General features: G+C 45.0%; 6 protein-coding genes across 10 annotated transcripts; 2 read left to right on the top strand and 4 right to left on the bottom strand.

Moving 5' to 3' along the window:
- The first annotated feature begins 10,935 nt into the window (after positions 1–10,935).
- Positions 10,936–13,802, top strand: LOC127296698 (uncharacterized). The gene is made up of 3 exons (XM_051326893.1): positions 10,936–11,146; positions 12,000–12,650; positions 12,749–13,802. Exons 2-3 carry the CDS (start codon positions 12,081–12,083, stop codon positions 13,631–13,633), a joined length of 1,455 nt encoding a protein of 484 aa, XP_051182853.1. The 5' UTR covers positions 10,936–11,146; positions 12,000–12,080; the 3' UTR covers positions 13,634–13,802.
- Positions 13,803–14,686: 884 nt separating this feature from the next.
- On the bottom strand, positions 14,687–26,049 carry LOC127296697 (silicon efflux transporter LSI2). Of its 4 annotated transcripts, none has more exons than XM_051326891.2 (4): positions 25,779–26,049; positions 15,750–17,180; positions 15,463–15,652; positions 14,687–15,357 (listed from the first exon to the last, which is right to left on the bottom strand). In XM_051326891.2, the coding sequence occupies exons 2-4, from the start codon at positions 16,980–16,982 to the stop codon at positions 15,089–15,091; spliced, it is 1,692 nt and encodes a 563-aa protein (XP_051182851.1). In that variant the 5' UTR covers positions 16,983–17,180; positions 25,779–26,049; the 3' UTR covers positions 14,687–15,088. The 4 variants fall into 4 exon arrangements, with proteins under 4 accessions (XP_051182851.1, XP_051182849.1, XP_051182850.1 ...); XM_051326889.2 differs by lacking the exon at positions 25,779–26,049 and adding an exon at positions 17,728–17,878 and having other exon boundaries at positions 15,750–17,461; XM_051326890.2 differs by lacking the exon at positions 25,779–26,049 and adding an exon at positions 17,707–17,838 and having other exon boundaries at positions 15,750–17,461.
- A 7,301-nt stretch (positions 26,050–33,350) lies between these two features.
- Positions 33,351–38,887, bottom strand: LOC127296699 (uncharacterized). Its single transcript, XM_051326894.2, has 7 exons — positions 38,747–38,887; positions 36,096–37,929; positions 35,916–35,999; positions 35,486–35,590; positions 35,266–35,374; positions 33,870–34,021; positions 33,351–33,789 (listed from the first exon to the last, which is right to left on the bottom strand). The coding sequence occupies exons 2-7, from the start codon at positions 37,845–37,847 to the stop codon at positions 33,643–33,645; spliced, it is 2,349 nt and encodes a 782-aa protein (XP_051182854.1). The 5' UTR covers positions 37,848–37,929; positions 38,747–38,887; the 3' UTR covers positions 33,351–33,642.
- LOC127296700 (uncharacterized) lies at positions 38,855–42,282 on the top strand. Of its 2 annotated transcripts, none has more exons than XM_051326896.1 (5): positions 38,855–39,110; positions 39,279–39,446; positions 39,569–39,641; positions 39,745–39,910; positions 41,946–42,282. In XM_051326896.1, exons 1-5 carry the CDS (start codon positions 38,855–38,857, stop codon positions 42,051–42,053), a joined length of 771 nt encoding a protein of 256 aa, XP_051182856.1. In that variant the 3' UTR covers positions 42,054–42,282. The 2 variants fall into 2 exon arrangements, with proteins under 2 accessions (XP_051182856.1, XP_071675558.1); XM_071819457.1 differs by having other exon boundaries at positions 38,985–39,110; positions 39,265–39,446.
- A 353-nt stretch (positions 42,283–42,635) lies between these two features.
- LOC127347935 (UPF0496 protein 3-like) lies at positions 42,636–45,131 on the bottom strand. Its single transcript, XM_071818313.1, has 3 exons — positions 45,059–45,131; positions 43,963–44,097; positions 42,636–43,836 (listed from the first exon to the last, which is right to left on the bottom strand). The coding sequence occupies exons 1-3, from the start codon at positions 45,129–45,131 to the stop codon at positions 42,749–42,751; spliced, it is 1,296 nt and encodes a 431-aa protein (XP_071674414.1). The 3' UTR covers positions 42,636–42,748.
- Positions 45,132–64,161: 19,030 nt separating this feature from the next.
- Positions 64,162–67,634, bottom strand: LOC139830303 (uncharacterized). The gene is made up of 3 exons (XM_071818312.1): positions 66,477–67,634; positions 64,446–64,736; positions 64,162–64,311 (listed from the first exon to the last, which is right to left on the bottom strand). Exons 1-3 carry the CDS (start codon positions 67,632–67,634, stop codon positions 64,162–64,164), a joined length of 1,599 nt encoding a protein of 532 aa, XP_071674413.1.
- Positions 67,635–70,037: the final 2,403 nt, after the last annotated feature.

Below are 70,037 nucleotides of genomic sequence, written 5' to 3'. Positions count from 1 at the left end.
ATGTATATCTCATGGATATTGTCAACATAGAGTAATATAATAAGTGCAATAAGCAAGTATGTAGGAATCAATGCACAGTTCACACAAGTGTTGGCTTCTTGAGGTGGAGAGAAATAGGTGAACTGACTCAACATTGAAAGTAAAAGAATGGTCCTCCATAGAGGAAAAGCATCGATTGCTATATTTGTGCTAGAGCTTTGATTTTGAAAACATGAAACAATTTTGTCAACGGTAGTAATAAAGCATATGTATCATGTAAATTATATCTTATAAGTTGCAAGCCTCATGCATAGTGTACTAATAGTGCCCGCACCTTGTCCTAATTATCTTGGACTACCGGATCATCACAATGCACTGTTTTAACCAAGTGTCACAAAGGGGTACCTCTATGCCGCCTGTACAAAGGTCTAAGGAGAAAGCTCGCATTGGATTTCTCGCTATTGATTATTCTTCAACTTAGACATCCATACCGGGACAACATAGACAACAGATAATGGACTCCTCTTTTATGCATAAGCATGTAACAACAATTAATAATTTTCTCATTTGAGATTTGAGGATATATGTCCAAAACTGAAACTTCCACCATGGATCATGGCTTTAGTTAGCGGCCCAATGTTCTTCTCTAACAATATGCATGCTTAACCATAAGGTGGTAGATCTCTCTTACTTCAGACAAGACGGACATGCATAGCAACTCACATGAAATTCAACAATGAATAGTTGATGGCGTCCCCAGTGATCATGGTTATCGCACAACAAGCAACTTAATAAGAGATAAAGTGCATAATTACATATTCAATACCACAATAGTTTTTAAGCTATTTGTCCCATGAGCTATATATTGCAAAGGTGAATGATGGAATTTTAAAGGTAGCACTCAAGCAATTTACTTTGGAATGGCGGAAAATACCATGTAGTAGGTAGGTATGGTGGACACAAATGGCATAGTGGTTGGCTCAAGTATTTTGGATGCATGAGAAGTATTCCCTCTCGATACAAGGTTTAGGCTAGCAAGGCTTATTTGAAACAAACACAAGGATGAACCGGTGCAGCAAAACTCACATAAAAGACATATTGAAAACATTATAAGACTCTACACCGTCTTCCTTGTTGTTCAAACTCAATACTAGAAATTATCTAGACCTTAGAGAAACCAAATATGCAAACCAAATTTTAGCATGCTCTATGTATTTCTTCATTAATGGGTGCAAAGCATATGATGCAAGAGCTTAATCATGAGCACAACAATTGCCAAGTATCACATTACCCAAGACATTAATAGCAATTACTACATGTATCATTTTCCAATTCCAACCATATAACAATTTAACGAAGGAGAAACTTCGCCATGAATACTATGAGTAGAAACCAAGGACATACTTGTCCATATGCTACAGCGGAGCGTGTCTCTCTCCCATAAAGTGAATGCTAGGATCCATTTTATTCAAACAAAACAAAAAACAAAAACAAACCGACGCTCCAAGCAAAGCACATAAGATGTGATGGAATAAAAATATAGTTTCAGGGGAGGAACCTGATAATGTTGTCGATGAAGAAGGGGATGCCTTGGGCATCCCCAAGCTTAGACGCTTGAGTCTTCTTAATATATGCAGGGGTGAACCACCGGGGCATCCCCAAGCTTAGAGCTTTCACTCTCCTTGATCATGTTGCATCATACTCCTCTCTTGATCCTTGAAAACTTCCTCCACACCAAACTCGAAACAACTCATTAGAGGGTTAGTGCACAATATAAATTGACATATTCAGAGGTGACACAATCATTCTTAACACTTCTGGACATTGCATAATGCTACTGGACATTAGTGGATCAAAGAAATTCATCCAACATAGCAAAAGAGGCAATGCGAAATAAAAGGCAGAATCTGTCAAAACAGAACAGTTCGTATTGATGAATTTTAAAATGGCACCATACTTGCTCACATGAAAATGCTCAAATTTAATGAAAGTTGCGTACATATCTGAGGATCATGCACGTAAATTGGCTTAATTTTCTGAGCTACCTACAGGGAGGTAGACCCAGATTCGTGACAGCAAAGAAATCTGGAACTGCGCAGTAATCCAAATCTAGTACTTACTTTTCTATCAACGGCTTAACTTGGCACAACAAAACACAAAACTAAGATAAGGAGAGGTTGCTACAGTAGTAAACAACTTCCAAGACACAAAATAAAAACAAAGTACTGTAGGTAAAAAACATGGGTTGTCTCCCATAAGCGTTTTTCTTTAACGCCTTTCAGCTAGGCGCAGAAAGTGTGCATCAAGTATTATCGAAGGGTGGTGCATTCTCAGCGGGGTGCGGAGTTTTCTCAATCAGGCATAGTATATTAGATACATAAGTTTTAGCATCTCCCTTTTCATTAGTCTTAGGTGTGCTACTCTCATCAAACAAATTTTCAGGAACAAGCCAAGCATAGTTATTTTCTAGTGCATCATTCATAGCTAAGAGTTTACATGGTATTGGTGCTTTGATCTCCCCACCATCATCAATATTATTAGTGTATCTTATTCTATCCATGTCCATCTTTTCAAGGAGGCTAACAAAATTAGTATGAGAACCAAGCATATTAAATTTAGCAAAGACCTTTCTAGCTTCTCTTGCCAAACCACCAAATTCTCTAAGAAGGGTTTCTAAAACAAAATCTTTCTTTTCCCCTTCTTCCATATCACCAAGTGTGAGAAACATGTGTTGGATTATAGGATTAAGATTAACAAATTTAGTCTCCAACAGGCGAACTAAATGCGCAGCAGCAATTTCATAAGTAGGCGCAAGGTCTACCAAGTGTCTATCTTCAAAACTTTCAATGGTACTAACATGATTGAAAAATTCTTCTATATTATTTCTCCCAACTATAGACCCACGTCCTACCGGTATGTCTTTTGTGGTAAAATTAAAAGGAAACATGATGAGTAAAGTAAATGAAAGTAACTAATTTTTTTGTGTTTTTGATATAGCAAACAAGATAGCAAGTAAAGTAAAACTAGCAACTAATTTTTTTGTATTTTGATTTAGTGCAGCAAATAAAGTAGTAAATAAAACTAAGCAAGACAAAAACAAAGTACAGAGATTGAGAAGTGGAGACTCCCCTTGCAGCGTGTCTTGATCTCCCCGGCAACGGCGCCAGAAAATATGCTTGATGGCGTGTACTCACACGTTCGTTGGGAACCCCAAGAGGAAGGTATGATGCGCACAGCAGCAAGTTTTCCCTCAGAAAGAAACCAAGGTTTATCGAACCAGGAGGAGCCAAGAAGCACGTTGAAGGTTGATGGCGGCGGGATGTAGTGCGGCGCAACACCAGGGATTCCGGCGCCAACGTGGAACCTGCACAACACAACCAAAGTACTTTGCCCCAACGAAACAGTGAGGTTGTCAATCTCACCGGCTTGCTGTAACAAAGGATTAACCGTATTGTGTGGAAGATGATTGTTTGCAGAAAACAGTAAAACAGTATTGCAGTAGATTGTATTTCAGTAAAGAGAATTGGACCGGGGTCCACAGTTCACTAGAGGTGTCTCTCCCACAAGACAAACAGCATGTTGGGTGAACAAATTACAGTTGGGCAATTGACAAATAAAGAGAGCATGACCATGCACATACATATCATGATGAGTATAGTGAGATTTAATTGGGCATTACGACAAAGTACATAGACCGCCATCCAACTGCATCTATGCCTAAAAAGTCCACCTTCAGGTTATCATCCGAACCCCCTCCAGTATTAAGTTGCAAAGCAACAGACAATTGCATTAAGTATGGTGCGTAATGTAATCAACAACTACATCCTTAGACATAGCATCAATGTTTTATCCCTAGTGGCAACAGCACAACACAACCTTAGAACTTTCTGTCACTATCCCAGGTGTCAATGCAGGCATGAACCCACTATCGAGCATAAGTACTCCCTCTTGGAGTTACAAGCATCTACTTGGCCAGAGCATCTACTAGTAACGGAAAGCATGCAAGATCATAAACAACACGTAGATATAACTTTGATAATCAACATAACAAGTATTCTCTATTCATCGGATCCCAACAAACGCAACATATAGAATTACAGATAGATGATCTTGATCATGTTAGGCAGCTCACAAGATCCGACAATGATAGCACAATGGGGAGAAGACAACCATCTAGCTACTGCTATGGACCCATAGTCCAGGGGTAGACTACTCACACATCACACCGGAGGCGACCATGGCGGCGTAGAGTCCTCCGGGAGATGAATCCCCTCTCCGGCAGGGTGCCGGAGGCGATCTCCTGGATCCCCCGAGATGGGATCGGCGGCGGCGGCGTCTCTGGAAGGTTTTCCGTATCGTGGCTCTCGGTACTGGGGGTTTCGTCACGGAGGCTTTAAGTAGGCGGAAGGGCAAGTCAAGAGGCGGCACGGGGGGCCCAAACTATAGGCCGGCGCGGCCAGGGGTGGGGCCGCGCCGCCCTAGGGTTTGGCCACCCCGTGGCCCCTCTTCGTTTCGTCTTCGGACTTCTGGAAGCTTCGTGGAAAAATAGGCCCCTGGGCTTTGATTTCGTCCAATTCCGAGAATATTTCCTTACTAGGATTTCTGAAACCAAAAACAGCAGAAACAAGAATCGGCACTTCGGCATCTTGTTAATAGGTTAGTTCCAGAAAATGCACGAATATGACATAAAGTGTGCATAAAACATGTAGATAACATCAATAATGTGTCATGGAACATAAGAAATTATCGATACGTCGAAGACGTATCAAGCAGCCGCCATCGAAGCCCCGACCCGAGCCCGCCGGCCCGGCCTCCTCTCACCCGACCGGCGTCGCCCCCACGAGCCGGCCCTCCACCGCGCGCACACGAACTCCCCGGCTACCTTTGGCAGCGGAGGTGCCGCCACCACCATGGGGGAGGCCGCCGGCATCAGCGGCAGGGAGGGGCCAGACGGGTAGGACCTTCGGCGGCGCTCGGATGTGCCCCTGGCGTCGCTGGGGGAGCGACGCGAGGGGAGCTATCTCTAGAATCCTGATCCTGGTCAACTGTTTTGGCCTGGGTCTGATGCCATCCTTCGCTAGTTTGGCCGAAAGCGTATGCATGCCAGATGTTCATCAGGATGACATTGGAGGAGTGGTTGGGATCATTAAACATAAAGTAATATGTAATGGTGCCTTGCTCTAGTAGAGCTTTCCATTTGGGTGACTTGCAAGATTATAGCTTGCCTTGGTTGGTGTAGTGATCAAAGTTCTCTTCTTCTTCTTCAAAGTAGACTTCCTCCTCCTGGTAGTCCTCGGTACTAGCGTCTATAAACGGATACGAGGTATACAATCACCAAGCAAATCTTAAGGGCTAGACTAAACACACAAATGGTTCACACAAGCTATTCTAGCATCACAACATTATTCACATGTTGGTTGACTTTGTTTTCTTTTTAAGAGAAATAATTTCCTCTCATTGAAAGTATTTATTAGGGTTTCCATTTGGTTCTTTGGAGAAATAATTTCCTCTCATTGAATCTTGTTAAGATTTAATCTCCTCAAAAAATAAGGTATGAACACATGTTGATCAAGGTCAACACTTCATATTTATCATTTGGGAAAATGATTTAAATGAGATACTACCTCTCATACTATTTAGATACTACTTTGATTTAATATCCTCAAGTAAGCAATGATGAGACCCTGCAACTAAGGTCATCACCTTACTTCACATTACTTGGGAAGATGATTTAAATGAGATGCTACATCTCATAGATTTGAAATTCAAAAATTGAAATGATTTAAATGAGCTAGAAATGACTACATAGCCATTATTTGAATCTAGCTCATGATCATATGAAGCAACCATGTTATATTTTTACATAATCAATTAGAAAATATGAAATGTGATTCATGAGAGTTCAAATCAACTCAAAATCATTTATGGTTGAATTTTAATAATTGTTTGAATTTGAAAAAGGCTCTGCCTTGTTATTTTTTCTACTTTAATTCTACAACAAATCTAAGGTTGGAACCAGTGTAGTTGTTTAGAGAATTTCCTAAGCTTTCCAAAGATGTAAAGTTAACCAAAATTGGCTGGGTATATTTTGTTTTATTCAATTTTGAAATGGGCACCAGTATTGGAATTTGACTGAAATGAAATAATTCAAATTCAAACACTTGGGCTTAGGCGGGAAACAAAATTGGGCCAGGGAGAGGTTAAACGGGCCAGCCCAGCTGCGTGTCTCACACGCGCCGGCCGACTGACAACGTGGTCCACCTGTCAGCGACGTGTAAACCCCGAATCGGTACGCAGAGATGAGAGCCGTTGGATTAAAAGGAGGATCGATGACGCTGGGTCGTCCCCTTCCTCGACAGGGCTCGCCGGAGACCTAACCCTACCGACGTCCAGGGGGTCGCGATAGGAGGATCACCGACGTCCAGCGAGGTCGGCGAGGCGGGCAATCGACGTTGTCGACGACGGCGAGTCGAAGGAGGGTCAAGGCGGCTCCAGGGGTGCTCGGGATCATCGGCGTCTGATACGTCTCCAACATATCTATAATTTCTTATGTTCCATGCTACTTTTATGATGATACTCACATATTTTATACACACTTTACATCATTTATACGCATTTTCTGGAACTAAACCTATTAACAAGATGCCACAGTGTCAGTTCCTGTTTTCTGCTATTTTTGGTTTCAGAAATCCTACAAAGGAAATATTCTCGGAATCGGACGAAATCAACGCCCAATATCTTATTTTTCCCGGAAGCTTCCAGAGCACCGAAGAGGGGCCAGAGGGGAGCCAGGGGGCCCCACCCCACATGGCGGCGCGGCCAAGGGGGGCGCCCCCTACTGTGTGGGCCCCCCCAGGACCCTTCCGACTCCGCCTCTTCGCCTATTTAAGCCCTGGTGACCTAAAACCTCGACACAGATAAGCCACGATACGAGAAAAGTTCCAGAGCCGCCGCCATCGCGAAGCCAAGATTCGGGGGACAGAAGTCTCTATTCCGGCACGCCGCCGGGACGAGGAATTGCCCCCGGAAGGCATCTCCATCGACACCACCGCCATCTTCATCGCCGCTGCTGTCTCCCATGATGAGGAGGGAGTAGTTCTCCCTCGAGGCTAAGGGCTGTACCGGTAGCTATGTGGTTAATCTCTCTCCCATGTACTTCAATACAATGATCTCATGAGCTGCCTTACATGATTGAGATTCATATGATGAGCTTTGTATCACTATTAATCTATGTGCTACTCTATTGATGTTATTAAAGTACTATATTCCTCCTCCATGATGTAATTTTGACAGTGTGTGCATCATGTAGTACTTGGCATAGGTTATGATTGTAATCTCTTGTAGATTATGGAGTTAACTATTACTATGATAGTATTGATGCGATCTATTCCCCCTTTCATAGCTGATGGTGACAGTGTGCATGCTATGTTAGTACTCGGTCTAAATTGCAATGGTCTATTATGCACTCTAGAGGTTACTTAAATATGAACACCGGATGTTGTGGAGCTTGTTAACTCCGGCTTGAAGGAGCTCTTGTAGCCCTACACAATGAATGGTGTTTGTCATCCAACAAGAGAGTGTAGAGAAAGTAGCATTTATATATTCAGTTATGTGATCAATGTTGAGAGTGTCCACTAGTGAAAGTATGATCCCTAGGCCTTGTTTCTAAGCATTGAAACACCGTTTCCAACAAGTTCTGTTACATGTTTGCTTGCTGCCATCTTTATTTCAGATTGCAATTACTACTTACAATCATTCATATTACTTGTATTTCACTATCTCTTCGCCGAACTAGTGCACCTATACATCTGACAAGTGTATTAGGTGTGTTGGGAACACAAGAGACTTCTTGTATCGTAATTGCAGGGTTGCTTGAGAGGGATATCTTTGACCTCTACCTCCCTGAGTTCGATAAACCTTGGGCGATTCACTTAAGGGAAACTTGCTGCTGTTCTACAAACCTCTGCTCTTGGAGGCCCAACACTGTCTACAGGAATAGAAGCGTGCGTAGACATCAAGCTATTTTCTGGCGCCGTTGCCGGGGAATGAAGAAAAGTTACACCACAGAGATTTCTACCTCCTACGTCAACTGCGCGCCAGCAGTAGACAGCAGCGTCGTCGAGCTACTGCAGCGGCGGACTCCGGCTAAATTCTGGTGAGCTGGTGTGTAATCGGAGAGGGGAAGTGGTCGAGGAGTTTCAGAAGGGAGAGGGGAGCAAGATGGTGTGAAGAAATCATCCCGGGGCGGCGAGGGGCGCAGAGCAGGTGAGTGGTGATGACGGTGAGGGAGGTCACACGGGGCCAGGAGAGTGGGCGCATCGTGTTGGCGACGTCGAGGCGGTCACGACGCGCGCTAGGGCGCTGAAAACGAAGCACGGGAGCGTCGTCGTCGTCATCGTGTACCTGGGTACTGTGGCGGACGGTCGCCAACAATGGCGTCGTCTACAGGGCGCGGGCGAGCCAGTGAGGATGTCTACGGGGTTGATGGGGTCGTGGTGATGGCGTAGGAGAGAGGAGAGGTCGAGGCGAGCGCGGAGTCAACGGGACGAGGCGGCGTACTATCGTGCCCATGGCATCGCCGTGCGCGCTCTGGCGCGTTCTGGCTTCACGGGGCGCGTCGTGTTCTGGGCGTCGTCGTTCTCTCCTTGGCCAGGGCTTGCGCCAGCAGGTGCAGGGTGATGAGGTGAGCTCGTTTGGCAAAGTCAGAGAGAGAGGGGAAGAGAGGGGGCAGGTGTGGCATGGTGGTGATCAAGTGGCCGGCATGGTGATGGCATTGGATCTGGTGTGCATTGTTCTTGGTCTCTGAGGGCATGGCAAGGTTGAGTGATGTGAGGCCAGGCTATTTGACATGGTGGGCAAGGTTGGAGAGAGCTAGGGCATGCACAATTGATCAATGCCAACATGTGTGTGACATATGCAATGACATTGAGTGTCCTTGTGCTAGGGTGAGCATGGCTAGGCTAAGTGATGTCAATGGGAGTTGTTAGGGGTACAAGGCACTATAGATGAGCATAAGAGAGAGGAGGGTGAGGTGGTACATAGTGGGTGGAATAGTGGTTGTACCCTAATTTATTCTATGTGCTCAACATATATGCAAGCAAAGGTCTCACTTGTTTTTTTTGAATTTGGCCAAATTTCTTCATAGGAGTGATCTAAATAATGTTTGGCATCTATTGGTGGCATTGGTTTGAAAATTGGAGTTGGTTTGTGAAAAATCTAAAAGTTGGGGGTAATCTAGAATCTAATTCAACATTGCCACTTTGCATCCTTATAATAAGCAATAGAAAAGGAACTAGTCAAAGTGGTCAATATCAAAAGTGTTCACCTTGATGAGGTCTTGGATGAGGTGCAAAGAGTTGGGGGGGGGGGGGGGGGTTGGTTTAAAAGTTTCTTAATACAGGGGCTCAAAGTGGGTAAGATGTTAAAATTGTCACATGTGACCATTATCACATGTCACTTGATTTTGATTTTTCTTTTGATTTGATTTTGGTTTCTTTGATGCAAAAGGGATTCTTTTGATTTTATATGAGTTTCCAAACCACTGGAACAAATTAATATGGCCTAGGTTGAAGATATTCAAAAATGACCATATGCCCATATGTAGTGTTATTTTATTTTTCTTTTATTTTTCTTTATTTCTCTTGATCCAAAAGATCATTGTTTTGGGTTCCTTTGATGTTGGTTGGGTTGATGGAGGGTTTCACCATTTGGGTAAAGTAAATAGGGCATAGGCCATTATTGGAGAAATGGCCATAAGCCCACATATGCCTCACCCTTTTATTTCATTTTTTATTGGTTCCTCTTTGGTTTTGAGAAATGGAGGGTTTAGGGTTTAGAACATTTCAAAATACTTCACACAAGCATCATGGCAAAACTCACCACAATTGGACATGAGCACTATGCACATTAAAGAACTTAAATAAAGTTTTTGTTGGCTCCATTTTTTGGAAAAGGGAAAATTCATTTTCTTCTTTGTTTGAAAATTTGGGATGTTACATTGATCATGTTGTTTCCCACCCCGAGAGCGTCACGGGCGTGGTGCACGGGTAAGAAACGGGCATCATCATTCCATCTATGTATTTAGCATTAACATTCCATAAACCTAAATTTTAGCAATTTTAGGTACCTAGGGCCTTGGAAAGGTTCGAGGCAACACATAAGAAGGGCTTCTATATGGTTCATTGCTGGGAAAAGCTGAAGGATGCGTCGAAGTGGTAGGATTGGCTATGCGGCCTACAATGAAGCTTTCAAGAATGGGACAACCATGTTGGTCGTCAACGGCGAAGACGAAGATCCTGGGCAGAAATCCCTTCCACTTCGTCCCCATGGCCATAAGTCTAGCAAGTCTGATCTTGCCCGAGAGGCATCAACCTTTGCGTTGAGCCAGACCTTGGAGAAGATACGTGGCTGACTCTCAAGCTGCCCTGGCCAAAAGGGACAAGAAGAGGCGCCTCGAAAAGGAGGCCTCTACTGCCATCTACCTCAACCTCACCAAAGAGGCAATTGAGATCTAAAAGATGGACGTCGAGGCCAAAAAGGCAGACGCCGAGACCAAAAGGATGGACGCCGAGGCTAAGATCTAGGCAGAGAACACAAGAATCATGCTAGCCGACTTGAGCAACATGGATGACGACACCAGGATCTGATTTCTGAAGAAGCACGCCGCCTGATCTGCACGCCGCCTGATCTGCGGCGGCATTGTCAACCACCATAGCCTCTTTTTAGACTATATTTGCTATTCTAGCCATATTATGCCTCTTTTGGACTATATTTTGTGTCGTATCATGTGCACAATGTGATAGAATTATTTGAGATCTCAATTTAAACCAATATGGTGGCAATATGCTCGTGCAATTTACTTATTTATGCTATTTCCGAATATTTTTTTAAAATGATCCACAATAATAAAATGCGTCGGGCCGCTGGGAACACCCTCCACGCAAATAGACATATCACCATTTTCCTGTGCGCGGCCGACCCAAACGGAAGCATCGGCCCGCCCAACCCCGACACGCACCCAAACCCTCGCTGCCTCTCCCACCGTCGGCGGCGGCAACCGACCACCCCACCGTGCCGCCGTGATCGAGCCGCCACGCCGCTGGGATTGAGCCGCCGCGCCGCGTTCGAAGGCTCGCTGTCCGCAGCCGAACCGTCCCATTTCGGTCCGGTAACCCTCGCTCTCTCTTCCTCCCGGTCCCTGACTCCTTCCTCTGCCAAAGATGCTCGCATGCTCTGTCGCCTACCGAAGCTCTAAGCTCCAACCCAACCCAATGCGGCTGTGAAATCTTCCCTGTGCTGCGCGACCGCCGTGCCCTAGCGTAGTGGCACTGCCTACGTCCCTGCTGTCTCCGTTCAGAATCTTGGACATTGATTTTTTGAGGTGCGAGCTTCAGTCAGGAGCGATTAGTTACTCTACGAATTTGTGGAGGCACACCCGGCAGGCACATCAATTTGATCAGTCCCTGTATCTGTATGCTCCCCGTTCTGCGTTTTTGTTCCCGGAAATTTGTCGCGTTCAGTCATTGGAGAACTGTAACCTATTGGACAACTTGTGCATAACTAACACTGTTAATAAGTTAACACGATGTGGGGGTAAAGAAATATAAGCCCTTTCCTCCGTTGATTCATTTCCTAGGATTTAACTTTTCTATTTGGTGGTATGTCATGCAGTTGCTGGTTGCTAGTTTAGGTGCTACTCAATTGTTACTATACTATATAAGGGTGCTGGTTTTTTAGAATTTCAGTTTAGATTTTGCTCCAGTGCTACACTTCTAATTCATCTATTCCATGCTCTATCTTGCTAAAATTGTCAGCATGATTTAAGGATCACTCCTTTGTTATTGGAGTTTCAAAGTACCTTTTCAATGCTTTATTCGCTGAAAGCCTGACAAAAAATATATTTATTTGCTATGCCTTCTAATTTTTTAGTTGATTATATGTTCTCTTATCTGATATCATGTATGTTCCATAGTGCTATCATGTAAATTAAATATGATATGCTTGGCCATTTCTATATGCAGTGGAATCTGAAGTTCCCAGCCAAAGTTTCTCAACTCAGTTGTATTACTAGGAAGAGAGGTAACAACGGTTCCAGTTGGCTGATGGATGGGTCTAAGGATAATGCCAAAGAAGACGTCTATCATGTTATAGGGGACTTACGATCGCCAAAAATACCAAGGAGAAGTCCTGATGGTTCCAAGGATAGGGAATTTGATAGGACGGGGAGAGAGGATGAGAATGATTGTGACTCTTCAAGAAGTGAAACTTCTGCAGATAGGGCCGATACAAGGGGCAGGAGGTTCAGTAGCACAGAGAATATCAATGAGAGGAGAGGATCTGTGGTGGCACAGAACATTGGTGAAGATAGCAGATTATTGCATCTAACAAATGGGAGATCAAAGAGGACCGTCAATTACACGAAAGTTGAGGACATTGCGTTGGTCAAGGCATGGGAGGCTGTGACAATCAATGCGGTGACTGGCAATGATCAAACTGGAAAAGGATATTGGCAACGTATTTTGGACAAGTTTCATCAGTTAATGCCGGAACCATCGCCACGCTCATTGAGATCTCTCCAAGGACGATATGATACCATAAAACAATCTTGTAGCCGGTGGAGTACTTGTTTGGAGGAAGTGAAAAATGCTCCTCCAAGTGGTTGCACTGACTATGTGAGTTAATTCTCTATGTCATTTGGTCTTAATTTTGTGAAATTGTTCACTATGAATGTGCTCATCCCACTATTCTTCTTGCAATTTTGTGAATGTAGGATCGCATTGCACAAGAAAGATACAAGCAAATAGCCGCGTCCAAAGGCAAAACATTTGTGCTCCAACATTGTTGGAAATTGCTTGAACATAGTGAGAAGTGGAATTTGAGGGATAAAGAAGCTCCTCCAACGGAGAAAGGGATATCAAATAGCCTCTCCATCGACTTGAAAGACAATGACAATGAGCATGACAATGACCATGACCATGACCATGACCATGACCATGACCATGACCATGACAACGACAACGACAATGACAATGACAATGACAATGACAATGCCAATGCCAATGCCAATGACAATGACAATGACAATGACCATGACCATGACGATGGCGATGCTGCTGATGATGATGACGATGGTGGTGGTGATGATGATGATGATGATGATGATGATGATGACGACGACGATGATGATGAACCGATGCCGGCAAGAAACAAAGGGAGACCAGATGGAATGCGGAAGGGGAAGGACAATTTGAAGAAGGCCGAGGCCAAAAGCATGAGAGAGATCAATGAGTTGATGAAATCAAGGCAAGCAATGGTGGCTGAAGCTTTGCAAGCAAAAGTTGAGTTGGCCGAGAAGAAGCAACAAGATAAGATGACGATTTGGCAACAAATTAGAGCTGAGGAGAAGCGCAAGATGGACTTTGAGGAGCGTAGACTCCTTCTCAAGGAGAACAAGATGAGGCTAGAGATCATTGCCGAGGAGAGCCGGCTCATGATGATGGATCCAAGTGGAATGGACGACAAGGCGAGGGAATATTGGGAGACTAGAAGGGGGGAGATCTTGCGATCAAGAATATCTTGGCCCGGGGTGATGGGAGGTGGAGCTTTGGCTAGTGGTGGTAGCGATGGTGGTGATGGAAGCGGTGGTGTTGCTTGATTATCCTGGGGCATTTGATTCATACTTTTGGTGATGTTGGATTGAAGGCTATTGTCAAGTTTGAAAATTGAATGTTCAGAATTTAATAACTATTGTCTAATGTTGAGTATTGAAAACCATTGTGAATGTTGAATAATGAAATCCCAGTAAAAATGTTATTTATCTGCAATCCCTTGTATCGTCTATTCTCTTGATCATATGTTAGCTTTTCTGCAATAAGAAAAGACACAACTCCTGTATAGCAGTACAGTAAGGTTTCTTGTGTTTTTTTTTCTAGGGCATAACATCTGATATTCAGAGCTACAGCCACTGTACATCGTACTATTCATGTTGTCCTAACTTTGTATGATGCTCTTTCCTCTGTGTTTTATAGTTTTGAAGGAGTGGCAGCCAGAGGCATACTAGTTCAAGATTGGGGACCAAGTCATCTGGTGACCTGGAGACCCATCCCTAGAACTGGTTATCGAGATGCTATGGAAGGAGAAGATGAATAAGTCAAGCGAACTCCAGGTTCAGGTATTTTTACCTTGCGAGCACAGTTCTTTTTTTAGGGCCACAAGTTCCTTTGCTGCGGTTTCGTAGGTTATATTAGATCCTATGCTCTTTTACAGTTTTTCGCGAGTAGCAGCTACTGGCGATCAGTAAGTGCAAGATGCGGCTATTTTCTTTCAGAACTCACACGATCAGAACTCTTAAGTGGCCCTCTTTGCTGCAGAGATGTATAGATCAACAAGTGCAGGATAAGTTGGTTCTAATTTTTTTCTTCAGAGATCTACACGATCTTCAGAAGTAGGCATTTGTGCCGCAGAGATGTAAAGATCAAACTCGCTATACGATTCCAAGCGTCCAGGTTCTCATTTCATCTAGTTATATACTTATATGCTATTTGGTCTTATAATATACTGAAGTGGTTAGGGTTTTCACCGTAATTTGTGCCAGCTCCCGCATCGTGTTGGGTATGCTGGTCTTGTTGAAGAAGGCTATAAATATTTTCGAGGTCAAACAATGTAAAATTTGACGAAGTTTGTAGAAAAACGATTGTAACATCCACACTTCCAAATCAGTATCATTAGATACAACATGAAATGTACTTCATACGATATCTACATGGTATTTTCACTAAAATATTCAGAAAAAGCTATACAAGTACTGAACGACGCAGGACCACGTTGATTCTGGAACGCCAAAAAGGAAACAAAGGTACAATAGCATTTTTAATTCAACAAAACCTATCTCTGGAAAATGCAGGTTACTTAGGCTGCAATCTATATCCTGATCACATATCGTCTGCTTAGCGACAACAGGTGAGCAAGAGCAGAGCACACAGGCTGATACACGCAAGTGTTAACACGAGACCCCGGAGAACCCTACTGATTTTACATGTAGCACTCTCTTATTGCATGGATTTAGTTCTGCTTCTTGCACAGTTGGCGGTACCATCTCTGATTTCTTGGTTTAGTAGCTGCTGACAATGAGCAGGCCGATAGCGGTGACCACGATGGTGGAGGGCACCCCGAACTTGAGGTGGCTCCAGAAGGAGAGGTTGTAGCCGAAGAACTGTGCGCGCCTCGCCTGCTCGCACACAATCAGGTTCGCAGCTGACCCCAGCAGTGTCAGGTTCCCGGCCACGGTGCTCACGTACGCCAGTATCAGCCACGCCTTCCTCTCTGACGCCGGCGAGATCGCCGCGGCCGAGGCAGCCACCCTTGTTCCCAGCAGCAGAACTGAAAACCATAGTTTAGAAGCATTGTTCTTCAGAGTTCAGACTCTGCAATTTGCAATTACCAAGAGTGTGAAAAGAAGATTGACTTGGGTGACGGGTATGTTACCTGTCGGAACATTGGACGCCACGTTCGAGAGGATGAGGATCACAACTCCGAGAAGTGCGACGCCTTTCGCGCTGTCGATCCGTGAGTAGGGTTCTACCAGCTCCCACATCGTGTTGGGTATGCCGGTCTTGTTGAAACCGTCCACCGTGATGAACATCCCGCAGAAGAAGATCAGCAACGAGTAGGATACCTGAAAGTGATGCAAATGTTATTGGTCTTTATTCATTGAGTCCAATTAAGATGACTGATTAGTCAAGTGATTGGAAATACTCGATCTTACTAATTACCTTCTCGAGGCAGGCCTGGGCATCCGTGAAGTCGAGCGCCAGGAGAACCAGAGCGGCTGTGATGGCGGTCCAGGACATGTTGAGTCCCATGAGCAGGGCGATGAGCATGCCGAGCGTGATGAGGTAGACGGCCGTCTTCCACACCAGCACTCTCCACCTCTTCTCCACGACTTCAGGCAGCTCCTTGTCCTTCTCGCCGTCGGCAGCAACCGAGTCTGGCGGCGATGGCGGCGCGTCCTCGATGATGACGCTCCTCTGCTGGCTGGCCGTCCTGGTGAACTTCCTGGACGACGCGCCGTCGAGGGTGGCGGCGGGGACGGTGGAGACCTCGACCATCTCGTGCGACATGCTGGAGGACCGGAGGGACTTGATGGAGAACTGCATGTCGGCCTCAGAGTTGATGCTCCGGCTCCTCAGGTCGCCGTTAACGCTGGCGTTGACGCTGGCGCTCCGGATGATGGGCTCGCTGACGCAGTCGAAGTCGTCCGGGTTGAGGGAGGACACGTGCGACATCCTGGCAGGCGTGAACCGGTGCGAGGTGACCTCGTCGTCAGCGACAACCTCGGGCCCATTGGCCGCGCCGCGCTCCTGCTGGTCCGTCGGCTCCACGGACAGGTACCTCCAGAAGTAGCAGAGGAGAATGGCCGCGTTGGTGAGCACCCCCACGATCATGGCCGGGAAGACGCCCAGCAGGAACTGGCCGAAGGAGATGCCGCTCTCGACGGCGATGACGAGGTTCTGCGGGTTGCCGATGGGCGTGGCGGCGGAGCCGATGTTGGAGCTGGTGGCGAGCGCCAGGAGGAAGGGCTGCGGTGGCAGGTTGTTCTGGCGCGCGACCTTGAGGATGAACTCGGTGAGGACGACGCAGCAGGTGTCGTTGGTGAAGAGCGCCGAGGCGATGGCGGAGACGATGCAGACGCGGAAGAGCAGGTCCTTGCTTCCCCGGCTCTTCCACTGGAGCAGGTTGCCGAGGTACTTGAACATGTCGGCGCGCTCCAGGAAGATGGACACCACCATGGTGCCGAAGAGGAGGCCGATGATGGGGAGGTCGATGGCCGCGTACGCGTCCTCGGGCGTGATCACGCGGAAGAGCACCATGAGCATGGCGCCCAGGAGAGAGCCAGCGGTCCGTCCCACCGGCATGAACGGCACGCTGGGGAACACGGCCAGCACCCAGAAGATGCCGAACGCCACGCATCCCAGCACCACCTTGGACGTGCTTGCAAGCACCATCTTCTCTCCTCTTAAAAGAGCCGAATCTCTTGCTCTTGCCGAGCTTAGAAGCTAGTGCCAATGTCGCGCTCCGAATCAAGAACCAAGGCCGATTGATCGATCGATCGGTCAGACAGGCTAAAGCTTTATATCAAGAGGGGCACGAACCGATCGACGGCAATCTCTCCATGGCCAGCTCGAGCTCGGGACCAATCAACCCTGCACAAATTGAGCAAAATAGAAACAGAGGTTAATCCGAGAGCTAAAAAAGGCAGGATTTTCTTTTCAGAGAAGGAAGAATAAGGTATGGATTCAGCGGAAAGGAAAGCAAAGCAAAATATCCTCTTATGGATAAACTTCAATCTGATGACAAAAACAGATTAGCAAGAGGAAACGGCCACGGATATGGGAGGGGAGGACACAGCAGAGCGCATATGGGTATGAATCAATCAAGCAAGCAGAGCAGAGCAGAGCACCACCGCGCCTACTCACGTTGTGTCCTGCAAACAATCCAAGCGAAACCCTCGTCAATACGGACTCCTCCAAACACGCCGATAAACCCTACATAGACACTATTCGAAACTAGATCTCAAGCTCTGTTCTACGGTGGCAAGATCGAACGGAAGGTTCTTGGAATTAATCGATTATTACAGGGCCAGGATTAACGCGGCTGGGAAAGATCCGCTCTCACGAATTCATGCGCTAACTAGGAGTAGATTGGTTCTGTGACGAAAAGAAGTGAAACCTGGGCTGGGGAATCGCTGACCTCGGAGTAGGGGCGCGGATCCTGGATGGGTAGTCCACAGTGAGTGTTGTGGCGGGCGAGAGCGAGGAGAGGCGGAGGGTGGAGGCCGAGATGGAGTGGAGTTGAGAATAAAGCGAAGGAAGGAGTGGGGGCAGCTATAAATAAAGGGCCCGCGGCCACCATGAGCGCGGTGCCCAGCTTTCATGGGTGAAGATGACTTGACTACTGGGTCCCGCTGCTCATGACGATAAGGGTCCGAGGATACCAGTTTTTACTAGGTACACACCGGTCTAGCTACCATGTTTTAGTCACCAACATAGAGATTTTAGTGACTTATTATTTTGGATGAAAAGCAGTATTCCCTCCTTTCCAAATTAATTGTCGCAGTTTTTTTCTTCAAAAATGAGCGAAACTACAAGCCAAAATGTATTAAAATTTAGCCTATCTCTTGAACAAATATCCCTTTTGTTATTAAAATTTACTCATCCTTTTGAATTGTTGTGAAAGGTACACAAGATGCTATAAAACAAAGAAACACAATACTAGAAAGTCCGATACTCCGATATCCTCATACTCTAAATTAAATGATGGAAAGGGTGGGCCTGGTGGACCGTAGCCCACCCAAAATTTGAGAAATTTTATCTACCCTTAATTTGAGAAATATTGGCTACATATATTAATTAACTGCCAAATTTTTATCATAACTGGGGCGGGGGGGGGGGGGGGGGGGAGTATTTTATTTTAGGTGTGCCCACCCTCTATTTGTTTCCTGTGTCCGCCGCTGGTTGGGACATCCACCATTACCTTAACGTCGAGTACTCTGGTCCCTCCTTTCCATGAAACACGACGCGAGGCGGTGCTTCCATGGCCAATAGATCGAGCATCCAACAATTATAGGGGAAGTGTTAAATGTAGATGGGCTGCAGCCCAGTAAGGCAACCCATGTAGTCTACAATTTCTGAAATCTCAAGGCCCATCACATTGGCAGCTTGGGACAGCCTTGGAGGACAAAGTTTAGTCCCACATTGCTAGTTAGGAGAGAGTTGGAGTGGTATATAAGGGCTGCTGTTCTACTCCTTCCAAGTGAGTGAGAATAGAAGGAGCCCTCGTGCACTCCTCCTCCTCCTCCGCCCGCCTCGCCTCGTCACGCACGCACGTCGCGTTTCGTGACTCGAGTTCGAGACACACTCAAGGAAGCCTAAATTTTTGCTTGGTGCACCAACTGAGTTGGGTACGTGTCGACCTGCATGTGCATGCTCGCCGCGTGTCCCAGGCTATACAAGGAGACCGATCAGATCTGGAGAACAGTGTTCTTAGATCTCTCTCGTGAAGTTCCTTTTGCTGCGCTACTCTCTAGTCTTCCCCATCCCGGCGATTGCGTGCACAGCCTTTCGGGAGAGCAGGCCTCCTAAACCCCGTCCGTTGAGATCCTGCACCGGGAGACGGGCGATAAGGTTTTTGGGGAGCGTCTCGGCGCGACTGCTCGCTGCTGTTCGTGGTCTTCATCGATGGTTCGGCTGCTTCATCGACAGATCCGACTACACCATGGGCGACATCAACAACTCCCATGGTGGTGGTGGTGCTGCTGCTGGTGCGACCTTCCCGGTCGCGATGTACGTGATTTTCCTCTCCTACCTTGCACTGCTACTTGTTCCATGTTCAGATCTGATGCATGTGCTTAGTCTGATGTGTGTGGTTAAGTATGCTTGTGCATTTGTAATCTTGCTTTCGGTAATTAAACTCACATGAAAATTGCCTAATAATCCAACAGGAAGAACAATAATATCTATGTTAGGCTTTTGTTAAGCAGTAAGTGGTATTTTAACCTTCCAAGGGACTCCACTCAAAGATAAACAAAAATGGCATACCATGTGGCTCGGCCACCTTCGAGAAGGTCTACGATGTTAGGAAGTTCCAACGAGGCTGCCAGCCTTCATCACAAGGATGAGATGTTTTTTTATGTTCTACTCTAATCCCCATCATGCTTGTATGCATATTGTAGTAGTCAAAGTCCTTTTAATGCCGGGCATCTTTAGACCGTAAGAACTTCGCTACAAGAGCAAGTCATGCAATTTTGAAAACAAAATCAATGTAAAACAATGGAATGCAAAACACAAGACAGGACAGTACATCTTTCCAAAACAAAACAAGGCATGCATGACACAGAAACCACAAATGGTGCCCGGGTTACATGTAGCCTGATATATTACAAAAATCAGAAACAACAATTTAAAGTTTCAAAAAAATCTGGAGAAAAATTCTTGATATAGTCAATGGTATATTCTACAAATCTGAAAAATCTCAAAGCAAAATACTTAGTATTTTAGGCTACACGAAAATAACAAAATCTGAGAATCTTGGAACATTTGAAAAGTTGCACTATTCAATATTTCAGATCTACAATTTTGTTTATTTTGCACAGCCCGGAATACAGAGATTATCTCACACTGGTTTTTGGCACAATGATAGAATGAATCATTGCCTACAACTAGAATTTTTGTTCGTCTTTTTGAAGTTTAAATTTTTTGATTTCGAATTTTCAAAAAATCAGACTACATGTAGCCCGTCCTACATTTTGCCACTCTCTCGCATGGCAGCCAACTTTCCAACCAGGCTAGATACTCTTACAGTCTTACTATACACGGGCTGGTGTCCCAAAGGGTGGTTGTAGCAGTTATTCCCCTAGCTTGACAATCCGGTGGTGCATGTGATTTGCCAAGTAGCCACGGACGAAACCGTGACCCCGATGGTGGATGCTGTCGATCGATCTGAATTGCGCGTGAGACGTGTGTGGCGGCCAACTGATGGAGAGTGATTCTGTGACTGTGCCGTTTCTTCGTATCCAAGAAACTTTTACGAGCTTGGAGAGCAGGAGCACAAAACGCGTATGCATGATGTTTCAGCAACAAAAAAGATGCAAAAACGCGTGGGATGATATCATGCATGCATATTGTCGACTGATTTTGCTGTGTTTCTGGGAAATAGCCGTTAAACATGGTGCTTTTTTTTTTGAACAAGGGAAGGGCCTGGAAGGCTCTGGAGATTGCATTACGTCACACGTGGCGGGTACAGATTTACAAGGAGATCCTCTGGCATCTTTTGCACAGATAAACCCGAATTTGAAGAAAGGCCCTCCGAATTTGCATACAACACCCTGAGATAAAAACCTAAAAAGCAATCAGGTCCTTGGGCGCATCCACCACCAGTCGCCGGCAACCTCGAGACGTTGCCGTCGAGATGCGATGCGAAGATGCTCGATAGCATGCTTCCGGCGATGTTGCTGATTTGTCGGTCGCTTCTCCTTCTCCGGGGACGAACCACTTGGCGGTGGAGAGACGACGAGCTCCGACGAACCGAGCACTGAGCCTCCGTCTTGGAGGTTGAAGTTGGGCCGCTCGTGCGGCCAAAGATCGTAGCGCCGCTGGAAGACACCACGTGATTAGCTCGAGGGAGATCTTGCACAGAGTCTCCCTAGCACCCTTCAGGCATCAGTCGATGAAGACGGCCAGGGAGTGCCTCACCACCGCCCTTCTTCTTGGCACCATGGCAAGGAAGAAGAAGCCGCAGCCTAGCCACCACCAGCCAATGGCCGCATCGACAGAGATGACAGGGTCCTCTCTCTCGATCCAACATCAGCGCGCCATGCTCCAGCTCCTCCTCGCCACCACGGCCGGCCAGGAGCAAAACAAAGGCGTACCTTACAGCTCCGCCAAGATACCCCACCTCGCCTCCACGGCCGGCTAGGGGAACTTCAGCATCGCTGTCGAGGAAGAGGGAAGAACCTGCCGCCGTAGCTTTATTGAAGAAGGCGGCGCCGCTCCTTGCCACCTCTCCCTCTGACCACCGGAGTAGAGAGAGAGAGAGCTTGCAGCAACCCTAACCTGGTCGAGATCCGGCGGCTCGGATCTAGACCGCCACCTCCACTACTGGGCACACAAACCTTATTACTGGAGCAGCTTCCAAACTCCAACCGCGCCCCTCCGACGAGGACGATGAGGAAGAAGAACGGCAGCAGTCGCCGGATCTGGCCCGAGACGACCAGCGAGCTCCGCCCGGCATAACGCCATGGCACAGAGGCCAAAACTACACCTAGTATATACACTACAGAGACCGCAGCCTTCCCTCAGCACGTCTCGACCGGCGGCGCCGGCAGGAACGGCCTCGGGTTGGCCCGGCGATTGAGGATCGGCTCTCAGGTACTGTAGCAGCGGGTTGGGGAAAGGAGAGAGGAATGTCGCGTGATCCTAACCACATGGTGCTTTCCTTGCTCAGTACTACCACTACAGTGCTAGCTTCCCCTAAAAGAAGAAACCACTACAGTGCTAGCTAGTTTCAAAAGAAAAGAAATCCGAGGAAAAAAAGATGAGAAAAGATAAAATGACTCACTACAGTGCTCCCTGAGATGTGGCCTGCTCCAGTGCTCACCTTTTTGTCAGGCTTTCTTTGTGGTGTCAATAATGCCTTTGGATCAACATACACTCACTGTAACGGTAGTACTGCATCAGATATGGACTTATCGGCACCCATCAAGTTTTGTTTTCTTTTACGATATCATGAAGGTGTGAACACAAATGGTCCCTCCTTCTGTTCAGTTCCCCTACTAACCAATGACCGACCAATAATAGTTGAGTATGTAATTATGGGACAGCCTTTGGGGAATCGTAGTTTATGGGGAAGTGTTGCCTCCATTTGCACGAGAGTTGAAAGTGCTGACCAAATTCGTGGTTGCCCCACCCAAAGTCCGAATTTCAGTTGGGATGATGCATGGGTGCTCCTTAAGTCTCTGGGCGCGCCGTGCTCGTCCTCCATGACATATATAAGACTGGTGCACAAGACTAGACAACTATTTAAAAAAATTGAACTGATGAAAATGGACCATGTTCTATATTTATATTTAACACTCTCTCTAACGCATGGGCTATTTTAGTTCTTAGAGTGTGCTTGATGCAGATCACAAAATCTTTTGTTTGCTGTTAAATACTGCGTGAGGAGGGTCTTGAAACCTCTTGGTTTGATACCATATATTATGATTTATGCTCTAGCCAACTATTCCAAGAAATTCAAACTTATGGAAATGGACTAGGCAATATATTTATATTCAACTTGACCGACATGCTTTTGCGCGGGATTGGCTCTGCCACATCGTCTTCACCGTTATGCGACCGCGTGACATCTACTCTAGCTAGCCGTGTTCTCTGCCACCAAGAGAGATGTTCATGTGGGTAGTGAAATCCCGAGTGATCGAGCGTTCGATGTCATCCAAAACTCTTGCAACCTCGCATAGTGCTCAATTTTGCTCTTTTGGTGACGACTCTTGAGCTCGAGGACAAGACGTGTGGTTGTTATCTCGATGGAACATTGCCCTCCAATAGTATTGACGGCTCTCAGTGTCGTCATGCCACCTTGGTTAACTGTACGTAGGAGGCCTTTGACGATGTCAATGGGTTCCAGTGTTGCATGGTCTATAGTGTTGGCAAGGCAAGGCCACGGGATTCCCTTCAACCGATCCAACCACACATCTTTCTGCACATTCGAGACTGTCGATGTGGTGTTGGTAGGAAATATAAGGCTTGCATTTGGTTGTTGTGTAAGAGTTTGGAAGATTTTCGGGTTTCCCTTCCTTTCCTTTTCCATATTTAGTATGTACCCATTGTGTCTTTTCAACGAAAATAGTTTTGGCGGGCTAATATCCACCATAGTTACCTAAGAAGACCAATGAAAGATAACTGGGCGCTAATTGATCTGGGCGAAAGAAAATCCTTTGTACCAAGAAAATGACTACGCATATACAATACAATATTTGTAATTGTGAATCATACAATGTTTTGCTGATGTTCTAGTAAGAAGGCTTCTTATCTTGTAGTCGCTAGTCGCTAATAATCAAACCAGGTCGGATAAATATCATCTAAAAAAGGTCAGCCCTGAATACGTGTGCTGTAATCTTGTTTAACATTTCGAAAAGTGATTCTTCCCAGATACTATAAATATAAATAAAATCATTAAACAATTCAGTATTGCGATTCCTTTGTGTCTCTAGTCCCCTGGCGTGATTCGTTTTGCAGCCACGTGTCGGCAATCTGTTTTCGACAGCACCTGGTAGGCTGGTACAGACAAAACAGAGGAAATTTCCCCTGATTCCTGCCTGCGCTGCTAGCAAACCTGTAAACTGCACCTCTGAATTTGTATAAGCATGTGGACATGGCGACGTACTTGCGAGACAATTCACCAACAGATAACACCCCCGTGTGTATGTATGCATCTGGGCGGCGCCGTCGGATCTCCTCGACGCAGCCATATCCAGTCGTCCAAGTACGGGGAACGAAAAAGACGAGACACCTTTTGCACCCGTGTACAAGGACAAGATCACGCTGGATCTCTCCTCGCCGTCGCTTTGCGGAGAAAGGCTACCTCTCGTGAAGCGCCTGACGCAGTTTCAAGGAAGACTCCAAAGTTTCCTCCAAAAAAGAAAGGAATACTCCAAACTAATTGAAAAGAAGAAAAACGATTATTTTTTCGGTTTCTTGGAGAGATTAGCGTCTGCCTGTCGAGATTCTAGCAGGCCAGGTGGTCCGTTTTCCACCTGCTTCGCCGCTTCGGAGCATGAAACTGGCAAAAAAATTGCCAACCTCTCGTGGTTGGCAATGGCAAACTCAAGTTGTTTTGGCTGTATTTGGTTGGTGTCTGCCAACGGAACCTGTCGTTTTTGGGCTGGTAGGTGTACCCTTGTGTTTTGCCACCTTCAAAAATCGAGACATTTAGCTTGGAATTAGGTTCTCGTATTTGATGCTAAAATAGCGCAAACGCATGCCGATCCTACATGTGGGACCATGCCTATCATTCCCACTCTTTGTTATCTCATGCTCGTCATCTCCATCGCCATTGCATCTCCCACCACCTGTGGCCGGCGTTGCTCCCGCGTCGCCTCGCCACACAACCCTCTTCGAACCCCCCTCCCCCACCGCCTTTGGTGCCGATGGGCACTCTACACTCCTAACCCTAAGTCGTCGGTGACTCCCCGTACCCGCACCCTTCACCCTAAGTCTCATTCATGCCTCCACACCATCTTAGGTAGATCCGGCAGAGCATCCCAACCATGCATGGTGGCCCATCCTAGTTGCATCAAAGGGGCATGCATCGACGCGTCAACCACATAACATGCATCAAATAGGGATCATTGACGGAACGGTTGATTTTGTGAAAAGGTGTGAGCTGACTACGAGCATGACTTTTTATTGGCGAGTTACTTCATTTTTTGAGCGGAACGAGCTTTATTAATTGTTAAGAATGTTTACACCAACTCCCAGATCACTAGGGGGATTCAAAAACCACACATGCCTACCAATATCTGAATTAGTCGCCGATCCAGCAAGACGATGTGCATCCCGGTTTGCTTCACGTCGTTCGTGGCTAAATGCTGCCTTTGATGAAGGTAGGTTGCAGATTTAGGTGTCGATGTCTAACAGGCCAAATTTGGGTGGCCCAGTCCAGGCTCCTATCTTTCAGACATGACCAACACCTATGTCGGCCTAGACAACAAGGAGTGGACCAGTATTGTACTAGAGGGAGAACCCGGTGGTCCGATGGAGGAAAGAAAGGGTGTGCCTATGTCTCTGAGATTTTCTTAAATCTTAGTCAACTTAGAAAAGTGCAACTGCAGTTTAAAGAAAAGTGCAACTCAGTTAGTTGCACATTCCTGACAGAAAAGTGCAATTGCACTTTTTTAACAGAAAAAATGCAACTCAAAGCACATTTTTGTAAGTGACTTAGACTTAAGAAAATCTCAGTGACTGAGACATAGCAAAACCGGCAAAGTAAACCTATTCCAGTGGCTGTCGACGACGTAAGCTGGCCACCAGTGTCCACACCGTCGTCGGAAGTATCAATATTGGTGTGTTCTTAGCGACGAACACAATTCATTCAGATGGACGAAGGAAATTGATACGCACGATGCAGGTGAATGGCCTAGCCGATCGATCGCGCTGTATATGTTACGAAGTATCGATCGATCGGGAGCTAGCAGCAAAACAATGAAACGGGAGCAAGACAGAAGATTCATGCCGCAGGAAGCTTACTCAATGCCGGTGATGTGGTCGCTCGCTCGATCACGCGACGATGGCAGCTCGCTCCCCGCCCGCAGCTCCTCGACCACCGGTCTGGCGTCTGGCCCAGCCCCGAGATATATTCAACGGAATGCTGCCTCTCCAAATTCGCCGGCCAACTGAGCTGGTGTGGTCTCGGGCGGACCGACGATCGGTCCGGCCGTGCAATGCGCGCGTGGGGACTGGGGACGAGGGAGCTCAGCTCGGCGGTGTATATATGATCCAAGACACGGCAGGATGGATGGTGAAGTAGTGAAGCAGACGGCGGCCGGGGAGGTATATAAATAAGCGGGGCCGGCCGGGCGACGTGTGAGGCCGGCCTCCATCGATCGATCCAGAGGCCATTCTTCGTTTGCGACTTCCAGATTAACCGTGAAGCTAAGCTACCCGCAGCGAGTGAGCCGCGATGGCGGTACGGCCACCGGGCTGTAATGGCGACGGCGACGCCGCAGCAAAAGGCATCGGCATCCCTGCATCAGCCTAGCTAGTATGAACCCGATACCTGTCGCCCCGGAAGATTGTTGCCCCGTCGCTCTCCGTCGCCCCCCTTCTCCCGTATCCACCTATCTCCCATCATATCCATCCGTCGCCTCTCTCTGTTCGTGCAGTGTGTGTGTTTCTCAGGCTGTCGTCAGACAGGGAGGTGGACATGGTAGAACAAAGTCCATGCAATTCATTAAGCCTTAAGAGAAACTGTTCACCTAACTGCATGATGAATTGATGATTAGGATGAAAATAACTGTAGCCGAGCTCTCCTTCTTTGCCTAATTGTTTGGTGGAGACTCCATCAACCCGGATCCTGAGCTAACGACATAAATGGACGATTTTCACCGGTGGTCTTCGGGTGGTGTGCGGTTTTCGCCGGTTTTCCTTTAATTAACCGTGTATGATGGTCTTCGGGTCCGGTTTCACTTATTAACTGGACCATTTTCCCTCTTCTTTTAATGCAATGCGGGAGCTTCCCGCCCTTGACGAGGTTCCATAAAAAAAAATATAAATGGACGATGTGGATTAGATGTTTGACGGAGTAGAGCACGCGAGCGACATCGCCAGGATCAATGTCTTAGCATGTGCTGAAGCTAATCAACCTGCGGTCATGCTCGAACCAACACAGGGATTAATAGTAGCTTAGAAAAGCGGCATGCGAAGGATGCATCTCCATGAGAGAGACTTGACGTACGGCGCGCGAGAGCCGCTGAGATGGTGATCCATCAGCGATACTCTTTACGTACGCACCCCAACCTCATCATCTATCCAGCCCTGATTGATTTAGGGGAGGCTTACCCGAGGTATAGAGATAGATAGCTTAGGTTTTCTTCTATCTTTGGTCATTTGACCCCGTTAATTCAGTACCAGGCCGGGACAGAAATATTGCCAAAAATGACCCGACTATATTCGACTATGAAACGATCGATACCGAACTGCCGGAAGAATCGATCGATCTCCCATGCTTAATGTGGATAGGAAATTGACTTGTTTTCTAGTTATAGTGTCTTACCTAACTCAGTATGCATTTTTTGTACTTATATGCTCACTAGCCTATTAATCATCATTTTCATGCCCGAAACTAGTTGTGTCCAAGTCCTATAAGTCTATGTACCATATCTTTAACTACTCCCTCCAATTCTTATTAACTGACTCAATTTTATCTAGTTAACATATGCGTCTAGATACATCCGTATCTAAATAGAGTTGAGTCAATTAATTTAAATCGGAGAGAGTACAATACTACAAGAAATATGCTAATATTTGCTATAACTTACCGTATGAATTTTTCCCACAATGGCCTATACCGTTACATGATCGATATGAGAGTGGCCTTGGAGTTTTTTTCACAATGGTATTTTTGCGGGTACGATAAGGAACACAAATCGATTCCCGCTTATTTCCTATGGGGGTGTCCTACAACTCATTGAAAATGAAAAGATGCATAAATTTAAACCTTTCATGATCATTTCACTTTCTTTTTGTTATGGTCTTCTCTCGTTGACAAGGTTATTAGAGTTGTGATCCTAACAGATCGATAAGGTTGTGAGAGTATGGACACATAAGGAACCTATGGCAAAATTCCTTTTTTCCTTGATTCTACCATTGTTTTCCTCTGGTGTTCCAACCTTGTTCATATTCATTTTTAGCTTAGGAACTTCTACCCATTGCGAAGATTCCATTCTTTTTTGTCCACCTGCCATCTACTCATAAGTCTGACTAATATAACTGTATGTAATTTGGATCGAGCGGCATGTCTAAAACATAGATGGAGGGAGTATACACAGTGTAGAACGATTGGATTAGAGCAGAGTACACGTGCGAGAACTATCCTTGATCTCGACAACATCGGTGAAGTAGGGCACTGGTGAACTGAAGAAGGGACATGATTTGAATCGTCGACGCGTCGGTGTGGGGGGAGTTGGGTCATGGATGAGGCGGGGCGGCGCTGGAAGGAAGTGACTTTTGGCTATCGCCTTACAACGTATACAGCGAAATCTGCCGGAATATGCCTAGCATTCTTGTAGTGGATATTTTTGGCTCTAGAGCTCCGATCCCGAGGGAGAGTTTGAGGGGATTGGGGGTCCGGCCTTGGGGCTAAGAGGGACCAAGCTGTAGAGCTTGCTAAGAGGAAGTGGAGGGGAATGGGGTGTCCTTAGTTTGACAGGCTATAGTATGCGCTCGAACATACTCCCTTCGTTCCTTGATATAAGGTGTAAGTTTTTCCGAAACTTCAAAATATAAGGTGTATTGCGTAGAACCACTCATTTGGACATTTTTTTATGGATTCGATTGCATTTTCTTAGCTCATGCAAACTCCTCTAATTTCTCAAAGCAATAATTCAGAGGTAATCTTGCCCAGAACTCGTATAACTTGCCCTCAATATGCGTTTCTTAATTTCCGTGCCAAAAACTATACACCCTATATCTAGGAACGGAGAAGAGAGTATTGTTTTGTTTGCTCTACCAACCCCTTGTGATTGGGCATGGGGAGCCCGAAGCCAGGGCCATTGTTTTACTGTTTTAGAACGGGCCAAGCTCAAGTTAGGTATTTTGTGTTTGGGCTTCTCAAAGCCCGGCCCGGGCCAAGGATGCCCACGCTTCTCAAGTTTCAAACATGCATGCCGTCATCTAACGTCACACCTTTTTCACCTATTTTTGTCCCTTTTTGGTGCCCATAATAATGCTAGGTCGATCAAGTGAGTTCGTCTACACCATTCGATGCTCGACACGGCATGTTGCTCCTTGACTCTCACGTTGATCCATCCGACATTTAAGCGCACCCGTCCACACGAGTTATAATTTCCCAGCTGATTTGTCCACACGAACAACAGCGACGGGCTGGCAATGGAGTCAGATAGAAACGTGCATACGCAGGGTCGTCGTCTACACTAGCTACACTCTGCCGTCGTGTACTGCATTTTCCTCAGTTTCCCGTCTTTAGGTTCTGTCTAGTTGACTTTACTTGCACGTACGTGTAGTTGTCATCTGTTCGCCAGGCAGTGTACAGATACAGGACTGAAACCGCAGACCGATTTGCAGTCCATCGCAGTCGTCCGGTTCTACGGCAGCACGCTAATTACACGCTTGATCTCTACGCATCCATCTGTTTTCAGCCACGATTTGAGTCTATCCGTAATTCCATATGCGATAAGACAACATTTTTTTATGAAAAAAGAATGAACTTCTGCCTTTGCATCTAATTAAAGATACACACGTCCGAGGTTATGAAGAAGTCACTAGTTCAAGTATCCTGTTACACGTTTCATGCGCTTAACCTAGGAACACCAAACATGTAGGTGACACTATGAAGCGAAGAGATACCACAAGTTGTGAAGATCATTAGCCAAGCAAAATGGGAGATGACAACAACCTTAAACACCTGTGAGCCTACATCTTATCTTACACACGTAAAGACAACAACGATTGACATGGGCTGAAGATGAAGATGTATTTCCTCCGTTCCATAATTCTTATCTTAATTTTATTTTAAAATTATGAAAATTATGAAACAGAAGGAGTACAAAACTTAGTGGCGACCAGAGATTGAGTGGTTCCAGCGGTCACTGTTAAATACTGACCGGTGCGATCTGCGCCACAGTGACCATGCATGTCGACACTTCAACAGAACAGATAGTGCCCAGCGCATTCAATGTGCTCGCGCGAGTGACTGTAGATGGAGAAATCCAGGCCGGTCCAGCGATTTGGACACCAAAATCCCCGCTCGTTCACACGAGCGCTTAAATGCTCGATTCCACGATCTACAGCTGAAGGCTATAGCTAATCTTTCCAAAATTCGTGGTGAATTCTGCACCAAATCATTCGTGATGCAGATGTATATGACAGCATAGATGAATGGTCTCACTACCTAGCTTAGCTATCTGTAGCTCGTTTATCATGCGTTGATTAATCAGGCAGTGCCCCAAGATTATTAAGAGCAGTCAACCTGTAACAGCACGCATTGACGAAACTGGAGCGGGTCGATCGTTAGTCAAGAACACTGATTATAGCTTCTCACTTCTGAGGTCATGTTCTCCTTTTGGAGGTGAATTCCTCGGCTTGCCATGATTAGTGTGTTCTTGACAAACGACAGGCTGCCTGGCATACCTTAGCAGTGTCTATTTTTGATAGTGCTACATATAGTTCCATGGTTATTATTGCTAGGGAATAATAACTCTATTTTTTCTCATGTGATTGTTGTGCTTAACTAGCTTCTAGTTGCATCAACATCGCCTCAAAGCTCAAATGATTGCATGGAACACGGGCCAGATTAACTAGCAACCACCTCCTTGTCTGAAATGCAATGACAAATTTGTCAATCAGGTTCAGATACTGCACAACTCAACCATCTCATTCTCATTTCCCTGCAGGTTTAACTAACTGAAGCCAGTGCCCGAATAATGCCGAGGCGTACCGAATGACTGTCTGTTTCAGTTGTAAATCTTCTCGTCTCCGGTGGTGACGTCTTGCCGGAAATTCTTGACTTGTTAGTGAGAATATAGTCAACTTTGTAACGTAGCCTTTCAGAACGGAACCAACCAACATGTGACCAAATCACCAAGGGCCAGACTAGATACATCGACCAAGTGGCAACGCCTTGATTCACAATGGGAAGTATCATACACTAGTATCATGCACATGATACTAGTTTATGATACTATCCCCATAATGCATAGTATCATAAGATAGTATCATAGTATCATCATATTTAATATTTTGTAGAATCTCAATGCAAATTTGTGTACATGATGTGTTTGCTCTTAAGTTTTCTAGTTTTACGTGCTATGATACGGTATCATATTATGATACCACTCCCATCTCTCACCTTATTAATTGGTGCGCCACATCAGATTTTTGCCAACATGGCATGCATGATACTCCCATTGTGGCTAGTCTAAGATTGTGCGTGGAAATTAAGGACTGTTTCAAAGTAAGAGATGCATGGTTATTGCTAGGGAATACTCCCTCTATACCAAGGCTTAAGGCGTTAAAATTTTAGCACAGTTATTTAGGCAGCAATCTGTGGAGAGAAAAAATCGACATATTTCCATTCTTGCCCTTGCATGCACGGTAGTACTCCCCTTAATTCCTCTCCTTAATTCTGCTCGCGCACGATTCTCTACCTCCTTGTTTCTCGCGCGCCTCCATGGTTAGTTGTCTGCTCCCCGTAGTCAAAGCAAACGCTGGGGAATAACTGCCTCGTTGTTTTTGAGGAGTCAAGGACGAGGGGCAAATATGGGAACAGATGAATCGCCAGGGTCTCACGCCTTAAGCCTTGAGAAAAAATTAGAAAAAAATTCACGCCCTAAGCCCTGGTATGGAGGGAGTAATAGCTCTATTTTCGCTCATGCGATTGTTGTGCTTAGCTAGTTAGTTGCTTGAACATCGCCTCTCCATGATGTCTGAATAGCGACCGCAACTATTTCGAACAGGTTCAGATACTGCACAAATTAACCGTTCCATTCGGCAGCAGGTTTGACTGACTGAAGTCCAGACGTGCTGATTGACTGTCATTGTCAGTTCCTCTTCTCTTTTCCAGGGTTAAAAGAGATTATGATCGATCGATGTCTAGCCCAAAAAATCTTGAATTTTAGTGAGAACTTAATGAACCTTTTACATCAGTTCAGAAGGGTGAACGGAACCGAACAACAAACATGTGAATCACCACCAAGGGCCGGACTGGATACATATTCAACTCAAAGACTGTGCGTGGAAATTAAGGATCACTACAAAGTAGCAAGAGGTGATGTCAGAGGGTGGATTATATACATATGGCGCTGGTCGATGGAATGATTCCGTGGATAGAGTTCCAGCACTGGTTTTCTACACGCCATCTATCAATCTCTGTCGCCATGAATGAGCGTCTTCCTTTCTCACACTAACATCAGTCGACTGCAGCCAAGCGGAGCAATGTTGCGAAGATCCTAAGCAATACGGGAAGGCGACCAGGCATTTGTGTGGCACTACTAATTCCGCGAAAAAGACTGACAATGATCCTACAAGTTTGCTGGGTTTTTTATCAGATGGACAGACCACTTCAATTCGTCGATCGATACGGGACACGCGTATTACTACTGTCAAGGACATCGGCGCGCAACACTAATTAGGCGAATGATTGCGCAAAATCTTCCCCAATCCTCCTCCGCAAGGCACAGACAACAACGGGTGTAAAGCTAGCTAGCTTTACAGAAAATGTCCATGTCATTTGTCAAATACGAAACACCGTGTCCGCGATGGATTAGTGTCTGCTAAGACGGGGCCGGCAGACCGTACTACGGCGTTGCAATCAGCCGGCGACGAGCTAATCCGGTTCTCCGTCTGGTTCCGGCCGGTCGGCGAGCAAAAGGACGAGGCAGGCAGTGCTGTCTGTCGTTGCACATATCTGACGGATTAGCTTTCTGATGATTCGGTTTCCTGGTTTGTCAAAATCGGCAGCTTGTCTGGACGCATGATTGTGCATGGTATTGTATCCAGAGAATTCGGTTGACCTGGAAAAATGTACGCTAATTTGTAGCTACACACTGGATTAGCACGCGAAGCTTCCTGAGAGGGGAAAAATGGGACTCTACAGGCAAGATTGCAATTCGATCCTGGCATGGAGATAAAACATCATTGCTACACATTTGCAGGAAAATGGTACAGGCAAACTCTGGAAATTGTACAATTTCCACATGACAACACAGTGGATGGCTCGTAGCAGCCAAGAAGAATGCAGGTTGCGTTATTCAACGCTTCAGGCAACAACAGAAACAAGACGACAATGGAATACTGGCAAGCAAAAATGATCCAACAATATCCTTAACAGCTTAATTAAACTCATCATGACGGCAATACCCAATGCTTCTATGCAAAACAGAGTTGCCAAACTGCTAGCCCCAACATGTACAGCATGAACCATCTCGGTTCAATACTGTTACACTAATAACGATGACAACGGCACAAGTACGATGACCAATGAATGAATATTGGCAGAAAAAAAAATATTGGCAGAACAAGAAATTGTTATCGATGTCGTATTCTTGTCCTGCCAATAAAAAAAATATTGGCAGAACAAGAATACGACATCAATAACAATTTTCTTTAACGGCTTTATTAAACGAATCAAAGCAGCACGACAGAATGCTTCTCTTTAAAAAAAAGTTGCTATACTGCTCGCTGCAACATTCTATACTGAACCATCTTAGGCGAACACTGCTACAAAACCGAGATTTGACATTGCACACGACATGAGCTCAACCTTCCCTACAAGGCCTACAAAACTGTAGAAAGCATTTCGGCTTACGAGCAAATCAGTCACTGAGCCGCTTGGGACTTCCCGGTACAGTTGCGAGCCCTCAGATGGCTACTGTTGTCAGTTCTTTGGTGGGGGTGACTTCGGCCTGAGGCCTTCGATCTCTGGAGTCGTCACGATTAGGTGTGGAGCCCCAGGAGGAGGGTTGCGACCGCCGCCTCCCAGCCATACTTTCCCATCGTTGTCCGCAAAGCTCCTGTTATACGCCTGTAATAAGAGAGAATTAATCTATGGAGCTCATGGGAATACATGATTGTGCAGTTGATGCATGTTCAAAAGTTTCCTACCTCTTTGTTGAAGTTGGAGTAAGATAAATCTTTCCCAAGAGTAAGCCAACCAGGCCGAATATTATGATCCTCACCAAAGAGTTCAAGACGCCTCTTTCCAAGAGCAAAATGCTCAATGATCCTATACATGTCATCAGGTTTTTTTGTCGAACCTGTAAAAAAAGACATGTACTTCTAGGCATCACGAGTGAATATTATACTTAAAAGGATGCAGTCAACAAGACTATGCTTCGAAACACTGTACACAATAAGAAATTCTGAAATGCTTTCTAAGTTGTGAAGACAGATGACAACTAGATAGCTGTAGCTCTGTACAATAGACATAGAAGATGATACGTAAATCTTCCCAAGTAATTTCACCAAAAGTGAGTTTTCATTTATCATGCTAAAATGAAATTGATGGAGAAAAAGGTAAATTTGCAAAGGGTCATCACAGAAGGTAAAATAGCTTAATTATTTAGCCAAAATATGGGATCCGTGTTTCAGAAGAGTTAAATAATATGCTCATCTTCTACATTCCATTATGCCATGAAGTCACATACGTCAACACTACAATAAATGAAGTCTATAAAATCTCCTTTCACATGCGTACAATCGTACATATTAAAATACCATAAAAACTTTTTACATGAATAAATATTTCTCCAATGTTGCACACATTGATGGTTGTCATGATATTATTACACGGAAAATGTACTCATAGTGGCATACTTGCTACAGCTGCTTCAGAATAATCAACACCATATGCTTTAGGCGTTTAGTTTGATTTTAGTTAGCGTCACAAGAATTTTATTGAAGTTCAAACTTCATATGGACAGGTCAATAAGAAAAAAACAGTTACAATATATAAAATTTGCTTCATACTAGTTGTAAGTAAACAAATCCATCCACATACAACAGCAACAAGAACATCAAAGCATTTTTCACAAGTAAGTGGGTAGGCTAGATATGAAACCCAACGGAAACTAATATCCATAGGAATGGCTGGTTTTTACATTGGCTCGCCAAGCCTAACACAACCCTCCTCCTTTACCCGGGCTTGGGACCGGCTATTCCTAAAAGGCATAGTTGTAAGTAGACAAATCAATCCACATGCCAGACAAAATATGCTTTTATGAACTAAGTCTTGTTTTAAGCCATACTATACTTTTTATCGGCCAAACCAGAATATTCATACCGTAATAACAAAGAAACAGAGAATTTTTTTTAATAAGGAGCAAGATGTGAAAGGAAAAGACAACATTGACATATAGTTGATGACATCTCAAACTGTCAAGTGTCAACGATGGTGACATCGACTAAAGTAAAGCACTGTGCCTCAAAGCAATTTAGCAGACAAACATTATAAATGAAAGAACAACAATAAGCATTATCCGTGCCGCTAAGAGATAAATACCATCAGTGGGCTCTTCGGCTATTATTATATCAGTGTCAATATTCGCATGGATGACATGGCCATCAGTGCTACGGCGTACCGTTCCTTTTATACCCATCAAGCAATGCTCCTGCACAAGGAAAGATGAATACTTCACAAGAAACCCAGAAAAATGGGGGGAATGGCAAGGTAAAAAAAATAAACTAACGCTACAAAACATAACACTTAAAAGTAGCATTACCTTTGAATGCTGCAACAATGTACGAGAATCATGCCGCAGACCTGATGATGCATTTTTCTTGTTGGTTTTAACCCAGCAAACATCCTCACACCTACGAAATCCCCACTGCACAAAAGAAACGTTTCAGCCAGCTTCATCTATTCCATCATTATATTTCATAAATCAGACCAATCTAAATTAAATAAAACGCTGCATTTTTTTTCAGGAACAAATAGATAGATATATATACTTTACACAGATTGGAGTTAAACGTTACGGCAACAAAATAAACATGAATAAATATATCACAGCTACAACATTTTGGACAGGACCACATGAGGGTGGAACCTGGAGGCTTTCTGTAAACTGACATCATGTCACTGTCTGAACATCAAAGAAGAAAGAATAAGGGTAACTGCATGTAGATTACTGAAAGAGAAAGCTGGCTCACCTTCTTCAAACACTGGCGGCCCTGTTCAAGGCCTACACCATCACCAACCCAAAGGAAGAGAAAAGAGGGAGTATCAGCTATAGCCTGTTGATTCAAACAATTCACCGAAGCATATTAATAATTTTGTAGCATAAAATGTACACTTAAAAAGGATAAAACAAAACAGATAACGACAACAACCTCAATCTTCAAATTCATAATGTCCTCAACATTCCAGTGTTCGATGTGATCTGTTATTCCTGGTGCACGATGAACATACTCTTCCCACGGTGGATCCACAAGAATAACATCAAACTTTGTACCAAAAAAATCTGGAGAAAGAACATGTTCGCGGAGATCACACTTATAATACATGGGCGGTGAAGCAGCATTAGCAACAATTTCATCCTTTCTCTGTATGAGTTCTCTCAATTTTGGATAGTCCTCTGCTACACTTGTAAGATCAAGTTCTCTAATGAAGTTTTGAGGTCGCATGCCAGTGTCCACAAAGTTCTGTGAGTAATCATTTTGCTCACCCCTTGAAGGAGCTTTTCTGTTTGGCCCACTATTCCTATGTGGCACCCAACCTCCAGATACTCTATCATGTGGCATTTCCCGACTTGGTGTGTTCATTTGGTTGAAACCCAATCCCAACACATTCGTTGGAGCACCCATTTGATTTAAGTGAACATTATGACCAGGTCCACCTCCCATACTTGGTGTGAACCTATGATCAGGAGGAGGGATGGGAAGATTAGGTGGAACAGAGAGCATGCTCAAATCAACACCTCCTGCTCCAGGCCACACCATAGGTCCTGGAAATGGCGGCATGAAAACACCTTGCATGAGAGGACCTGGAGAATGGGGAATATTGGGCCCCATATGTTGCATTTGTCCTGGTGGCAGAGTGTGCGCACCAAATGTAGGCGGCGGCATGAGTGGCACTGGAACTCCGATTCTCTGAGAATCCCTTCCATTTGGCCTCCCCCGTCCTCCTCTAGAGGATCTATCACCTTTAGGCCCTTGCTGTGGAAGTGAAGAAATCGTGGTGGTGCTACCACTTTGATCTGCTTCAGGATGATTGCTACCTTTATCATCAGTTGCTCCTGGTATTAACTCCCGATGAGCTCCCACGTCAGATTTTCTTGCAGAAGCAGAGCCCTCTTGACCAAAATCAAAATTACTATTTGGCCTGATCTCTATTGAATCAGACCTGTCATACCTTCCATAGGATGAAAAACCTCTACCACTTTCCGATCTACCCCTGGAATCCTGCCGGTACATAGCTCGACCATGGGAACTCGTACCATCTAACCTTTCCTGGGGGCTCCTCCATTCCAAAGGATTTGCCTCCGTAGGATCTCGCCATTGACGGTTCCGCGGGTACTGCTCAGATCCTTCAGCATCTCGGGTTTTCACATTCCAGCTGCTGTCCCTCCCTCTGTCTGATGTATCTCGATGGGCATCCACTTTTGTTTTATCTTTTGTACCAGTGCTCCTTTCATTATCTGGTATTTGCGACGGTTGAGCCTCTCTATTGCTTCTATCACCTGATGAATCCCATCCATCATTACCGAATTTGGGTGGTGTCTCTTTGTTTTCCACACCAACCATCCTCAAGTCATGCTGTCCAGCTTCATCAGGCAAAATAGCTACTTTGCGTAGGGCCTCATCATCCACTGAACTCCTATCTTCACCGATGTTTTCTTGCACAGCAGATCCTCTCCTCTCATTGATATTCTCCGTGCTACCGGATCTCCTGCCCCTTGCATCAGCCCTATCTGCAGAAGTTTCACTCCTTGAAGAGTCCCAATCACTCTTGTCCTCTCTCCCCCTCCTATCAAATTCCCTATCCTTGGAACCATCAGGACTTATCCTCGGGATTTTTGGCGATCGTAAGTCTCCTGTCACATGATAGGCGTCTTCTTCAGCATTACCCTTAGACCCATCCATCAGCGAACTGCAACTGTTGTTGCCTCTCTTCCTAATAATACAACTTGAATCTAGACACTTTGGCTTGAAACTTCCGATTGCACTGCACAAAGAAATAGCCAAACATGTCATATTTAGCGTACATGATAGCCTTAGGGAACATACATGATATCAGATAAGAGAGCATAGGATCAAGAAAATAAACGATACAAGGTATTGCAAATAAATACATATTTTTATTTACTGGGCATTCAGCAGTAGTACAGAGAATAAGCTTTGAAAACGTAGTTTGAAAGTCCAACAAACAACATGTGATCCTTAAATTATGCTACTAACAAGTTTTGCAAGATTGAACATAATAAGATGAATTAGAGGTATAGCACTGAAGTAAGATGGTCCATTAAAATCGGTGCCTTGTGCAGTATCAATTGGGTAGCACCAAAATCGGTACGAAGCAATTGCATGACATACCCCAAAAACAAAAGTTAAAGCCTAGGGAATTAGTTAATAACAGTGTTGGTCATCGAAAATTGCCCATTAGCTTAGTGTTGTTCAATAACTCAACCCGACAAATTCCCTGGAAGAGGAACCCGGAGCAGAGCGGAGAGGGGACAGGGACGGATCTAAATGCTGTGCCGGCCAGGCACGCTCCCCAAATTCGTAAAGTAACGAATCACCGGATGCCTAAAGAGCTCGCGCCCCCAAAATCAATGCCCAAGACTGGCCTGGACGGGATGGGGGCAGCGGTGACGCTAAGCTGCGGCACGGCGGCAGCTCTAGGGGCGAGGGCGGACCTGACTACAAGGGAGATTTCGCAGTCGCATTGGGTTGGATTGGAGCATAGAGTTTGGGTAGGCGACGGAGCACGCGAGCAGCCCGGGAGGAGGCGGGGATTGGGAGGAGGAGGGAGAGGGGCTTACCGGAGCGGGAGGGCAGGAAGCCGTCGAACGCGGCGGCGCGGCGGTGCTGGGTGGTCGGTAGCCGCCGCCGACGGTGGGAGGCAGCGAGGGTTTGGGTGCGTGTCGGAGATGGCCTACCTAAAACCAACTACAGAAGAGGCGTCCTCGGACCCGCTGTTCAATATGGGCCGTCGATTGCGCAATCTGACGGCTGGCGATCAGCGCTTCTTTGCCGGCTCCCGTTTCCTGATGAGATTACCTCTGTGGTTTTCCAACGCCCGACGACTCAAAACCTCCGCCGCCGCCAAATCCCGCCGTTCTCTTTGGGCCAGCCTCTACGCTACGACCTCCGAATCCGCCGGACCGGAGGAACAAACATTTCCTGGTAAGCCTCGATGGACCGTATCAGTTTCCCCTAATCTGAGCCCTGAGAAACCTAGGTTTGGTTCCATTTAGCTACAAATCTTTGCCGTACTGATGCACTATATATCTCTGCACTTTTTTTTTCTGCATTTCAGCAGCTCACTGCATTTCTTCAGTGTTTGCACATCAGATAAAAAATCGGATATGGGAACAGGCATTCAGATTTGGTCGACTGCCAAGACGTTAGCGACGGGGGCCGTAATTGGTCTCACCATTTCTGATCGCTACCTGACCATAGTCACCACAAAGGGCGATTCGATGCACCCCACCCTCACCGCCGCCGATAGCTTCTTCCGAGGTATTTTGCAGATTCAGTTCTCTATAAGAACAACAGCAAAAGCATGTACAGATTGGACTGCTGGAACTTTATTCCGCAATCGGTATCCAACGATTTCGTGCTGACCAGGTTGCTCCAACCAGGTGATGTCGTGTTCGCGGAGCGAGGCTGCCTTGACAAGTACAAATTCTCCCGGGGTGATGTTGTTATATTCAAGTGAGTGCCCTCACAATACACAGAGAGCTCAACTGTGCCTTCAAACTTGTTTGGTTATTCCACGCGCCTAGTGTGATTGTCCCCTTTTTGTCTCTGCTTGTAGATGTCCTAGTGATCACAAGAGGGATTTCGTGAAGAGATTGATTGCCTTGCCTGGTGAGTGGATACGGATCCCTGTGTCTCAAGAAATTATTAAGGTCCCAGCAGGGCATTGCTGGGTTGAAGGTGATAATGCTGATCGAAGCTGGGATTCAAGGTCATTTGGCCCAGTAAGTTACTTCTTCTTCATTTTCCTATCAACTGGCATTCTTCAGCCAATTGGTGACCTGCACCTCCTGTTTCGTGTCTCGCTGTTTGCCGACGACGCGGTCATCTCCATAAAACCCCTGCAAGGAAGAAGTGGACAACGTGTGTCGATTGGTTCATATGTTTGGCCGAGCCTCGGGAAAGCCATTCGATGGCATCAAGGGCCCTCTTCAACACATCGGTGATCTTCGACATCGGGGACGGGGCTAGAATCAGTTTCTGGAAGGAGCTTTGGCTGCGAGGTCTCAGTTTTTACACCGCCTTCCCGGTCCTGTTTCACTGCTGCACGTGGAAGAATATATGTTTAAGGGATGCTTTGGATGTCTTGAGGTGGACTCGCCATTTTCGCTCCACTCTCATGCCCATGGTTGTGCAGCAGTTTGCAGCTTTATTTGAGGCGGTCTCAACGATCACCCTCGTGCCAGCAACGCCGGACACGGTTACTTGGAGGTGGACTGCTTCCGGCATATACTCCGTGCCATCGGCTTATGCAACAATCCAATTCGAGGGATGCCAGCATTTCAGCTTCGACAAGATCATCTGGAAATCAGATCATCCGCTTAAATGCTGTATTTTCTCTTTGTTTGATGGTCATGGGGAAATGTCTCACAGCGGACAAACCTGGTCAGGAGGCACCGCACTAGTCAGTTTGCTCACTATGGGCGTTGCGGCTGAAGAGGATGTCCACCTTGTGCCTGCATGTCCTGTCGCTGACTTAGTTTGGAGCTGGGCACTGCAATGGTGCAACCTGCCAGCTGCGATGGCACCACTTGCTTCAACTTCATCGCTCCTGGACTGGTGGATGGCTGGCTGAAACGCCTTTTCCAAGCAACGTCCCTGCGCTTGGAACTCCATCACTTAGCTTGTTTGGTGGAGTATCTGGAAAGAACGCAAAGATAGGATCTTTAATGGCAGAAACTTGTCGGCCATGACAGTTTTTCACTGTCTGATGGATGAGGCCTCAAACTGGTATGCGGTTGGCAAGACCTCCATTTATCGGCTGATTCACACACCTCTAAAATCTGACTAAGTCCAAGATAATCGCATGTGGTCTGCAGGCACTATCCTTCTCTTGAGGACCCTGGCCTAACATGCCCGCTGTTGTAAATTTTCTTCCCTTTGTGCCTATTTCCTTTTGGCTTTTTTTCTTGTATTTTTTCCCTATTAATCAACAAAAGCTGCTGCGAGCCTTTTGAAAAAAAAACTAATAAATGTTCAAATCTGGTTGTCTGAATGAAACATATCAATGTCTCCAGTGTTATAGACTAGTATTGATGGATTAGAACATAGAAGCTTGTTGCAAGATGGGGTTTTGCTGTATTCTCAGTACTATCATATGAATCTGAGGACTAAAGAGGCCACTTGCCAGGTGCCAATAGTGGTAGTGAAGCAAAGAATTTGGGGGCTTGCCTTTTTCGTGTAATATTTGAAACTTTTGTTTAAACTTCCAACATTCTAACCCTTCTTTACAAATTGGTATAGTATGTCATTCCTTAAAAGTAAAACGATTGCCTAAGATATGAATATGGTTTTGTATGTGCAATTAATACAGAAGAAGCATTAGCCTACCATAGTGTCATGATTCGGTAGTCTCGGCGTCTACCTATTGGAACACACTGAACCAGCAATGAAGTAGACAACAAGGAGAAGAACAAAAAGATTAAAGCAAAAATGTTGTAGTTATGAAAAACTATGTCGCAACACACCAGCACATCAATGCACTAGAGGGAAGACACATGTTAAGTAGTTATATTGTCTTCTTATTTATGTTGCTGCATTCTTGAAAGGTTGCTAGTTTTGGATGCTCTACAGTAACAGATGATGCATTTGGTCAAACAAAGTACTATGATATATATGGAAAACCGATGTTATATTTACATTACATGGTATTCTTGCAAGCTTAATTATTGCACTCAGGCTTCTGTTTAATCTTGTTCTGCTGTTTGTTGCATCGGTATTACTTATTTTATTTTTGATGGTGTTTTTTTTGTCTTCCAGATCCCTTTAGGTCTAATAAAGGGGAGGGTGACCCACATCATCTGGCCGCCGTCGAAGATGGGCCGGGTGGAGAGAAAATGGCCTGAAGGTAGAGTTTCACCGTTTTAATTTGACTCCTCACTGCACTGGATGATTGCCCATTTATTCAATTTTGCCTGATTCCTGGCAACCAGGTGTTCTCCTAGCAGTTGCTCAAGTTTTGTTGAAATATGTATTAATTTTTTTATCCACCATTGTTGTTGTTGCTTACTTGTATTACCAACTTTGTACTTAAATCGGTCAAAATTGTAAAACCTCAATCGAGGCTCTTCACATTCAATCATTTGTTCTGCAACCACGTACAATTTGGTACTGAACTTGTTTGTTGTGGACTAGTGGTTGTTGTGTTAGCTTCAGAACATATACTGAAAACTAGATTATTACTTCAGATTCTGCAATATGCAGCGTGTATCTACAAGCAAACCAACCAAAAGGCCAGCTGAAATCCTAATCCATCATTTTTTTTTATTTCCTGTAGTAAGATCCAGAAGATGCAGATGGACGGAATCATAAAACTAGATTATTAATTCAATCAAATGCTGCAATATGCAGCGTGTATGTACAATAACAAATATATATCAAAAAGGTCAAGTAATCCTAATTTACCTTTTTTTTGTTTTTTTTTTCTGTATTGAGAAAAAGAATGGTACGTATTATGTACACGAACTAAAGAATGCAAAGTACAACTACGTGTTATGTACAGAGACTTGAACTGTGTGTGTCCTAGAAGAAGAAGAAAGATTGCTCTTCTTCGCGAATCATGATCATCGGTCTGCAGCAGTAGGCATGAACTTGATGACCATGGTCCTGGCCTTGTTGATGGTCATGAAGCAGAGGAAGAGGTGCTCCTCCAGCTCATCGAGCTGCTGCCTGAAGCTCTCCTCGTTCTTGCACAGCTGCCTGAGCACCTCCTGCACCAGCCTCCCCTTCCCGCCGGCGTCCTCCTCGGCGACGCACAGCTGCAGCAGCGCGAGCATGTACTCCCCTTCGTCCCGCACCCGCTCCACCAGCCGGCTGATGGTGTCCATGTCCCGGTTCAGGATGTACGTGCCCTTGGCCGCGGCCTCGAGCTGCACCAGGGCGCGCCGTGCCCCCCTCCCGGAGAAGAGCCCCAGCCACGCCGGCGACATCATCGGGAACGCCGCGAACGCAGCCAAGACGTGCACGCCGACGCACGCGCCGACGACGGCCACTGCCGCGACGACCGCGACGAAGGAGACGGACAGCGCCTGCCTGAGCCGCGCGAGGGTCCTGATCCTGCGGCGCGCGGCCTTCCTGCCGGAGTCGAGGCCTTTGAGAAGGTCGGCGGAGCTGAGCCGCGCGTCCCCGAGCCTGCCCTGCGTGGCGGCCAGCGCGGTGAAGGGCTTCCCGAGCGCGGCGGAGACGTCGGCGAGGCCGGCGCCGAGCCTGCCGCGGAGCGCGTTCTTGAGCGGGCGGTAGCGGAGGCGGATCTGCTCGATGTCGCGGAGGAAGTGGCTGCAGAGGAAGGACGCGCCGGCCGTCTCGTGGTAGTAGGCGGCGAGGAGGCCGTGGACGTCGGGGCGGTTGCGCGCGGACGCGAGCGCGGCGGCGGCGGCGGCCTGGTCCGGCTCGAGGAGGTGCTCGGCGAAGAGGCGGTAGGAGGAGAGGCGCTTGGACGAGGACGTGCCGCCGCCGCTCCGGGATGATGGTCTGGGGACGAGGGCGTCGCCGTGCGCGAGCGTGATGTCGAGGACGCGCGCCCAGAAGTCGTTGTAGGACTCGGTGCGGAACGCGCTGGTGTACTCCTCCCGGAAGTCCAGGCTCGACGACGACGCCGACGACGTCGACGGCGTGCTCTGGAGCTGGGTCCTCTTGGGGTCATGACGAGCTCCTGCATCGCAAAACCGATCAGCAAACGAAACGATCATGATAGGATCGGTAGAAGAAAATGAAATCAAGACTGGACGATCGATGCGACTAGGCGGCCAGTAGAGCGAGCTCTGCCGCCGGCGGCTACCTTGGGTGTGACGCCGCCGCCGCATGCACGGCCCGAAGCACTTGGACAGCATGTTGCCGCAGGCCATCTCTCGATCTAATCGCCGGCGAACAAGGTCAATTGTTTTTTCAGTGCGAGCTACGCCCATATGCAAATCTATATACGTGTGGATAACCGGCTTATTAAGCCATATTCCAATTGGGAACGGAGAAATGATGATGATTTGCTAACCGGCCTAGATCATCGATCGTATCATTCACGCATGCAGGTGTCGAAGGGATGCGACACCTACGATTATCCTCGTCACAATTGCGGCTTGCTTTGTCGACATATTGCCGTGCTCAGGCACGCATAAACGCGCCGGCGTACGCTACCGGTTTTGGATATGGCTGGCGCTCCTGGCTGCTGGCTCCGACATAGCTCTATGGCACACCGGCATGTACCCGTATAGGCCGGCACGCACGCCGCACGGGTTTACAGACCAGAATGTAACATGTAGAATTAATGGTGTGTGAAGATGGTTAAGAGGACAGCGCATCTGCACCAAACCTTAGTTTTGATGATATCTTGTGAAGGCTAAATTTTTCTTTCCGTGGGAGGTGACATTATAGTCGATAGCGAAATATCTATGGCGACTTGATCAATCTCAAGACCCGTCGGTTCAGTCTTTCGAATATGTTCATAGATGTAGGGTGTGCGTGCATTCATAAAGGTAAATGTATGCACATATTTGCGTGAGCGTCTCCTTATGTACCATGTTTCTGAAAAAAAAAGAATTAATTATTTCCTTTTGGAAAATCTAGCATCCTTAAAACGATCCAAATTTATACTCTACCAGCAAAATATGCAGATGATAAGTAATTTTACTTGCCATTGGTATTATTTGGATATGGGCACTTAAAATATTTGTACTAAAAAAAAGATCCTCGCCCGCACTACCTCTCGTAGATATATCTGAATTTAGATAAATCTTCGATATTGTTTTACAAATACAACGAGTACATGAAAAACTGGAGTGATGTAGGTAACACTAGTTAAGAGAGATTGTAAAGAATTTTCGTTCACTACATTTCAAACTGATAAGTAAGAGTGCCCTACGTAATCAGTAGTATTGTACCTTTGTGCTGGTTGACTGCAGCAGGGTGCACGCAGCCTCGTCCAAAGCACCTGAAGTAGTAGGCGGCGCCCATGGCTTCGATCGGTCAGGCTAGGTTGGGAGCTAGCTAGCTCTTAATTTCTTCCTGTCCAAGTGATGAGCCTGGGACGATTGGATGGATGGAGACAAGCTAGCTTATAAAGCTTTCCTGGCAGCTGCCGCGGTGAAGATAGATGGATACCGCCGTGCGTGGATCCTTGGGAAGAAAGCCAAGTCACCGATATGTTCCTTGTTCGTCTACTCTGAATCGACGATCAGTTGGAGGAGGACGAAGCTTGGAAGCATGACCAAGAGGTTGGCAGCCACTCAAGGGGAAAACAAATCGAAAAGGAAGGGCTAGCGAGCTCGAAGCTATCGTTATCGTCTCCGCAGGCGGATGCGGAGGCCCGTCCGATCGGGCATCGACGGACGGGAGCCCTCCGATGTGGCAAGCCGGTCCCACCTGGGCCGGCGGACGTGGCGAGCCAGGAACGCGAGGTGGGGCCCACGGACGATTGGAGCGTGGGTGGAGGCGCGATATCTGGGGCGACATGAGGATTGCGTCTGTCCTTGCGATTTCAGGAAAGGTGGCGGCGACACGCCTGCGTTCGATCGATCGGTCTCCTTCTCCGGCCGCCGACGTCGGCCGCGTTTCGTCTTCCGGCGACAGCACCGCTGCTCCATCCACAAAGGTGGCAACTGGCAAGCAAGGCCACAGCTTGCGTTGCGGCGGAGGCGGCGGGCGGCGGCGTGTAGAGAACAGCACCGCGACGCTTTGGAGTTTGGAGTCGGGCAGAGACAACACCACAACAACCTGGGTCACCGTCACTGTTGCTCTCGCTAATGATTACGTAAGCGAAAACATCGTTCCTGAATCTTACTACTCGTACAGTACCATAAACCTCCTCGCGAACTCGAAGCATGGATCCCTTTCAACTGTTTATTCCATTTCACAGAACATCAGACTTTTCTGACCAAAGTGGGAGATCCACCTTCAGATGAGATTCAGAATCGGCTTCCTTTCTACAATTATCGTGGTTTTAGTTTAAATATGAATTAAATTCATAACACTTAGTGTGTGAAACACTAAGCCGCGATCGATCGACGTGCGATTCCAATCACTTACAAAGACGAACTGGTTACGGACACCTTAATTACTTCAGACATTCCACATGGCACAGGAGCCAACCAGAACGCTTGGAAATATCTTAATTGTATATTTCCATTTAGAATATTCATGAACTAGTTTAGAATTCACCTATTAAGAACTTTAAAAGGGCAACATGCTTGTTGGAACTTTCAAGAATTCACAATTCAGCTACAATTCAACTTGGCACTCTTACATCCTACAAACTTTTACCACATTATTTGTTTATTATACGCTCTAGAGCACTTCACTTGTTTGTAGATATTTACAAAGTAGGGACAAATATGTATACAAATGCATTGCAATGCATTCATGGACAAGAATTAATTCGTAGAAAAATGTGATACTTATAAGTTTTCTGCATTCGATGTTAAATTTAGTACCAAAAGATTCGCAAAACGAACTAAACAGAAAAGTACACATTTTTTGTATGATATGTAGCTTTGCTTTAGCAAAACGAAAACTATTTGTAATGATTAATGATAGAAGTTTATGTCAAATGTGTACCTTAGTACACATGAGCATGATTACATTGCTAGTTTTGTTGCTTACACTTGTATTTAATGTGGTATTGTGAGGTATATATTTATAAAAAATGACATTCATTTAGTGGCAATATAAATTGTGAAGAGATAAAAGTGTTTAGTATAAATGTGCTCTGAGTGTGATGCTCCATAAATAGTTCGATCACCATTAAAATGTGTTAGCAACACAATAATCTAACACGAAACATAACAAACACCCTAAAAGATTAAATTAAGTAACATATTAATCAGATATGATGCATGGTGTTAACTTATTTTGTCTCGGAGCCTATAAAACTTGGTTAGACTCAGTGGTTTAACATAATAATTGAAAATAGAGTTTTTTTCCTTGCAATATGCCTCTCCACCTGCATGCATGTATTCTTCTTAGTGTGTATTCTTCTTAGTGTGAATGGAGACTTAAATGAGATAATTCGGAAAGTAGATTGATGGCAAAACATAATGTATACTAGTTCAATGGGACTCCAGTGTAAAGTGCTTGTAGCAAGTTTCTGTTCTCACACAAAAATGATTGGGGACTCAATATATATCAATCGCAATGAATCATGGAATATATTATGTCTTCCTCAAGCAACCTCGCAAAAATGGCACAAGAGTGATTTCTTGTTTCCAACTACACTGTAGTAATTGTTAGGTACAATGGTACAAGGGCATCAGAAAGAGTTATTGGAAAGTGAAATAAAATGAAAACAATAAAATTTAAGGCGGGGAATATTTTATATTTTCTAAGTGTTTTAAATTGCTGTTTTTAAAGGGTTGCAAAGCAAAGTAAATGTTATTTGTTATGCTTAAAAAGGAACCACGACTTATGAGTTCACTTGACCTATCTCGATAAAGATGGTTCCACAAACTAAGATCTTGAGGACAAGTTATCATGCATGCACCCCCCTCCCCCCCGCACATTTTAGAATGCCGAGTTACGTCTCTAATTGCCGCGACCGTGTTAACGTCCATGCAAAACTGCCCGGGGCGGGGGGAATTAGATTTACTGCCATGGTGGTAAATTAGTTTTTCCATATTTTAATGTCTATATATGTTATTAACATAAGAAAATACATTGTATTAACAAGTAAACTCCTTACATTACAGTGCAACCCAAGTTCCATTTGGATCTCATAAAGCCTTTCCTCCAAATCAATGCGTGCTGATTTCAATTTTAAGAGAGGAAATATATTGACCCCCTCTCTAAGCAGCACCCCCTAGATCTCAGGAAGCTAAATACAAACATTTATAATAATAAAAACTCCGAAGTACGAGAAGAGTCATTATGAGTCTAAACACATTGACCCACTCTCTATTTTGTGTTAACTTGTCCATCTACACAAGGGTGGAGGATCTTAGAGACCATGGTCCGTGCGTTGATCTTGGAGACCATCCTCTATCGCCATATGTTGCCGACATCACCGCAGATCTGAGCGTCATTGTCGGCGAGCCATAGAACAAGAATCTCACTGGGATCTAAAAGGTAGAGAAGAGTAAGAGCATCACTAGTAGTGCCCTGAAACTGGTCAAATCCTCAAATTAACTAATTTTTGACGGTTGAGGCTGAAAGTTGACGCGGAACAGAGCCCTCAAACACATAAACCCTTAAAAAAGATTGAAGGCCCAGCCCTCACTTTCCATCCTAACCTGCACAAACACAGGTTGAGAGGCAAAAACATAGGGGCCTTCATTATGGTCAACGACGCGGCGCAGGAGGGAAAAATCCCTCAACCGCTCGAGCCCTCCTCCTTCCCTGCGTCGCCGCTGTCCCTCGTCCACCCCGCAGCTGGCCATGGAGTCCCTACCGGCTGATGAGCGCGGATTGCACACCGTTGGGGAACCCCAAGAGGAAGGTATGATGAGCACAGTAGCAAATTTTTCCTCCGTAAGAAACCAAGTTTAATTGACCAGTAGGAGAAAGACGTGACTTCTGAAAGTGTTGCTGACTGACTTGTGGCAGGGCGCACTACCGGCGTCAGGAACAACATGGAACTTGCACACAACACAACCAAAATACTTTGCCCCAACTTACAACGAGGTTGTCAATCTCACCGGTTTTGTTGAACACAAAAGATTAAACGTATAGTGTGGAAAGATATGTTTGCAGTAAAATTAAAGAGAATAATGCTTGCAGTAAGTAAAAAGAACAGGATGATTGTATCAGTGTAAAAGAAAGGACCGGGATCCATAGTTCATTAGAGGTGTCTCTCCATAAAGATAAATAACATGCTGGTGAACAAATTACAGCTGGGCGATTGACAGAATAAAGATCATACATGACAAGATGATTACTATGATTTTCGTTTGGGCATTACAACATAATACATAGACCGTAATCCAACTGCGTCTATCACTAATAATCCACCTTCCGGTTATCGTCTGAACCCCTTCCAGTATTAAGTTGCAAGCAATAGATTATCGCATTAAGCAATGTGTATAAAGTAAACAATAGAATTACCCTTAGATAAAACATTGTTGTTTTCTCCCTAGTAGCAGCAGCACATCTACAATCTTAGAAGTTATTGTCACTCTTCTAGAAAATTAGAGGCATGAACCTACTATCGAGCATAAATACTCCCTCTTGGAGTCACAAGCATTTACGTGGCCAGAGTATCTACTAGCAACAGAGAGCATGCAAGATCACAAATAACATATGACAAGTATATAATCGATCTCAACATAGTATTCAATATTCATCGATCCCAGCAAACACAACATGTATCATTACATAAAGATGATCTTGATCATGATAGACAGCTCACAAGATCTAAACATGAGGCACAAATTGGAGAAGACAACCATCTAGTTACTGCTATGGACCCATAGTCCAGGGATGAACTACTCACGCATCACTTCGGAGGCGGGCATGGCGATATAGAGGCCTCCGGTGATGATCTCCCCCTCCGGCAGGGTGTCGGGAAAAGCTTCAGAACCCTCCCGAGTTAGGATCTGTGATGGCGGCCGCGACGGAAATTTTCATGGATGTGGGATCGGGTGTTTAGGTTTTTCCCGAGATCGTGAATAAATAGGCAGAAGGGCTATGTCAGTGGAGGCCAGGGGGCCCACACCACCCCTTGGCGCGGGCCACACCCTGGTCGCGCCATGGGGTGGTCTGGCCGCCTTGTGGCGCCTCCTCGTCCCCCCTCTGGACTCTGTCTTCGTTACGGTAAAATATTGACTTCGGCTTTTGTTCCGTACAATTCCGAGAATATTTCCTGTATGACTTTTTTGAAATACAAAACAGCAGAAAACATGGAACTAGCTGTCGTTTCCTATTCGACGGTACCTCGGAGGAGGGATCCTCACGAGGGGGAGAAGAAGTAGGGGCCATCGGGCGGAGAGTCCTCGGGACGGTGGTACGCGAGTTACCCAGCTTCGGAACACCTGCACGATGACAGGGCCTACTGCTGCTTGTCTGGAATTATCTGGGCGCTTTCACGTTGTTACAATGAGTTGTGGTTGTGCCTATAGGGCTTCCAGGATCCGGCTTATAAATGCGCTCGGATCTAGGGTTTACACGGAGAGTCCTAGCCGGAATACAAGATTCCTATCTATGGAATATTACATTGTCGTGCACGTCACGGATCCACCTTTCCTTATACGTCGTATTGGATCCGGATACTTCATGGGCCTTCACGGATACGACTACCTGTATAGGTCGGTTGAGATCCGGTCCTGTTCCTGGGCTGGACTTCATCCATCTTCTATCAACAGCAACTGGGCCGCCCGATGGGCCGTATGCCACCATCACGACCTGTGGGCCACCCGGGCTTGCCGGATCCAGACCACGTCGTTGATATACCCATAAAGTATCCCACAACAGTAGCCCCCGAAGTTTTTGAGATTCGTCATTCCACCGTCTATTTCTGCCCGGATCCGAAGAGAATCTTGAAGAGCTTCCAAAACTTCTTTGTTTCCGATTTCATTCAACCAGAAATCATTGGTTCTTCTGTAACGGTAACTTAGCAGATTTCTCGCCCACGTTGCACGTAACTTCCTTTTTTCCCGCGCTAAATTTTTGGATTTGCGAATCTTCAGCCGAAAATTTCAGACACGTTTAGTTAGGTCACCATGATACGTCTCAAACGTATCTATAATTTCTTATGTTCCATGCTACTTTTATGATGATACTCACATGTTTTATACACACTTTATGTCATTATTATGCATTTTCCGGCACTAACCTATTGACGAGATGCCGAAGAGCCAGTTGCTGTTTTCTGCTGTTTTTGGTTTCAGAAATCCTACAAAGGAAATATTCTCGGAATTGGACGAAATCAACGCCTAGGGTCTTATTTTTCCACGAAGCTTCCAGAAGACCGGGTGGGATACGAAGTGGGGCCACGAGGTGGCCAGACCATAGGCCGGCGCGGCCAGGGAGGGGCCCGCGCCGCCCTATGGTGTGGGTCCCTCGCGCCGCCTCCAACCCTACCCTTCCGCCTACTTATAGCCTTCGTCGCGAAAACCCCAGTACCGAGAGCCACGATACGGAAAACCTTCCAGAGATGCCGCCGCCGCCAATCCCATCTTGGGGGATTCAGGAGATCGCCTCTGGCACCCTGCCGGAGAGGGGAATCATCTCCCGGAGGACTCTTCATCACCATGATCGCCTCCGGATTGACGTGTGAGTAGTTCACCCCTGGACTATGGGTCCATAGCAGTAGCTAGATGGTTGTCTTCTCCTCATTGTGCTATCATGTTAGATCTTGTGAGCTGCCTATCATGATCAAGATCATCTATTTGTAATGCTACATGTTGTGTCTGTTGGGATCCGATGAATATGGAATACTATGTCAAGTTGATTATCAATCTATCATATATGTTGTTTATGTTCTTGCATGCTCTCCGTTGCTAGTAGAGGCTCTGGCCAAGTTGATACTTGTAACTCCAAGAGGGAGTATTTATGCTCGATAGTGGGTTCATGCCTCCATTGAATGCCGGGATGTGACAGAAAGTTCTAAGGTTGTGGATGTGCTGTTGCCACTAGGGATAAAACATCAATGCTTTGTCTAAGGATATTTGTGTTGATTACATTACGCACCATACTTAATGAAATTGTCTGTTGTTTGCAACTTAATACTGGAAGGGGTGCGGATGCTAACCCGAAGGTGGACTTTTTAGGCATAGATGCATGCTGGATAGTGGTCTATGTACTTTGTCGTAATGCCCTGATTAAATCTCATAGTAGTCATCGTGATATGTATGTGCATTGTTATGCCCTCTCTATTTATCAATTGCCCAACTGTAATTTGTTCACCCAATATGCTATTTATCTTATGGGAGAGACACCACTAGTGAACTGTGGACCCCGGTCCATTCTTTTACATCTGAAATACAATCTACTGCAACACTTGTTCTTTATTGTTCTTCGCAAACAAACATCATCTTCCACACCATACATTTAATCCTTTGTTTACAGCAAGCCGGTGAGATTGACAACCTCACTGTTAAGTTGGGGCAAAGTATTGTGATTGTGTTGTGCAGGTTCCACGTTGGCGTCGGAATCCCTGGTGTTGCGCCGCACTACACTCCGTCACCAACAACCTTCACGTGTTCCTTGACTCCTACTGGTTCGATAACCTTGGTTTCTTACTGAGGGAAAACTTGCTGTTGTACGCATCACACCTTCCTCTTGGGGTTCCCAACAGACGTGTGTTAACTACACGCCAGCAAAGATATTTTCTGGCATCGTTGCCGGGGAGATCAAGACACGCTGCAATGGGAGTCTCCCACTTCCAATCTCTTTACTTTGTTTTTGTCTTGCTTTACTTTATTTTATTTACTGCTTTGTTTGTTCTCTATATCAAAAATACAAAAAAATAGTTACTAATTTTATTTTATTCACTGTCTTGTTTGCGTTCTCTATATTAAAAACACAAAAAATTAGTTACTTGCATTTACTTTATTTTGTTATCATGACTAGTCCTGTAGTTGTTATTCTATCACCCGAGGAATCGATCTTTACTTTTAAACAAGGTGGTGAAGAGAGTTTTAAAGAAGCTTGGTCTAGAATTTTTGATTCTTATAGTAAAACTAAACCTAAAATGACTCTAAGTTTGCTTCTTAGTAACTTCTATTTTAGGCTTATTCTTCGCTATAGATATGCCTTAGATGTTGTAGTAGGAGGAGATTTCCTTCACTGTGATGGGGATCAAGCTTTTAATGCCATAAGAAAAGTGATTACATCATCTAGCTCCACTAATAATTTTGATTCATCTCTTGCTAGCATTCATAATAGATTAAACACCCTCGAGATAAATATATCTTGTTTAAAGGAAGGGTACAACCAGATTCGCGAATATTATGATTATGTTCCAGTAAGTTTTGAACCTTCAATGTGGGTGCCTACTATTAATGTTGCTATTTGTGGTGAAACTTTTCATGCCCGTTGTGATATTATGTCTGAGTTTTGCCTTATGCCTAAAAGAATTTATGAATCTTTGAAACTTTGGGAACTTACTGAAGGAGGAGAAGGAATAACTCTTACTGATAACTCTGTTATAATTCCTATGGGTATAGCTGAAAGGGTGTTCACAACCTTTCTCGGAAGAACGGTATCCACTGATTATCTCGTTGTTGAATGTGTAGGGACAGGACAAATCACACTTGGAAGGTCCCTGCTGAAACTCGTGGGAGCAATCATAGATGTGAGGAAGGGCACTCTAAATTTTACCTCTACGCCCGGATGCGGTCATATATTCCCTAAACCAAAGAGTAAGAATAAGAGTAAGAAGAGTAGGCGCAAGGCCCCTGGTAAGAATGATAATGTTTCATCTCTTGATGTTACTTGATTCACACTTTCTGCGCCTAGCTGAAAGGCGTTAAAGAAAAGCGCTTATGGGAGACAACCCATTATTTTACTTCTGCACTTTTGTTTTATATTTGAGTCTTGGAAGTTTTTACTACTGTAGCAACCTCTCCTTACCTTTATTTTATTGCATTGTTGTGCTAAGTAAAGTCTTTGATAGTAATGTTCATACTAGATTAGGATTACTGCGCAGAAACAGATTTCTTACTGTCACAAAATTGAGTAGCCCCGTCTGTAGGTAACTCAGAAAATTCTGCCAATTTACGTGCGTGATCCTCGGATATGTACGCAACTTTCATTCAATTTGAGCTTTTTCATCTGAGCAAGTTAAGTGCCCCAGAAAAATTCGTCTTTACGGACTGTTCTGTTTTGACACATTCTGCCTTTTATTTCGCATTGCCTGTTTTGCTATGTTTTATGGATTTCTTTGTTCCATTAACTTTCAGTAGCTTTGTGCAATGTCCAGAAGTGTTAAGAATGATTATGTCACCTCTGAATATATAAATTTTCAATTATGCACTAACCCTCTAATGAGTTTGTTTTGAGTTTGGTGTGGAGGAAGTTTTCAAGGGTCAAGAGAGGAGGATGATACAATATGATCAAGAAGAGTGAAAAGTCTAAGCTTGGGTATGCCCCCGTGGTCCATCCCTGCATATTTCAAGAAGACTCAAGCATCTAAGCTTGGGGATGCCCAAGGCATCCCCTTCTTCATCGACAACTTATCAGGTCACCTCTAGTGAAACTATATTTTTATTCAATCACATCATATGTGCTTTACTTGGAGCGTCTGTTTGCTTTTATTTTTTTGTTTTTGTTTGAATAAAATCGGATCCTAGCATTCTTTGTATGGGAGAGAGACACGCTCCGCTGTTGCATATGAACACATGTGTTCTTAGTGTTACTCTTAATGTTCATGGCGAAGGTTGAAACTGCTTCGTTCATTGTTATATGGTTGGAAACAGAAAATGCTTCATGTGGTAATTGGTATAATGTCTTGAATAATTTGATACTTGGCAATTGTTGTGCTCATATAGATCATGTTTAAGCTCTTGCATCATGTACTTTGCACCTATTAATGAAGAACTACATAGAGCTTGTTAAAATTTGGTTTGCGTGATTGGTCTCTCTGAGTCTAGATATTTTCTGGTTAAGGTGTTTGAACAACAAGGAAGACAGTGTAGAGTCTTATAATGCTTGCAATATGTTATTATGTAAAGTTTTGATGTACCGGTTTATACTTGAGTTTGCTTCAAACAACCTTGCTAGCCTAAGCCTTGTATTGAGAGGGATTACTTCTCGTGCATCCAAATCCTTGAGCCAAAAACTATGCCATTTGTGTCCACCATACCTACCTACTACATGGTATTTCTCTGCCATTCCAAAGTACATTACTTGAGTGCTACCTTTAAAAAATTTCATTCCTTGTCTTTGCAATACATAGCTCATGGGAAAATAGCCTTAAAAACTATTGTGGTAAAGAATATGTAGCTTATGTATCTTATTTCTTATAAGTTGCTTGTTGAGCGATAACCATGTTTCTGGGGACGCCATCAACTTTTACACCTTTGTTGAATATCATGTGAGTTGCTATGCATGTTCGTCTTGTCTGAAGTAAGGGCGATTTTCATGATCAAATGGTTTGAGTATGCATATTGCTAAAGGAAGAACATTGGGCCGCTAACTAAAGCCATGAACCATGGCGGAAGTTTCAGTTTGGACACTAATCCTCAATATCTTATGAGAATATTATCTGTTGTTGAATGCTTAAGCATTAAAAGAGGAGTCCATTATCTGTTGTCTATGTTGTCCCGGTATGGATGTCTAAGTTGAGAATAATCAAAAGCGAGAAATCCAATGCGAACTTTCTCCTTAGACCTTTGTACAGGTGGCATAGAGGTATCCCTTTGTGACACTTGGTTGAAACATATGTTATGCAATGATAATCCGTGTTAATCCAAGCTAATTAGGACAAGGTGCGAGCACTATTGGTATTCTATGCATGAGGCTTGCAACTTATAGGATGTCTTATACATAACACATATGAATTATTACTACCGTTGACAAAATTGTTTCTATGTTTTCAAAATGAAAAGCTCTAGCACAAAAATAGTAATCCATGCTTCCCTCTGCGAAGGGCCATTCTTTTACTTTATGTTGAGTTAGTTTACCTACTTCTTTCTATCTTAGAAGCAAACACTTGTATCAACTGTGTGCATTAATTCTTACATGTTTACCTATTGCACTTGTTATATTGCTTTATGTTGACAATTATCCATGAGATATACATGTTGAAGTTGAAAGCAACTGCTGAAACTTATATCTTCCTTTGTGTTGCTTCAAAGCTTTCTACTAAGAAATTATTGCTTTATGAGTTAACTCTTATGCAAGTCTTATTGACGCTTGTCTTGAAAGTACTATTCATGAAAAGTCTTTGCTATATGATTCAGTTGTTTAATCATTGTCTTTACCATTGCTTCGAATCGCTGCATTCATCTCATATGCTTTACAATAGTATTGATCAAGATTATGGTAGCATGTCACTTCAGAAATTATCATTGTTATCGTTTACCTACTCGAGGGCGAGTAGGAACTAAGCTTGGGGATGCTTGATACGTCTCAAACGTATCTATAATTTCTTATGTTCCATGCTACTTTTATGATGATACTCACATGTTTTATACACACTTTATGTCATTATTATGCATTTTTCGGCACTAACCTATTGACGAGATGCCGAAGAGCCAGTTGTTGTTTTCTGCTGTTTTTGGTTTCAGAAATCCTACAAAGGAAATATTCTCGGAATTGGACGAAATCAACGCCCAGGGTCTTATTTTTCCACGAAGCTTCCAGAAGACCAGGTGGGATACGAAGTGGGGCCACGAGGTGGCCAGACCATAGGCCGGCGCGGCCAGGGAGGGGCCCACGCCGCCCTATGGTGTGGGCCCCTCGCGCCGCCTCCAACCCTACCCTTCCGCCTACTTATAGCCTTCGTCGCGAAAACCCCAGTACCGAGAGCCACGATACGGAAAACCTTCCAGAGACGCCACCGCCGCCAATCCCATCTCGGGGGATTCAGAAGATCGCCTCCGGCACCCTGCTGGAGAGGGGAATCATCTCCCAGAGGACTCTTCATCACCATGATCGCGTCCGGATTGATGTGTGAGTAGTTCACCCCTGGACTATGGGTCCATAGCAGTAGCTAGATGGTTGTCTTCTCCTCATTGTGCTATCATGTTAGATCTTGTTAGCTGCCTATCATGATCAAGATCATCTATTTGTAATGCTACATGTTGTGTTTGTTGGGATCCGATGAATATGGAATACTATGTCAAGTTGATTATCATTCTATCATATATGTTGTTTATGTTCTTGCATGCTCTCCGTTGCTAGTAGAGGCTCTGGCCAAGTTGATACTTGTAACTCCAAGAGGGAGTATTTATGCTCGATAGTGGGTTCATGCCTCCATTGAATCTGGGACATTGACAGAAAGTTCTAAGGTTGTGGATGTGCTGTTGCCACTAGGGATAAAACATCAATGCTTTGTCTAAGGATATTTGTGTTGATTACATTACGCACCATACTTAATGAAATTGTCTGTTGTTTGCAACTTAATACTGGAAGGGGTGCGGATGCTAACCCGAAGGTGGACTTTTTAGGCATAGATGCATGCTGGATAGCGGTCTATGTACTTTGTCGTAATGCCCTGATTAAATCTCATAGTAGTCATCGTGATATGTATGTGCATTGTTATGCCCTCTCTATTTGTCAATTGCCCAACTGTAATTTGTTCACCCAACATGCTATTTATCTTATGGGAGAGACACCACTAGTGAACTGTGGACCCCGGTCCATTCTTTTACATCTGAAATACAATCTAGTGCAATACTTGTTCTTTACTGTTCTTTGCAAACAAACATCATCTTCCACACCATACATTTAATCCTTTGTTTACAGCAAGCCGGTGAGATTTACAACCTCACTGTTAAGTTGGGGCAAAGTATTGTGATTGTGTTGTGCAGGTTCCACGTTGGCGCCGGAATCCCTGGTGTTGCGCCGCACTACACTCCGTCACCAACAACCTTCACGTGTTCCTTGACTCCTACTGGTTCGATAACCTTGGTTTCTTAGTGAGGGAAAACTTGCTGCTGTACGCATCACACCTTCCTCTTGGGGTTCCCAATAGACATGTGTTAACTACACGCCAGCACACCACTACGTCCATTTCACCGCTTTTGACCTAAGACACGTGGCGATCATCCAACGGTGCGACCGTTCCGTTCCCACCGTAGGATCCGACTCACAAATCTCCGCGTGAGGCCTATAATACCCCATGCGCACTATCACTTTCACTCTTTCACTGCCCTCACCACTTCGTCTTCTTCCCCGCGCCGCCCGCCAGATCTCACTTCCGGCGAACTCCTTCCCGGAAAGCTTCAAACGTCGCCACTCCAAGGTATTCTTCGACTCGAGCTGCTCGCGTTTGACCGTGAAATCGTCTCCGCCGCCGATTCGTGGCCTCGCCGGAGGCCTGCGCGTCAAGTCCGGGAGCTTCTTCCTCGACGGCGTCATGGGGAACCGCCACGCCATTGCCGGTAAGTCCACCGGACTCGTAGAAGATAACTTAGCTAGTTCCGGCTACTTAAGTGTTTCACCATATATATGCATGCAGCCGGAAATATGTCCACTAGTTCGCCTAAGTTCACTGGTAGCTCTTCGATTAGCCCATAGCCAAACTCACCGGATCCAACCTTTGTTGAACCGTTAGCATTCCTTCCGCCCAACATTTCCGATATTAGGCTAGATCAACCTTTCTCCGCCTCTTCCAGCAATATCCTCGGCCGGATCCCAACACCCCAAGAGATCCATGAAGAACCAGAAGGACAAGCAAGGATGGCTGCCAAAGTACAAGAGGTTGAACAGAAGAAGGTTTCTAAAGCCCGGAACCGTGAAGGCGAGAAGGGACAATGGTGGCCTTGCGAAGTCACTGAGTCGGAGCTCAAAGCCTTCGCCGAGGAGGGCTTCATCGCTCCGGACACCTGGAGTTTCCAAAAGGACTCCAGCACTCCAAACCCAGAGCCTGATGAACGCGTCTTCACCAAAGCCTGGGTGGAGCGCGGTCTGTCTCTTCCTCCCTCCGAGTTCTTCTTGTCAGTGCTTAGCACTTATGGCCTCCAGCCACACAACATATGCCCCAATTCCTATCTCCTTCTCTCCAATTTCGTGACTCTCTGCGAGGGTCACCTCAGAATTCGCCCAGACATTCGCCTCTGGCAATTCTTCTACCGAGTCAAGAAAGAGACCAAGGATAAGGTCATGGTGAATTGCGGAAGCATGACGTTCGTGCTCCGCCCCCAAAGGATGTTTCTGGCTCTTGCCTCCCACGAGTCTGTCCGGTACTGGAATGCCGGATGGTTCTGCGTGAAGAACGTGTCAGTTCCGGGCGTCCACGACGGCCTCCCCGCATTTGTCAACAAACCTCCGGGGGAGCTGGCCAGCTGGAGTCTCATCCCCGCCCTTTCCCAGTATCCGGAACTGGACAAGGCTGCTCGGAGGATCTCTTGGCTAGTCCATGACGGTTTAACTGGAATGGACTTGACCTTCAGCTGGTTCACCCGCCGGATCCAGCCTCTCAAATATAATAAGTGGCTGATCTGCGAATACTTCGGGGTCGACGACCAGCTGCTGGTGACCCGGAACAATCTTCCAACGGATTCTCTGAACAAGAGGATCCGGACACTTAGCTTGTGAAGCTTACCCGGGGCCAAGAGGTCCCGGAGATCAACAAAGATATCTCCGTCAACACAAATGTCCTCCGGTACGTCTTCGCACTTAGTCATTTTGCTTCTTATACTTGAAATGTTCTAACTTTTCAATGTTTCCTCTACATTTCAATTCTTTGGCGGAGGATGGTTTCAGAAATATTTTCCGTCTTCCTGCTGGAAGGGTGGACGAGGATCCGGAGGATGATGACGAGGGGGAAGAGCAAGCTCCGAAGAAAGCTGCTCCTCGCGCGACAAAATGTCCCCGCGCCAAGGTTTCCGGCACTGATGCTGGAGCCAGCGGCGAGGCCTCTGCCAAGAAGGTAAAGACCAAGCAACCTCTGCGCCTCGACTCCAAGAAGGCGGAGCATGATCGCATCAAGCTGCTGGCCACAGCAGGGAAAGGATCACGCCCGCTGCTCCTCGGAGCCACGTAAGTGTTCAGAAATACATACTCCTCATTGTGAAGTTTAATTACTTATATTTTTGCTTTACTTGTTGTAGGAACCAGAAGGTCACCACCTCACGGGTCAATACCCAGAAGCCCATCACAAATTACTTGAAGACGTCTCCGGCCAATGGCCCTACCACCCCAGCTCCGCCAAGCACCTCCAACACAGATCCCCAACTACCTCCACCTGAAGCTCAACCCTCCCCCGATCATGCTGCCAACGCTCAAGTGGAGATTATCCTAGTGAGCAGCGAGAAAGGAGGTGGAAGCTGCTCTTCTCCAATATTTTGAATCAACCCCGATCAAGTCCAGCAAACTCCCAGGCAACTATTGATTTTTTCTAGCTCGGACTTGAGTGCGAACATTTTTTAAAAATCAAAAAATAAAAATGTATAGACAATATCTTAATCTAACCATGTGTCTGGCCATGTCGAGGAAATTGCACAAACCACCCACTTTTGCTGTCCATGTTGCACAAACTACTCACTTTTCACGTCTTTTGCAGAAAACACCAACTATACGTGTACTTGGTTGCACAGAGGTCCAAATCTGAGATTAGGCTAGTTAATAGCAAATCTTGTTACAAAACCGTGCAAATAAAAGATCAAACGAAGAACAAAAACATAGATTTTTACGTGGAAAACCCAAACGGGGAAAAACCACGGAACGCACGGCGGCGTATCACTATAATTGGAGGAGTATTACAATACACGAGATCGAGGACAAGCCCTCTATGTGCTATCAATGCTGTATCTCTCTCTAATCTATTCAATGACTACCTTGGACTATATATAGGGGCAAACAACTCTCTTTCTTGGGACACAAAATAGAGTTGTATTGTGCTACTTCTAGCACGTTTAGAATGCCATAGTCCGTTAGGACTCCTTCCATAGTACAACAAGTAAATAGATTTCGGGTCATATTCAACAATCTCCACCTTGAGCAGAAATCCCTTGCAACAGTCAAAGATAGCATTCAACTCCTCAACAAAAGTCATCACAAGTAAACCTTTTGCCTTGAAACGTATATAGGACTAATAAACTTCTCATGAAGTCAAATTGAGCAAATGAATCTTGGGTCGTCCAGAAAACAACACAGCTGTAAACAAAGCAGACAAACAAACTTGGATCTCCAATAGAATCCAAAAAAAGTCTGAGTCTGTGCCACTGACCTCAAAGAAAAAGAAACTGCTCAATCATCAAATCACATAAGTCATTATATCTCCTGTGGTGCTTGAACGAGCGCATAGCTCATAGTGCAACATCTTCGTGCACATAACATTGTGAAGAACTCATCTCATGGAATCTGAACGTGCTACAAACACAAAGCACAAACCTCGACAAAAATACTCATACAATAGCATATGGTACGAAAGACATCACGTACACCAAAAAAACTGCCGACTTCAAATGGTTAATGGAAATCTATGACATGGTAAAAAACTGCCTTGTAGAACAATTTTCGGATGATGGAACCTGAAACATGTAATGGAGTTTTAACTCTGGAATAGACCCCTCTTGAAAGAGCATAGACAACTGAATTGCACTGAAAACTTAATAGTACTAAATGTTGTAGTATCTAGCAGAAAATGAATCTCCTTCTTGCACCTCAAACAATCCTCATCACGAACGTAAGTAACAAAGCAAAACCTTCACATGCATAACAACAAAAAACTCGGAGAGCAAAGAGTATAATGCTGACTACATGTAAAGTTGGTGTTTTCTGCAAAAGACGTGAAAAGTGAGTGATTTGTGCAACATAGACAACAGTAGTGAGTGTTTTGTGCAATTTCCTCAGCCATGTCCCTTCGTGTGGCGGTGTTACTGGTGTGTAGGTAGCACAACTTGAACCCATTAAGTCGAAGAGTGAGGTGGACCCGCCTGTCTGAAATGTCCCCAAGTTTTGCATTCATATTGGCGGGATAGCTGAAATTTGAACCAGTGGTAATGTCCCATCTATCCCTGACTCAGGCAATTGTAACATCTCAACCGCGTCTGAGGTCAAGGATATTGTAGTATTTTTAACCAAGGGCACCATAACCCGAACCCAGCCGAAATGAGCATGGTTTTCCCCATTTCAACAAACCCTAGATCCGCCTCTACCTCTGCCTCTGCCTCCGCCTCCGTCTCCGGCCACATCCACCACCGTCCTTAGCCGATTTCTCCGTCCCTTTATTCTTACAGATCCCTGCCGCTTCGGTCACATCGTGGCCCTCCATTCATCTCCGTCCCTGCCGGTGTCATTCACGCCCGTCTCAGTCAGCATTGGTGCGGAGCAACAACATAGAAATGGGTATACTCTACTTTTACGCCTAGTTAACTCGACTGTTTCTTGATCTGCCCGATTGTATGGTTGATCTTGCTAGTTGGCGGTTCATTTGTTTGTTTTTATAGATCTCGGAAGAAGATAGTTGGTTATTCTAGAAGATATTCCCTGTAAGATGTTTTAGGTTCTTATAAAGTAGACTAGATACAAACTAAAGTGAGTGAACACCTAGATAGTACTAAAAATAGACTAGATACAAACTAAAGTGGGTGAACTAAAGAAAGTGCTTCAACATCTTATATTTCCAAAAGGAGGGAGTAGTTGGTTATTTTAAAGGATTTGTCGGGTGCACCTTAATTTCGTTGGTTCTAATTTCTTAAATTTGTGTCTCTGCATCTTTTTTTCCCTCTGTTCATCCCTCACGCACATCATAATACACATGTCTTTTATGTCGTTACTATCCCATTTGGATGCAGAGTAAGGAAGGTTGAAATAAGGCTTCCTGGTTGTAACTCATTTAAGTTCTACTCTTCCAAGCCAAGTTCCTGTGGAAAAGTCTAGTAAAAGGGGAGGGTTAGTTTCCTAGTTCTTTATGCACGTTTAGTAGGTAACTTCCTCCCTCTAACATAGGTAATGATGATACAAGACCATGACCTTAGAGATATTGAATTCCACAATGCGGCAGTAGTGATGTTTGTTGTATTTAGTAAGTTACTTCTAGGAGTACCACTTTAATGTTCTAAACGTTTGTTCTTTTATGTTAATCCAGACAGTGAAGGTGATTGTTCTGTTGAAAGGGGAGAAAACAAGTCAAACGGACTCAAAAGGTTGCCCCTGTCTGTGTGTGTCAAACTTCCAGTTTTCAATCCAAAAGGGAAGACAAGGCTCGAGCCTGCCATCATAGCATCAAAGTTTGCAAGAGAACACAACAATACACTCAGGAATCATGTGCCTATGCGGTCACATTGGATTAAGAACAAAGGAGACACTAGGTCAAATTGCCCCCGAAAAAAGGGATTTTTGACAAGCCTGCAGAGCACTGCAATGATCCTCATGCTAAGGTCAGTTCCATGCTACCATCTGTGTATAAGATATGCGCAAATAACCAGAAAATCTGTTCCAAGGATGAGTTATGAAGATACTGTGTCGTGTTATTATGCAGTGCACATCCTACAAAATTTGGTTAGTCGAATTTTTTTCTTTTTGAAGATTAAGAAAGATCTAAAATAGCTTGAAATAAATAATAATTGTTCCGAAGGAACCTTCTACTGAGAGTTGGCCATTGATACATTGTATAAACATAACCTTAATGAATTAACTAAATTCTTTTACTTAATTAAAATATAAAATTGGACCCGTTTAGTGTTCTAAGTTCAAAAGTCTAGTAAAGTAAAAAAATCTTCGTCAGAACAATGCGAATTTAACCAAGTATGATGGCTATCTAGTTTTATTTTCGATCAATGCATATGCTGGATGCTTCAACTATAATAACACTAATTGCATTTCCATCCATGTTGTTAACATTGCCAATTTCATGTGGAAATTTTTAACTTGTATGCTGGACAACTACTGGTACATTATAGTAAGTAGGTAACTGTTTGTATGAGCCTTTGTGCATATTGTACCTTTATACCAGATCCACGTACCTGTAAGCTGATCTCATGTATGTCTGTGATTTCAGGGAAAATAGTACAATTCTACGGATCCCATTTCTTTTGAATTATTGAAGGAGTGTCACGTCAGCCAGAAAAACGGCGTCTCCACCGCTGTACATGATGCACTAGTAAGACAGCTTTCAACGAGTCCTTTCTAACGAGAATATATCTTCCTGCATATGATAACCTTGTTTTCTCTGTGCAAACCAAGAATGAAATGAAAGAACAACTCTGTGTACCTATGGTATCTAGAGGACCTAAGAGTGAGGCCAAGGGAGTACCCACTGCAGCAATAATGAGTGACCTTGCTTCAGATCTGACGATAGAGAAGAGGGCCATCGCGGAGCTCCTGAATGTTGTTAACTCACAGCGTGATCAAATGGATGAGTTGGCCAACATTGTACAAGAAGGCGAAAAGCAACAAGATGACATGGAAGCAAGGATTTTTTTTTGACCTGGAACATCATATTCCATTAATTAGGCTCAGCAAACAGGCTGGCCTCACAGCAACTTACATCATCTGGTACCATGTCCATCCACAGCGCACGCTCAGCCGTTTGGGCAGAGCCATAAGCAGCTAATTCATGTGCTAATTTATTACACGAACGTGGAGCGAAAACTACCTCCACAGACCCAAAGTTTAACCGAATAAAAGATCGGATATCTCTGAATAAAACCCCTTCCGGCGCCAGATCAAGCTCAGCGCTTTTCAGTGCCTGTACCAGATTCATCGAGTCCGTCTCGAGCAAGACAGTACCCATTCCCCAATCGGCAGCAGCTTGTAAAGCTTCGACGCAAGCCAGCGCCTCCGTATGTATGGCAGAACATGCATGTCGGACATTGCCAGCCCCAGAGCCTCGAACTGCCCCCTGTGCGTCGCACGCGACAAAACCCATCCACCGTGGCGTGTGGCAGCATCAAATGCACCGTCGGTATTTATCTTAATAAGGTCACCTTCTGGTTTCTGCCATTGCACTGCGTGCTGAACTGTTGCCTCATTCTTTTCCCCCCGGCTTATCTGCATAGACTCTCTGGCCCAATATCGAATCTGCCCAATCACCTCAGGTATTGTCAACATCTTCTCACCAGCATTGGTTTTATTTCTATGCAACCAACACCGCCATAGCAGGCAGCAACATAGAATCTTCTTCTCATCATTGAATTGGAGGATTTCATGTACCACTGCTCCTGCATTTTCATATGTGGCCATGCGATCACATACATCTTCCAAGCCTAATTCTCTCCATATCAGCCGCGTGTCTTTGCATTTTAAAAACAGATGGGCGACATCTTCATCTAGTCTTTTGCAGCATACACACAGGGTATCACACTTAATTCCTCTCCGCTTCATGTTAGTTCTCAAAGGCAAACTATTATGTGTGAATCGCCAGATGAACTGTTTTACTTTGGGCAGACAAGGCAGATCCCAAAGTTTTTTCCAAAAAACAGTTTCATGTACGTCTCCCGAGCTAGTCTGCATTTCTGAATCCCGATGCCTTACATATACCTTGTATGCCAACTTCACCGAGAAAATTCCCTTGTTGTCAAAAAACCAAGTAGGGTAATCTTCAAACTCCGGTCTAACAGGTGTTGACAGAATTACCGTTGCATCCATTTCCCAAAAATTCTCTCTCACAAGTTGCTCATCCCATTGTCCTGTATACGGATCAAGCAACTCTGCCACATGTGTGAGGAGGTATTGTCTCCGCGGCGTAAGTGGCTGCCTACATCCCTCTCGGTTCAACCAGGGATCTGACCAAATATTGATCGTAGTCCCATCTCCAATCCTCCAAATTAAGCCTTCTTTCATCAATTGAACCCCTTTAAGAATACTCCTCCACGAGTAAGATATACCATGTGTGGGGGTAGCTTCCAGTAAAGAGGAGTCTGGAAAGTACCGAGCTTTTAGAACCCGAGCACATAACGAATCTGGGTTTGTCAGCATCCTCCATGCTTGTCTCGCCAACATCGCCATATTGAATCCATATAAATCACGGAACCCCAACCCTCCTTCACTCTTCGGCTTGGATAGTAACTCCCAACTAAGCCAGTGCATTTTATTCTCTTTATCATTCTGAGACCACCAGTACCTACAAATGATGGCACTCATTTCTTCACACAATGTCTTTGTAAGGTCAAAACATGACATCGCGAAAGTCGGTATTGCTTGGGCACAAGCTTTGATCAGTATGTCTTTCCCTGCACGTGATAACATCCTCTCCATCCAACCTTGGATCCGTTTCCACAGCCTATCTTTTAGTTACTCAAAGGTTTTTGCTCTAGACCTTCCCACATAGACTGGTAATCCAAAATATTTCTCAGTTTTTGCTTCTGCTCTGATATGCAATTCTTCCAGCACCTGAGCCTTGCATTGTTCACTAGTGTTTGAACTAAATAGGACCGAAGACTTGTCATAATTGACAGTTTGTCCCGAGCACACCTCATATAGCTGTAGTATATTCTGCAGAGATTTGGCACTTGCACTATTAGCTTTGATAAGTACCAGTGAATCATCTGCAAACAAAAGATGGTTGAAACTCGGGGCATTTTGACAAATTTTGATCCCCTCTAATTCTCCACTTATTTCTGCCATATTCAGCATAGATGAAAAACCCTCAGCACATAGCAAGAACAGATATGGGGATAATGGATCTCCTTGCCGCAGTCCCCTTTGAGGGATGATCGTTTCAGAAAGCGAGCCATTGATTTTGACTTGGTAGCTCACTGAGGAAATGCATAACATAATGAGTTCAATCCATTTCTCAGCAAAACCCATTCGCCTCATTACTTGCTCCATAAAAGCCCATTCAACCCGATCATATGCCTTACTCATATCCAATTTGACCGCAGCATAGCCATCTTTTCCACTTTTCTTCCCCTTCATAAAGTGTGTGCACTCATATGCCAGTAAAATATTGTCAGTGATAAGTCGTCCAGGGACAAAAGCACTTTGGTTTGGCGAGATTATCTCCTCCAGAATTTGTTTGAGCCTATTCACCAGGATCTTTGAAATTATTTTGTACACCACATTACACAAGCTTATTGGGCGGAGGTCCTTCATACTATCAGGATCTGTCACCTTGGGTATCAAGACTATACATGTTTCATTCCAACCGGGCGGCATTGGACCCCCATTAAGAACCTGGAGTACTTCCTCTGTAACCTTCTCTCCCACCACATCCCAGAACTTTTTATAGAAAAGTGAATGCATACCATCAATTCCCGGGGCTTTCAGGTCCCCAATACTCTCTAATGCCTCCACCACTTCTTCCGAGGTGAATTCCTTACATAGCATCCCATTCATAGCATCTGTTACTCTCGGCTGAATATAACCCAAGAGCTCATCCATTCGGGAACCTGTAGAAGAGGTAAAAAGTTTTGAGAAATAGTTAGTCGCCACTTCTTTCATGGCCTCCTCCTCCTCCACCACCCCACCATCCTCCCTTTTCAGCTTCATAATTCGATTCATTTTCTTCCTCTCTGAAGTGAAAGTATGAAAGAACTTCGTGTTTCTATCACCATTCCTCAGCCACGATACATGGGCCCTTTGTTTCCAGTATAGTTCTTTCTGATCTTCAAGTCTGCTGAGATTAAATCGTAAGATCTCTTCCTTGTGAACTTGCTCGGCACTAATATTTTTCCTTCTCCAAGCTTCCAATTCCTTTTTCAATTTGCTAATGCGCTTCTCCAGATCACCAAGGATATTCCGGCTCCAATCAACCAACTCTCCTAGAACCCCTTTCACCGCCCCCATCACACCCTTCCCTTCCACCTCCACTCCTCTCTCCCAAGTGTTCTCCACAATGCCCCTGCAATCCTCCTCTTCCAACCACCTTGCTTCAAACCTTGGGATTGAGCTCCGAGCTGAACTCTTCTTCAGACACACACCTCCATGTGTATCCACAATCACAGGTCTGTGATCCGAATGACGTGGGTCACCATTCATGACCTTATATGCCGGGAACCGCTACCTCCAACTTTCCGATTCCACAGCTCGGTCCAACCGCTCTTTGATGTATCTCTCCGCTGAGTGAGAGTGATTTCTCCAAGTGAAAGCATCACCTACGAACCCAAGATCATCGAGCTCACACACCTCAAGAGTCTCTTTGAATCTATCCATCTGTATTTGGGGTTTTGGTACACCACCCTCCTTTTCCCATGAGTGCAAAATCTCATTAAAATCACCAATGCATAACCGCGGTTTATTATTTTGATGCTTCAGTGTGCGCAATAACCTCCAAGTTTTCTCCCTCTCTTCTGTCTTTGGTTCACCATAAAAACCCGTAAACCTCCATACGAATCCATCAGCCTCAGTTATTTCCGTGTCAATATGATACTTTGACATAAAAGGCAGGACTCTTAGATTCACTGTATTCTTCCAGAAAATAACTAAACCACCACTTTGTCCCTCACAGTCCTTCGCCATCATATTTGGCATTTCCAGTTTCCAGCGCAACCAATCTAACTTCTCCCGCTTCATTTTTGTTTCAGACAGGAAAAGCACATCAGGGTCCTCCTTCTTTTTGAGGTCCAAATGACCTCGAACAGCCGGGCCATTCCCCAAACCCCGACTGTTCCATCCGACACACTTCATTGGGTCATGCAGGGCTGTTCTGACAGCCCCGCTCCATATTGGTTTAAATCGACACCTTCCTCCATGACTACATCCATTTCCTTTGCCTTCTTATTTTTTGGTGATTCATCTGTCTCCATTTCCTCTCCCTGCCTTTTAATTCCCAGTTTAAGCTCACTATCTTTTTTCTCCCCCTTATTCCCAGCTCGATCCACCCTTTTATACTTTCTCAGTTTCGTCTCAGTTCCATTATTACTTTTATCGGACACCACTAAAACTGCCTCCTGACTGGAACTACTATTTTTCTTCTCCACCTTTTGTAAATCATTCACCATCCCCTCACTCTCATCCTTATTTTCTCTACCACCCCCAACCACACCTTCCTTTTCATTCTCCACACGTGTCATGGGCACCTTCTCCAAGCTTCCTAGATTCTCCCTCCCAACAGCAACTTCTAGTTTTTCCTTCGTTCCATTGCTTGCTTTTTCCTTCCCTCCATTTGTCAACATCAAAGTGCTCAACCCTTCCTTCACATTCCCCCCTTCAGTACTCCCGCTGCCCTTCGATAGTGATTCATTCCTTCTCCAGGACGGACCGTCGCTTCCTTGGTCACTTCCCCTACTACCCCAGCTTCCTTGCCTCCCTTTCCCACCACCACCCCCAAATCTTCTTTGTTCCCCATAGCTGGTTCGTTTTGGTGGCATCCATTTTAGCTCTCTTCCATACTGAGCTACCTCTCCCTTCTTTAGATTTATGGAACACACTTTATCAATATGGCCAATGATACCACATGTGTAACAAAAGTCAGGCAAGTACTCATACTCAAAGGGACACCAACTTGTTCTCTTTCCTTCTGCAATATCGATCATCGTACCCCTCATCAGTGGTTTTGTGATCGTGAGCCGAACTTGCACACGTAGATATTTCCCCATTGCAAGGATTGAGAAGTTAGGCGAGATAATACTAAATCAAAGATAGAAAGTTTCACCCAGATAATGTCATGTCTGACGTCGAACGGTTGAAATGCTATTTTTTCCTCTCCTTGTTCTTGCTAGTTGTACTTTTATTCTGATGGTCCACAATGTCTAAGATTTTATTATGGGCCTGTAATTCTTCTTGAGGACTTACAAATCTGTAATATTTTATTATTTGAGGAGATCGAATCTGTAATAATTAATAATAGCAGACGTTTTGAATCCTAACCTATAATACCTGACGTTTTGAATCCTAACCACGTCAGCTATTATAATTAATAAAAACTGACGTTGATAGGTTTCAAAATTAACTGACGTGATTACTGTTGGTTGTTTTTAAGCTATTGGGCCTTACAGCTAAATGGGCTGCAAAAAGCATATCGAGATGTTGTATTATTTGTGCTTACCATGCAAGCCGGGCCGAATTGGGCTTACCATGCAAGCCTATCTAAATATTTATGGGCACGATAGGAGGGATGTAAATTGGGCTCTCTTTTAGCATTACAATCTTTCGGCCCAGAAATCGTAATCTTAGTAAGGCTCCTTTTAACATTACGATCTTTAGGCCCTGCAAAAGTGATATTCATTGGGCTTCATTTTCTCTAATATTAATGGGCCTGACAGAAGGAATTTTAGGTGGGCTAATTTACGAATTTCGGCCTAGTAAATATAATCTTAGCACGACCTATTTTAACATAATGATCTGCAGGCCCAGTTAGTGATATTAATTGGGCCGCTATTTTTTAATATTTATGGGCCTGATACGACGAATCTTAATTGGGCCCCGTTTTTTATTAATATC

Source organism: Lolium perenne, chromosome 4 (genome assembly GCF_019359855.2).
Source record: "Lolium perenne isolate Kyuss_39 chromosome 4, Kyuss_2.0, whole genome shotgun sequence".
Classification (NCBI taxonomy): Eukaryota; Viridiplantae; Streptophyta; class Magnoliopsida; order Poales; family Poaceae; genus Lolium; species Lolium perenne.
Note: the sequence above shows the minus strand (reverse complement) of the source record. Positions and strands in the feature narration are given on the sequence as shown.

What these genes read in the sequence shown, in the direction of transcription:
- LOC127296698 (XM_051326893.1), top strand. Translation starts at nt 12,081, where the DNA reads ATGGATGGGTCTAAGGATAATGCCAAAGAAGACGTCTATCATGTTATA. An exon ending in CAAGTGGTTGCACTGACTAT is followed by an intron (nt 12,651 to 12,748) that starts GTGAGTTAATTC and finishes TTGTGAATGTAG; the next exon opens with GATCGCATTGCACAAGAAAG.
- LOC139830303 (XM_071818312.1), bottom strand. Translation starts at nt 67,634, where the DNA reads ATGAATGGTGACCCACGTCATTCGGATCACAGACCTGTGATTGTGGAT. An exon ending in AATGGGCTTTTATGGAGCAA is followed by an intron (nt 64,737 to 66,476) that starts GTAATGAGGCGA and finishes GTGATTGGGCAG; the next exon opens with ATTCGATATTGGGCCAGAGA. An exon ending in TGCTGCCGATTGGGGAATGG is followed by an intron (nt 64,312 to 64,445) that starts GTACTGTCTTGC and finishes GGGTCTGTGGAG; the next exon opens with GTAGTTTTCGCTCCACGTTC.
- LOC127296700 (XM_051326896.1), top strand. Translation starts at nt 38,855, where the DNA reads ATGGCCTACCTAAAACCAACTACAGAAGAGGCGTCCTCGGACCCGCTG. An exon ending in GGTGATGTTGTTATATTCAA is followed by an intron (nt 39,642 to 39,744) that starts GTGAGTGCCCTC and finishes CTCTGCTTGTAG; the next exon opens with ATGTCCTAGTGATCACAAGA. An exon ending in ATTCAAGGTCATTTGGCCCA is followed by an intron (nt 39,911 to 41,945) that starts GTAAGTTACTTC and finishes TTTGTCTTCCAG; the next exon opens with ATCCCTTTAGGTCTAATAAA.
- LOC127296697 (XM_051326891.2), bottom strand. Translation starts at nt 16,982, where the DNA reads ATGGTGCTTGCAAGCACGTCCAAGGTGGTGCTGGGATGCGTGGCGTTC. An exon ending in CCCAGGCCTGCCTCGAGAAG is followed by an intron (nt 15,653 to 15,749) that starts GTAATTAGTAAG and finishes CATCACTTTCAG; the next exon opens with GTATCCTACTCGTTGCTGAT. An exon ending in GGCGTCCAATGTTCCGACAG is followed by an intron (nt 15,358 to 15,462) that starts GTAACATACCCG and finishes TATGGTTTTCAG; the next exon opens with TTCTGCTGCTGGGAACAAGG.
- LOC127296699 (XM_051326894.2), bottom strand. Translation starts at nt 37,847, where the DNA reads ATGGATGGGTCTAAGGGTAATGCTGAAGAAGACGCCTATCATGTGACA. An exon ending in TTATGAATTTGAAGATTGAG is followed by an intron (nt 36,000 to 36,095) that starts GTTGTTGTCGTT and finishes TTGAATCAACAG; the next exon opens with GCTATAGCTGATACTCCCTC. An exon ending in GCCGCCAGTGTTTGAAGAAG is followed by an intron (nt 35,591 to 35,915) that starts GTGAGCCAGCTT and finishes TCTTTTGTGCAG; the next exon opens with TGGGGATTTCGTAGGTGTGA.
- LOC127347935 (XM_071818313.1), bottom strand. Translation starts at nt 45,131, where the DNA reads ATGGGCGCCGCCTACTACTTCAGGTGCTTTGGACGAGGCTGCGTGCAC. An exon ending in TGCAGTCAACCAGCACAAAG is followed by an intron (nt 44,098 to 45,058) that starts GTACAATACTAC and finishes ACACGTATATAG; the next exon opens with ATTTGCATATGGGCGTAGCT. An exon ending in GCGGCGGCGTCACACCCAAG is followed by an intron (nt 43,837 to 43,962) that starts GTAGCCGCCGGC and finishes TTTGCGATGCAG; the next exon opens with GAGCTCGTCATGACCCCAAG.